This window comes from Mytilus californianus, unplaced genomic scaffold, assembly GCF_021869535.1.
Source record: "Mytilus californianus isolate M0D057914Y unplaced genomic scaffold, xbMytCali1.0.p SCAF_10, whole genome shotgun sequence".
Lineage (NCBI taxonomy): Eukaryota > Metazoa > Mollusca > Bivalvia > Mytilida > Mytilidae > Mytilus > Mytilus californianus.
In genome coordinates, this window is record NW_026262582.1 from 75,238,320 (window position 1) to 75,310,408 (window position 72,089).

The 72,089-nt window shown below is 33.7% G+C and overlaps 1 protein-coding gene across 1 annotated transcript; it reads left to right on the forward strand.

Annotated features, from left to right (window-relative positions):
- The first annotated feature begins 3,123 nt into the window (after positions 1–3,123).
- On the forward strand, positions 3,124–33,275 carry LOC127719173 (chitin synthase chs-2-like). Its single transcript, XM_052225196.1, has 16 exons — positions 3,124–3,171; positions 6,952–7,256; positions 9,109–9,179; positions 11,207–11,588; positions 13,209–13,311; positions 14,046–14,227; positions 19,430–19,509; positions 19,882–19,990; positions 20,454–20,607; positions 22,015–22,228; positions 22,605–22,805; positions 23,930–24,327; positions 24,895–25,059; positions 26,229–26,488; positions 27,446–27,657; positions 29,285–33,275. The coding sequence occupies exons 1-16, from the start codon at positions 3,124–3,126 to the stop codon at positions 30,610–30,612; spliced, it is 4,212 nt and encodes a 1,403-aa protein (XP_052081156.1). The 3' UTR covers positions 30,613–33,275.
- The last annotated feature ends 38,814 nt before the right edge of the window (positions 33,276–72,089 follow it).

Sequence of the window (72,089 nt, forward strand, 5' to 3'; positions counted from 1 at the left end):
ATTAAATTTTCAAAATATTTGCAGTTAGGGAGTTTTTTCCAGTCGGTTGTATATTTAAGTTTATATCTTTAGCGAGCAGTGTTAAGCTGAGTATAAGTTTGCTACATATATTATTCACAGTGTCAGAACAGTCGCGATATTTAAGTTTGTATTTTTTATATTGAAGACATTTATGAACTTTTCACACATATCATCGTAGTTACGTATTTCATATCGTAAAATTGAGAATGGAAACATATATTCATAATAGTCACAAACTCCTGGCACGTTTTTTTTTTGTTTTTTTTGTTTTTTTTTAGTTTCTGATTTGATATCTTGATCCGTCAAGGACTTGATACACGTTAATTAACACATATTTGATTTTGTATTTTGATAACTCGCACATCCTGATTAGTTGTATGCAAAATTTAGGAAATAATCAGAGGGGTTATGTATTATTAGTTACATAGTGTGCTAGTGACCTAATACGGTATATATGGGGTCAGTAAATTCCATATGGGGTGAGAGCGAAGCTCGAATCCCCATATGGAATTTACTGACCCCATATATACCGTATTACGTCACTAGCACACTATGTAACGAATTTATCCTACCGACTATCTTAACGTGTGAAATTTAGACTAGTGACCTATCAAAATGAGCAAGTCTTCAATACCGTTAGCATTAAAAAACTACTTCCATTGATCCTACAAACAGATGCCAACAATAACAACTTGCTAGGTTTAAATGTGTTTTATGAATTTATTTCAGTCTTCATCATCAATTTCTTCGTCTGTTGAAACCTTTAAGTTTTTTCTCAGTAACGTTTTGTTTTTATAAAGGGGCGTAACACCACTACTAACCGTGTATGAAATAAGCCCAGCCTCCCTTCTAACCTAATATGGAATATACACGGTCTCCACGCGGACGCTTTTAACCAATCACATTCCTAGAAATGTGTAGGAGGTAAGATAATTTAAGTTGTCATTCTTCTTGAATAGTTGTATTGCATAACATTAGAAAAAGTCAGAGGGGTTATGTATTTTAAGTTGTCATTCTTCTTGAACAGTTGTATTGCATAACATAGGAAAAAGTCAGAGGGGCTATGTATTTTGAGTAGTTACATCTTCTGATTAGTTATATTACATAATATAGGAAAAAGTCAGAGGGGTTATGTATTTTGTGTAGTAACTTCTCCTGATTAGGTATATTGCAGAACATAGGAAAAAGTCAGAGGGGTTATGTATTTTGTGTAGTAACTTCTCCTGATTAGGTATATTGCAGAACATAGGAAAAAGTCATAGGGGTTATGTATTTTGTGAAGTAACGTCTCCTGATTAGGTATATTGCAGAACATAGGAAAAAGTCAGAGGAGTTATGTATTTTGTGTAGTAACTTCTCCCGATTAGGTATATTGCAGAACATAGGAAAAAGTCATAGGGGCTATGTATTTTGTGAAGTAACTTCTCTTGATTAGGTATATTGCAGAACATAGGAAAAAGTCATAGGGGCTATATATTTTGTGTAGTAACTTCTCCTGATTAGGTACATTGCAGAACATAGGAAAAAGTCATAGGGGCTATATATTTTGAGTAGTAACTTCTTCTGATTACGTGTATTGCATAATATAAAAAAGTCAGACGATTTACAAATCATTCAGGAAGAGATGAAAACAGTGAAAAATTAACACGGTGTCAACTGCTGCGTGATATTTATGGTCATAAACATAGTCAGCTAAAAGCACAATCGGGAAGTGCCTGTGTGGTTATCTTTGTTGCTGGGTTTCTGATTCATTTACCACACTCCTTCAAATGAAATGAATGACACAAAGTTAAAACATTTTATAATACTTATATACCTTTAAAAGTTAAGTACACCAAAGTTGTTCTGTCTAGGTGTACACTGTTTAAGACAAGGGCCACTTGAATTGTTGAGCCTACTTGAAAGTCATAAAATTCTTTTTCATAATTCCACATACAATAATCGTGATTATCACTTATTAAACAGACTTTGTAGAAATAAAATTATGAAATAGCAATATACCATGAAGTTGAGAGATAAGATGTTGTTTTCTTTTTAATACACAGATATTCTCGTTTATCTACATGTTTCATTTTACATGTATTGCTTATTTCATTTTATGGCCAAATCACCCTACTAGATTGCTCTCTTATCGTTTTTCGTTTGTTCGCTCAAATTCAAGTTTTATTAACATATAGATAACCGCTCATATTATTTGTTACAAGTTTTATCTTGTCTCTTTTTTTTATAATGCGTTTAAACAAAAGTTACAAAAATCTTCAATTCTCAAACTACAAAAAAGATGTGTTTAAAACCGAATGCCAAAATAAATTACACTACGTTTAAAGATACCAATGAATGTTGTTTTCCTGCAAATTTCGGAACTCGACTTAGCAGTAATTCAATATACAATGTACTTTTATTCTTAATCAGATAGTACACATTTAATAGTATTCTAACCATGATGTACATCTGGGCTGATATGCATAACAATAAGTAAAGATTTGTTTCGAACAGAAGGATTTTTTTCTACATGTCCTACTATAAATTAGTACTACGATTGGATATCGTAACTTACGCAGTTTTATACATATCGGTCCTGTCTTATATTTATTGATATTTTTCGTCATTGTTCACAACTAGATCTTGCATTTGCTCAAAAGTAGTGCTAAACGAAAAATTGGACTAAAGAGCAGCCATTTTTGTACATGTGGCTCTTTCTCATTCAGAATCAGAAAAAAAATAAAGATATTTATTGGCCGAAAACAAATATTAATGTTTCGTATCTAATTTCTGTATTTTTCAATATTTCTGTAAACCTCAAGTTATTTCTAACTATTGCGTATGAAGCAATATAAAAGGCGGGGGAGTTCGAACAGACTCCATTTTAACGTCAACAAAGTAATATTCCAAAATTCTTTTACAACATGACGACATAAATTTGAATTTATTAATATTTACTTATATTTGAGTGCCCTTACCTTTCAATATAGCATAAACTATAGGTACTTTTATTAAGTAAATATCCATAATATAAATCATGGTCATAAAAATGACACCGTGGGTTGAGGTTTGCATTAACAGGTCGCGGAGGTTATAGGTAAGTCTACCCCTGGCGAGAAAATGTCAAGGAAATCGGAATATAAACTCAAAAAGCGAAAAGGAACAAAGGTAAGCAAATCTGTTGTTTAAACTTAAAACAACCTCTTATTAAAAAAAGTAAGAACTGTGTTTTTTTTTTGTATTCGAAACATTGTGGGCCACTCATATCGGCCGAAAACGTTTATGATCATGTGCAAACTTCTTTTATAACATTAAATTTTATGCTATCTACGTTTGAATTAATTTGATGTATTTGTGTTTTGTGGCTACTATTCCTTTGACGTTTAAACAATATATATCAGGGTTCTCACTAAGGATGTTTGAAGGCGAGTCCAGGGACTCGTGTTTTTTTGCCATGGCGAGTCCAACAGTGAGAAGATACAATTTAATTGGTTTAAAATTTATTATTCCAGTCTTTATGACAAAAAAGAGCAAGCAAATGCTGTCAAATTTAGATTATTTTTCAAATTTTGTTAAAAAATGATGATTTAAGTGTTCAATTGATACAACAATTTACAATTTTGATGCATCTTAAATTTGGACTCACCAGTTTTGAAAATGATGAGTCCTGACAGATTTTCATGAGTCCAGGACTCATGGACTCGCCTTAGTGAGAACCCTCAGGCTGTATCTATTATCTTAGTGTTGATATTATTTTTTTTTCGGTTTCGTGCACTGTATAAAGTAATAAAATTTGTATATTATCTTTTTAAAATTATCATACGATATATCATCATGTTCATCTCAAAATTTCGGAAATTATATGATATACTTAAAATCAAATTGGTATCGATTCTAAAATGATATACAAAAAAGAATAAATTCGTTCTCGAAACACCAATTAGTACACTCGAAATGATGTATGGTTTCCTTTAAATACATTTTTATAGATCGAAATACATTTGTTTTCCTGTGACACTTTTAGACTCGAAAACGACGAACTGTTTATTCGTTCTCTCGTAATCATTTCTTTTTTCTAGATGTTATTTTATTCTAAAGAAAAATTCGTTTTATCGGGTTATTTATTCCGATCAATAAAATAAGATTTGATGCCTAAAAATATATTCTGTACACAAAACATTTATTCCGAGGGAACGAATTATATTTCATGAAAAACAAACCATAATTAAGAGGAATGAAATAATTTTCCCTTTCGCGCTGTGTGGGTTGGTTGATATTTACTTCCTAAAATAAAATGAAGGACAATTGTCTTTGAACTTGAATCATGAGGATTTAATTTCTGATGGGGTATCAATTGTTATGTGAATATTAACAAATACAATGTAAAATAACATATATGCACAAACTTCGTATATATTCAGGTCCGGAGCTGGCATGTCAGTAACTGCTATAGTAGTCCTCTGTTAATTCATATTGATCATTGTCATGTTGCTTAGTTTTTTTATGCTACATATTCCAACATCGGACTCGGACTTCTTTTAAGCTGAATTTTACTGTACGTGTTGCTGTGTGCTTGTTTACTCCACGTTGGCTAGAGATATACGGGGAGGTTTGAAATCTCACAAAACATGTTTAACCCTGCCGCATTTTGCGACTGTCCCAAGTCAAGAAACACTGTCCTTTGAAAATTTTGTGTGTTTTTTTAAATTTTGGTTCGGGGTAAGAAGGAGCAAAACAATATTGAAAATAAAAAAAAAGTTGAAATGAAAGAGGACACTGACAAATAACTTCTAGACTTTTTTGTCACTATCAAAAGTCCCCTTACCCACTTTTCAGTCTATTCCTACGCCACTGTGTCCTTATCTAAGTATAAGTGCATTTACCCTTTTTTACCGATACTTTTTCAAACTCGGCTTAAGACGGGACGTTCTTAGTGTGCGCCCTTACGGAAGATTATAGTTTTTAGCGCAAAAATAAATACTTTTCAAAATTGTATATTGATATTTTTAAGGTGGTGCTCCTCATTACTAAAATCCTAGATTCACGCCTGTTAAATGGTACTTTAAACAATTTCCTCTGTGAAGATTTATAAGGGAGATACCATATGATTTTTATGGGGGGGGGGGGGGGGACGGGGCTAGGATGAAATTTGAAAAAAAGGCAGGACAGGAGTTTGAGTAAAAAAAAAGGCAGGATGAGCAACTTTGCAAAAAAAAAAAGGCAGGATGACAATTTATGTAAAAAAAAGTCAGGATAAACTAATAAAAAAAAGGCAGGACTAAATAGAGTGAAAAATAAAAAGGCAGGACAGAGATTACATACATACTACTTTCATCCTAGCCCCCCCATAAAAATCAAATGGTAGCTCCCTAAGTGAATAAATAGAAAAGACATGATAATTCTATACTTACAGATTATCGATATTCAATCCCATATGAATACTGAATATTTGCGACCATAAAACGATTGTCCTTTAGAGATGAACAATTGTCCCTTCATCAATTAAATTGAAGTTCAAATTGCGCAATCGAATCTATATATGTATACAACAATGTAGGTATACGCGTTTCTTTAATATATTATTGTTCTTATTATTTCTTTTTTGGTGTCCACTGTTGTCTTCGCCATTAATTCAAATTAATTAAGTAATGATGATTATTCTCCAAAAAAAAAATGTCGTCTTTGTACGCAACCACTACAGGGAAATTCCCAAAAGTTATGTCAAGAAGAAGAAAAATTGAAAAATAATTTGTTGTGCAGTTGTCAATTTTTTTGGGATCAAATTTTGAATTTTATTATTATCATGGAATATTAAATGCATTTTGTTAAAACTGGACCATTTTCTTGATTAAACAAGCTGCACGTGAGTTGGAAGATACCATTAGAAGTGTATGTAGATTCGTAGGTACACGAAAACCTATCGCTTTTCTTTTTTTTTTTTTTTTTTTGGGGGGGGGGGGGGCTTCTAAGCAATTCAAATATGTACAAATATCACCATATTTCCGAAGGAGAAAATATTTAAATCTTCGGTGATCTTCTTTGAAATGTTAGCAATTTGTCTAGACTTGTGCACGTGATGATATCGTTATTTTTACACCTTATCGCCATTTATTCATTTATTCCAATCCGGAAAAGGGGAAGAAAGAAGGAAGAAAGGAGGGAGGGAAAAAAGGAAAGGAAAGGAAAAAGTTGTACTGAGCATAAAAATTTTCAAAGAGTTATGTTTAAACTATTGTTAACACTTCAAACAGAGCATTTTTTTTTAATTTATTAATTTGTGTTTAAATATTGGTTCATAAACTATAAACAGGAAGTTGTCCAAGTCCCCCCCCCCCCCCCCCCCCCCCCCCCCCCCCCTCCCGGATTGGACTAAATAGTGATGAGGTTTATTGTACTAACAAGTTGATTTGACATAACTTTGTAGTTTTCTAAGAAAAAAAATTACATTAACCAGTTTGGAACATTCCAATAGCTAAACAATTCAGTGTTGGATTTAATAGGCTATGTTATAAAATAAAGCAAAATGTATCATTGCTTTCAACTTCTTTTGTTCTTTTCGAACGTAAAAGACGGAGGAATGAGGGATTTTGCTAGCATAATTGAAAATCTTTTCTACAGCCTCATGTAACTTTCAGTTTTCAATCATTTTAAGAGTTACGTTTAGGACAGTTGTTGAAGATGTAAACCAAATATGAATCAGACTGTAATGTATGTAAGTAAATCATGACAAAACAGATAAAACAAGACTGGATCTTAATATAAGTTTGTCAATGGAATAATTGACAATATCAGCTAGTTTTTCTTTGTAACATATATATGTATCTTAGAAATTTCTTTACTGAAGAAGGGTTATTGCTCAATTCTGGTGGTGTAATGTTGTACTTTCAAAACACAGATATAAAGTGTAACCTTATACATTTGGTAATTAAATGATCTTTTGCATTGCAGAAAGAGAGAAGTGTCAATTTCTTTTCGGATATAACCTTACCTAAAAATGAGGACGAAATAGATATAATAAGCATGGAAGCTTCTCCAGGAAGGACGAAAGTCGACCAATTTGGTTACGACAACGAGGCTTTCGAACCACCGTACGATGTCCCGGATGATGATTTTGGGTCTTTCCGAAAGGACAGTAGTGACACAGAATCTGAACATGACGATCCTGTCATCAAATCTTCAGAGGAAGGAAAGAATACTACGAAGCCAATGAATGGAAATGCTGTTCATGAAAATGATCCATATGAGCAGAAGACGTAAGTTAAAAATGAATAAAGGAAAATGTATAAAAAATGTCCCGCTCAAAGAGAAAGTAACCGAACTATGAAATTGCGACAACTTTATATTTTCACATGTATCTCGCTCGCGTGAAATTCATCTCAAACGAGCATATATTGAAAAACACATGAGCTTTACAAAGCAAAAGTGAATATTTTGATGATTTTAATTACATTTGAAAATTTAGATGTTATTTGAATATCTTTTGTTTTTGAAAATTCACATGAGTTTCACGTTAAAAAATTCATGTGATTTTCACGTGAAGTTCAAGTAAATTCACATGAAATTCACGTGAGTGAAATTTTTCCTATGTAAGAGAAGGAAACGGATAACTGGGGAGGGGGTCATGAATGACAATAAATCTCATGAACGAGCAGGCAATACACCTTACCTCAAAGGAACAAATCGGCCATTGCTGATCTTCACTTTTACTGCATGTCTAACAAATCTGCTATTAATTGAAGAACTTTTCATGTATTTAATACCAGTATGTTAAGGATAAAAAAGTTGTTACATTTCAAGTTACAATGTAATTTTGTATTTGCTTGCCACCTGCCCTTTTTGTTCCTTTTCTTTTAATAGTATAAGCTTAAATCAAGCCGTAAGCCAGTTTGTTCGTTTGAGTTCCTCACATGTTTGTATCCACGGACATATTTCAGCTTACTGTACGTCATGGGTTTTTACGGTATGGCTCTAAAGCCTTGAAAAACGAACGTGGGCACGAGATCTGTAGGCCTGATTTAATTAGATTGAAAGTAAGCAGTAATTGTATACACAGGGATCTTTATGGTATAAGAATAAGGAGATGTGGTATGATTATCAAAGAATATAAACATATATTATAGGTCCTCCTGGAGGTTATTAATGATCAGGATTGACTGTCAATCAATTTTCACACATATTTTCAAATATTTTCTTGAATTTATTTACATGCAGTTATGCCATTTTAAGGATGTTCGCTTCTCTTGTTTTTGAAATTTTGCCAGATATTCGGAATCCTCCCGGTTTTGCTGTGCCATTAAAAAAAATTGCCAGCTAACACCTACTTTTCTTTTCAAAATATCACAATTACATATAGGTAAAAAAAAAAGCCATATTTGAAAATCTTATAAAATCCTTGTTATTTTTTCATAGTTTTTTAAAAAAAGGAACCAATGTTAATTGTATGAAAAATCTAGAGAGAATCATTTCCCGTCAAATTTTCAATGGCTTATATCTCAAAAACAAGCACACAGACCCTTTATTTTCTTCTGCTTTTTTAGTTCCATTATTTGTTTACTATCAATTTATAATAGTCATTTAAAAAGCTTGTTATTTTGTAACAGAGTAGCTATACTTTCTTTTGTTTCCTATTCTGACATCGGACTCGGACTTCTCTTAAACTGAGTTTTACTGTGCGTACTGTTGTACGTTTGTTTTTCTACATTGGCTAGATGTATAGGGGAGGGTTGAGATCTCACAAAACATGTTTAACCCCGCCGCATTTTTGCGCCTGTCCCAAGTCAGGAGCGTCTAGCCTTTGTTAGTCTTGTATCATTTTTAATTTTAGTTTCTTGTGTATAATTTGGAGTTTAGTATGACGTCCATTATCACTGAACTAGTATACATATTTGTTTAGGGGCCAGCTGAAGGACGCCTCCGGGTGCGGGAGTTTCTCGCTGCATTGAAGACCCATTGGTGGCCTTCGGCTGTTGTCTGCTCTATGGTCGGGTTGTTGTCTCTTTGACACACTCCCCATTTCCATTCTCAATTTTATAGCTTGTTAAATATTATAAAAGCACAAATGTATATACTTAACATGCTAATCATAAATCTTATATCACTTTTCAGAGAAAAAGTAGAACGTTGGGACGTTTTTCGTGTTACATCAGAAGACAATGTTTCGTCATCAGACTTAACTTGTTGGAACCTCGTTTTCAAAATAGCGCGAGTGATAATGATATCACTGTTTGGACTAATAGTGCTTACGACTGCTGTTGTGTCAAAAATTACACTAACTTATATGATATCAAACATAAATGTTCCCATGGCAACCAGTAATGGAACAAATTTAAGAACATTTTTCTTAGAATTGGACTATCCAGCTAAAACAACGGAAGTCACGTGGATATGGGCGTTGCTAATTGCCATGGTAGCGCCATATTTCTTCTCACTTTTCTCATGCTTACGAAAGCTTTGTTTCAAAAGAACGAGTCCATTGAGAGTGGTTCCTTTGATAATTGTAAGTATTTAGGATCATTTTACCGAATTTAGTCATTTCATCAACTTAAACAACAATCTGATCAAAGAATAGATCCTATGTCCACGCTTCGTTTACTAGCCTTGAACACTCTACACGTATGTTTGACGTTTATCCAAAAAAATCGTATCGATATCAGTTTTCTTAGTCGCGATGATGCACACACATACACACCTTTAGAAATTTGGAGAAATGAATGTCATTGGTTGCCATTATAATCATCAGAGCAAAAAGTATAACGAAACATTGTCAGATCAATGTGAGCGAAGCGTAGACGCAGGTTCTGTATTTTAATTTGATTGCTTCAAACACAAATAATTGTCTACGGTCGAAGATTGGAGCTAGAGAAACCATCGCCAAAATATAGAATGCACTGTTTTACATGCGTGTCCTTAGGCTAAAAGGACTTAAGATCAAATGAACAATAATAAAAATAACATACCATGATAATCATATTAAAAACAAACCGCTTTAAGAAACCATGGAAAGTTGCTTATCTGCAAAGATTAACACAGTTAGATTGTTTTGCTTGGTAATTCGTTTTAATGGTGAAATTATCGAAAACATGTAACGTCTATATAAACACACATATAGTGTTCGTGTTGGAGGATCAGTTCTAAACCCTTTTCAGGGTTGTCAGAAAAATCTGCCATAGAACAGTTGTACATTGTGCTATAACAGTTCTACCCTGTCTAAATAAATCAATAGATTACAAATTGTGTATAAATAAATTAATGAATATAAGGATTCTATAGGCATCAAGAAAACTGTTCTAGAAAATGGCACAGTTCTTCTGGCAGATTTTAAGATCGAGGGGTTAGAACTGATTCCAACTAAACACACGTAAAAACTGATAACCTTGAATAGGATGATTCAGGTGGTACAACTAATTAACGCAAAAAGCAAAAGGGAGTGAGAACATACCAAATGGTGTAATCAAAACTTATCAATAGAAGGGTTGACACCACCTTTGGAAAACAAACGAAGTCATATTTAAGAAAACTAAAGGTTGAGCAATATGACGCCCTCACTCACACCATCACAATTTTTCACACGTTTTGATTAGAAATTTGTTTTTAGTAATTAGATCATTTATATTTCAGTCACTATGCGTTGAGACGTTACACTCAGCTGGGTTGTTCTTGCTAGTTTTCATTGTTTTACCGAACTTTGACCCCTTGACAGGGATTCTGATTGCTCTAAACGTTGCAACAATACCAGGTATTCTAAAAATATGTTTCCCACAAAGAACTATAAGAGACGATATAGTTCCGAATTCTAGCTTAACCACAGTACGTATAATTAACGCAGTGAGTGTATTGTGTCATTTGGGTGGTTTAGGATTGACAGCCTATTACATTTACCGTGTTGACCAATCAAACGAAACCTTGCTTGTTGTAACAATATTGTCCGCTATCTTTACGTCAATCTACTGGTGGGAAAATTTTATTCCGAAAGGCGAGAGCGAATCGAGGGGAATGAGACAATTGAAAAGGCAATTCTGCAGAGGAAAAACCAAAGTTTTATGTATTTCGATATGCTGGAAAATGGTTTTAACACTTTGCGTTATGCCTGTTGTTTTAGTCAGCCCGAGTTGTGGGGAAAATTGCACTGATTTTATATTTATCAGAACTGCTAGCAAACAAGGACCGGAAATACATAACGATATATTGAATACCGAACTCACAGACTTCCGTAATTTTTGTAAAAACTTCAACTGGGTGCCATTTCTAATTGCAATAGTTCACGTCGTTATGAATGGATTATGTTATAAATTTTCAAAAGCCGCATGCAAGATTATTGGTCAAAGATTAGCATTTGGACTACCTCTTGTTTTAACGCCACCAATAGCTTTGTCTTTTGTTCTTGGATTGCAATCAACGGCTACGATGTCGGTTTATGGTTGCGAACTGAAATTTCCGACGTGGGAAGGTGACGTCACTATTATTCAGGACCATATCGATGACTACTGGTTTGTTCTGGTTGGTGGGATCCTAAGTTACCTGTCCCTACTACTGGTTACAAGTCACGTGTGGACACCTCGAAAGGAAAGACTGCAACCCACTGATAAGTAAGTTAAATAAAAGATTTGGTATAGAAATAAAAATTCTCGAAGATATCAGGCTTAAAACTTGGCACGCCAGGTGCGCGTTTTGTCTACATCAGCCTCATCAGTTGCGCTGGAAACAAAACAGTTGGAAGTCAAAATCAAATACTAATTTGACGAGCATTAAAACCAAAAATTCCAAAAAGTTATGCCAAATAACATGAATAAGACAAACTAATATTATAGATTATGGCATTCTGAGTTATATATATGGAATTGTATTTAATTCATCTTTCTATAACTATACAGAGGTGTAAATTGCAAATTTTGATTTTGTTTAAATTGTTTTATCTCGCTTGTTTTTTGTGGGGTTTCTGTGTTATTAAAATAATAAGAGAAAAGAAAACACACGCTTTTTGGAGTACTTTAGAAATAAAGAGAGTAACAATTTATGGTTACCTAAATCAAAAAACTAAGAATTTAGCAACAAGAACCCACGGTAGGGAGGAACATCGGGTGCTCCGGGTCTGCATTAAACAGCTCCTTATATTTATTGACTAAGAAAAGAACGATAATTCATCATTTGTAGGTGGAAATTGTTTTCCAGCACAATCGTTTTTCTTATTCCATATAAAAACATTTGTATTCTGAATAACATAAACGAACCTGATTTTGTAATCAATGTTGTTTTTATTTATTTTAATTTGACCGCCGTCACATACAAACTGTTATTTACACTTACCCTTTGGTACCAATTGTTTTTGCAAGACATTTTGAAATCAAACAGTTTTACTGTGCGTATTGCTGCGTGTTTGTTTTTTTCTACATTGGCTAGAGGTATAGGAGGGTTGAGATCTCACTAATCATGTTTAACCCCGCCGCATTTTTGCGCCTGATCCAAGTCCGGAGCCTCTGGCCTTTGTTAGTCTTGTATGATTTTTGATTTTAGTTCATTTATATGTTTTGGAGTTTAGTATGACGTCCATTTTTACTGAGCTAGCACACATTTTTGTTTAGGGGCCAGCTGAAGCCCCCCTTCGGATGCGGGATTTTCTCGCTGTGTTGAAGACCCATTGTTGGCCTTCGTCTGTTTTCTGCTCTTTGGTCGGGTTGTTGTCTCTTTGACACATTCCCCATTTTATTGAAAAAAAACTATGCCGCCCACAAAAGATGAATAGTCGGCGCCTAGGACAAAATGTGTTAAGCTTAACCACGGAAACCTCACTGGTAAAAAAACCCACTTTGGTCATAAAATATTAATGAGGTTAAAGATGAAAATTTTGAATTTAATTAATCTTTATGAAAACAGCTTGAAAAAGACATAAATAATATTCATCCAGGATTTATGGAATCAAGATTTTTTATAGCTGTAAATTGCAATTACTTATATCATGTTTTAATATTATGCACCTTACTGTTCCGTTCATTAGAAAGTCTTTTGCACTGAGGAGAGTGAACACCACACCTGCATAATCATTACTAGTTGGGTTTTTGTTTTTGCAATTTTTACTGTTGGTATATGATGTTTAATATTTTATAATATTTACATTGTGTATATTGTTGTATTGTTTGCCTTCAACCCCTCGGTGTATAAATATGCATTACTTAATAAATATAAAGCAAAATCATTGAATTCCCCTCTAGGTTGTTCGTCAAACCATTGTATTGTGGAATGCTGTTAGACCAATCTCTCCTTCTAAACAGGAGAAGAGTCGATGACGAATTTCTGTCTGCATCAGAATTCAAGGTACGTTTTAAATACATATTTTTTTTGTATCATTAGATTTGCAACCATTGATTTATTTTACGTACACGTATGGTATTATAAACATATATGATTGGATACGCAACGTATAAAAATACAACTGCAATTTCTTTTTTTTTTTTACTTATGGGAACTAGTTTGATTGAACAAAGTTAGTAGCGTCATTTAAACAATGGCTAACGTTTTCGTGATTGCAAAATCAATAAGTTTAATAGGGAGACAATTTGGACGCGGTAAAAATCTCCTGGAGTACAGGCACTTGTCTCTATGAGATAAGTCGGAAGATGAATAATGAATGGATGGATTTGTGTTAAACACCAGTGGCAAGTATTACATGCATATCAGGAGAACGATGTTGAAAAGATATAGTAACGAGCCCTGATTGGGCGCGATGAACCGGATTTTAACAAACAATTCACGAGGTCAAAGTCCGGAGGGAGACATGCCAAGTCTTTAATTTGCTTCGGTCGGAGATTGAATCAATGACCTAAAGCATTACAGTCTTAGCTCGGTACTAGTGTTTTCAAAGTGAAAATGACGAGTTAAAATAAACCTCGCCAAGCCTCAAATTTGTATGACGGAATGAATTTCAGTGTCAATTTATCAGTGCGTCTTGAAGTTAAGTACCCCTTAGTAAATAAATTATAAATACATGAATACAAATAATGTTATTTATTTCACTTATATCGTCAAAAGCTTTTTTTTTATTTTGACAGTATACAAAAACAAAAGACGAAGACACCATTCCAATACCTGATCTTCCGGAAGACGGCATCTTTAATCCTACAGAAGACTGGTCAGTGTTGAGGAAGGATGATACTCCCATGCTGTATATGTGTGCCACCATGTGGCATGAAACTGAAAATGAAATGACACAGATAATGAAATCACTCTTCAGGTTTGTATTGACATAGATAATGAAATCACTCTTCAGGTTTGTATTGGCATAGATAATGAAATCACTCTTCAGGTTTGTAATGACATAGATAATGAAATCACTCTTCAGGTTTGTAATGACATAGATAATTCTTCAGGTTTGTAATGACATAGATAATGAAATCACTCCTCAGGTTTGTAATGACATAGATAATACTTCAGGTTTGTAATGACAGTTTGATAGTAATCGTAGCTTTAGTTTTGGTTACATTAAAGGGAAGTTTCCCGTTCTTCATACCTTGCAGAACCTTCCTATTGTGTGAATTGGTGATTTGGTCTCTTTTTGAATATGAATATTGCCCAATTGACGATTAGCAGGTAACAATCAATAAATCAATCAATGTGATGGAACAGTAGTCAAAACTATATGACCATGTATTTAAAGCTTATTTTGAATTGTGAATATAGATAGACTATTGTTTTTCATACGTGTGTAGACAGATTAATTGATGATACAGACTAAGTCGCCAAATCATACTAGCACCAGAAGTCATGTATAGAGGTCGCAACAAGTTCAGCAATAATTAGAGTTGTCTATTTCATAATGGCTCACGATAAATCACTTTCAATCCGCTAGTCATTTTAATTAACACCCGGAGTATTTTCAGTGTAACGTGAGAGATTTACAATCGTATTGTGCGAACGTGTTTTGTTTTAATATGACACCATAGTTCAATATAAAAAGGTGTAGTCTACATTTGTTTGTCCTTTGTATCAGATTAAAAAAATGCACTAAGTGATATTCTAAAACAAGGAAGTCGTTATTATTCGTTTACAGCTTCAAGTATTCAAATATGGAGGCAACGCTTTCCGACACTTTTTTTTACAAGCATTCATACATTTTGTATGCGCTTCTCAAAGGAGAAAACAGAGTTAATCTAGTAAAGCCATGAATTTCAGACCTTCATACATGATATATTCATTAGTGACAAAAAGCAAAAATTTAAAGAATGAACAAATAATAAACAAACAAATAAGTAGTAAAACGAAAAGAATAAAATATAAAGGTGAAACAGACAAACATCAGTGCAGTCATTAACATGCACACGATAAGATTATATTTAACCATACAACGTCAAGGCGTAGTAGATAACTTATGTTATCATACTTCATGTCAAAATGCCAGATTTTGATTGGTTGATAGAAGGGAGACAATTTACTCTATCCCATGGCACACACTCTATTACCTATTCACATAGACGCTTGATCAAGTGTGCGCTTTACTAAATACGGATGATTGTTATGTACAAGACGTCACAGTTTATATCTTTGAATTTGATATTAAATAGACAGTAATAACAGAACATTCAGTATAATAAATTAAATAACACATATCTTGGCTTTGCCTCAGTTGACAATGTTTTCTCGGGGTAACAATCTGCTCTATCATCCTCTCAGCTATGTGTTATTTATATATTTTACAGTAAAATAGACAAGATTTTGTATAGCTGTATATTGCAAAAGGATATTTTGTATAGTGTAATTTTTTATCTTAATTAATTGATTTCGTTAACTTAAACTGACGTGTTACGACAACTCCTTTACTTCATGATTGGTAAGTATTCCAAACAAAATGTTGGTTGTTTTTTTTAACTTCTAGATGTGTTTATTTCTACTTCAATATGGTTTGTTCTAGCAAAGAATGAAGATACTTTTACTGTTGTGTCCCATAAATGATTTGTTCTAAACATAAAAGTGACGTAATTCTCAGTCATTGACAGCACCAGGAAGTTTCTATACTTTATTCAAGTATGCTATACCGGTGTCACAATATTGTTGTACTAATATTATTGCAAGTCATGGAACTGACAAAAAAGTTGGATTGTTTTTAATATTTTAAACAATAAAAAAATCAATATATCTTTTAAATTATGTTCAAATGAAGTAAATATAACAAGTGATAATTTCTATTGACTACCAATGTCTTCCTACATGTATTTGGCACATGAACAGCTAGTTTTAAAACTAAGTGTCGATTAAAAGCATAATTTTGTAACAGAGTAGCCTCAGATGAACCGCTTTATAAAAAAAAATACATCGCGTTTGAAATACCACGAAAGTTAACAGAATAGAGAATAATGGGCAGAAAAAGAATGAATAGAGAAAACAGGATGAAAAATAGAGAATAGAGAACGGGGTGCGAAATTATTAAGAATAGAGAATAATGGACAAAGAAATAAATAATACGGAAAATGAGGATCCCACTCCCTAGATAATGAAACTTCAGTGCTATCTTTAAGCGCTTGATAAATATATGCTTGTCACTACCATAAACATGGAGTTGAAATTTTTAGCATTAATGAGGGACAAAAATCATCAACGAGGAAAGCATTTTGCATCATTTTCATATATACATGTATTAGATACCAAACTTAAAGGATATCGATCTGAGTTGTTAATATTTATCTTTAAAGAACACTTCTGAAATTCACGTGCTGACTTTTATTTATTAGGCCCTTTTGAGGTGCACGGGGGAAAATTCTACACCAGGTTATGAATTGTAACCATGAGCACCTGCATCCATCTCGACCATTCCTGGCTTTCAAATTGCCCATTTCTTGCATAACGTTTTGAGAATATTTTGATTTTTCTTACAAAAAACATAAAAATAAGAGAGACAATATCACGACCGAAAGGAAAATCAAATAATCACGGAAGTTGTTCGTTCATCGTGAAATGGCAATTTTATTTCGCGTTCTTCCGTGCAGATACACCCCCCTTTACGCTCCTCTTATTAGAATTACGTAATACGCATACAGTTATGTAATGTGCATACGCATAGTATTTATTAATTTATTGCTCATAAATTTCACTGAAACATTACTACTTTATCCATATATACTTCGAGGTCATACTTAAGTCATCTTTGTATATTTAACTCTCATGACTATTCAAGTACTTTTCAAGTCTGTTACATACAAAGTATTGATCCAACCGAGGGTGTAAAACATCGAACATGCACATATTTAGAGTCATCGAAATCCAGCAAAGAAGTGTACTCAAAACAGTGCTTTAGGGGACTGTCTTTAACTATGAATGAGATGTGATCTTTTTCTCTGTGTTAATGGCCACATTTATATTCAGAGGCGATGAACAGCAGTAAGAAGAGCAGTGCCATTACTTTGGGATTGTCAAATCGGTGCAGTTATGTTTCGTCAAATCGGTATAGTGGTGTTTCGTCAAATCGGTACAGTGTTGTTTCGTCAAATCGATGCAATGGTGTTTCGTTATTAACACAGTGAAACACCACTTTCAGTCTTTCCAAAGTCAAAAATTAAAAACTATTTTATGTTGAAGGTAACTGATATAGTCTACAAATACAAGCTTCTGTTCAATTAAAATGTTTGGATAATAAAACAACGAGAATAATAATAATGATAAAAATAATTTTAATGGAAATAATGAAACCTTATCAATTTAATATTCCAACTTGATTACTAACATAAAGCTTAAGGTGGAACCAAACACCTTGACTAAAATTAATTTGGCTCGTTTAATTTTCATAAAATTATATCAAAATATTTACTTTGACCCTTTGACAAAAATATAAAAATTTCAAAAAACTTGAACCACACACTTTATCGGAAAATTTCATTGGATAAATAGCAGTTTGACAAATACTAATTTTGATCATTGAGAAGCTTAATATTTCCTTTACAATAGAACGTGATTAAAACGTTCAGCTGGTTTTTACAGAGTTATCTCCCTGTAATGTCATGTACACCTTAAATCAGATAATATTTATTCCATATGTATACTCTGGATAGATACTATAGCAGGTCAAATTAACTCAAGGACAAATCCTAATCATGGTCGCAATCTCATGGATAAGAACGGCCTAACTATTCATGGTCTCAATCTTATGGAAAATCTAATCATGGGCGCAATATTATGGATAAGAAAAAAAAATAACAAAAATACCGAACTAAAAGGGAAATTCAAAACGGAAAGTCCTGTATAAAATGGCAAAATGAAAAGCTAAAACACATCTAACGGATGGAAAACAACTGTCATATTCCTGACTTGGTACAGGCATTCCTTATGTAGAAAAATGGTGGACTTAACCTTGTTTTATAGCTAGCTAAACCTCTCACTTGTATGGCAGTCGCATTGAATTCATTTTTGAACAGTTTGCCTATCTTCGTCTCAACCTTAGCGTTAGATGCAATGTACCTAAGTTTCTATCTAATATTGAACTATTTATCCTTCGGGAACAATGGTCTTGAAATCCACCTGCATTAGTTTTCATTTTGTCTTGCTTTTTAATTAAGAATGTCCCCCACTATCATGTTTCTCCAGATTATCTGTACAACAGGATGTATAGTATGGTATTCATTTCGTTTTATCACGACAGTTCGTTCAATTTTTTTGTGTTACGTAATATTTTGAACAAGGAAGAAACATTTCTCATGATTAAATATTAAAAGGCATACAATTATGTAATTCATGTTAGCTTTCAAATCATTACTCATTTTTTCTATCATAAATTTTATTATAGCAAGCTAGCGTAAATATTAGTTTATACCTCTAATGTTATTTTGTGACATCGGAGTTCATAAAACTTTCAATACGTTATGTTTTATTTATTTTACAAACATTTAAATGGAAAACAAATATTGATTCAAAAGAGGGTGACTGTAAAACTTATACTACACCAATACACAGATGGCGCGCTATCAACATATACCTAAAAAATCCGCTCGAACCGGATCAATGAATTGTCCTGAACTTGCTGTGAGGGTGTGTCGAGCTTTTATATGAAAGTGATCAATGTTGAAGGTCTCAATATGCGAAAGCACAGTTACTATAGTGAAATACTGCATTTTTGATATGAGTCATGATTATGCATGTTATAATGACCGTGCAGGGGTGTAGGAGCCGGGGACAAAGAGAGCAATTGCCATTACCATTTTTTCCATATTTCATTGAAAATAAAAAACTTGAAAAAGGATGCTGACTAACTTCTGAACTATTAGACTATAGATGTTTTGTTTTAGTTGTCACTTTCAGAAGTTTTATCTCCCCCTCTTTTCCGACATTTAGGTCTACTCTACTCTTACGCCACTTCCGTTAAAATGAACAGAAAGAAGTTTTATATAGTTGTTCATTAAAAACATTATGAACATTCGATAGTATTATGTAAATTATTGTTTTTTTTTTTTAGAATGGATGAAGATCAATGTGCACGTCGCCATCTTCAATTGTTTCTTGGTATTAAAGACCCGGATTACTATGAATTTGAAGGTACATTTTTTTCTTGTTTATACAGTGCAGTGTTGTCGAATGTGTAGCGCGTAATGCTCGTCTATCGATTGGTTTCAGACAGACCAAATGACGTAGATGTCAGCAACCATATGTCGTCGTGTTACCTTCAACAATGAGCAAAACTAATAAAAGACCCAGGGGTAACAAAATGTAAAACAATTCAAATGTCAAAACCAATGGCCGGATATAAATACTTATTTAAAACAACAAACGGTTGCAAAGGACAACCACTGAATTACAGTCTCCGGATTTAGAACGAGCACAAACAGATTGTCAAGTCCATGTTAAATCAAGAAAAAAATATATCTGTAAAATATCTCTTATCATTCATATTATTTCCTAATTTTCCAGCACACATATTTTTTGATGACGCGTTTGACTACCATAGCTTAGAAGAATATGAATACAGAGCCAATGATTATGTCAAAATGATGTTTGCTTGTATAGACCTGGCAGCAAGGTAAGATACACTGAATTTAAATACACCGTTGAAAATTACATGTAGTAATCAGATAAAAGACCAGCGTGTGACGAAGATATAAAATGCATGTTGTTCAACGAGTCAACTCACTGTCTTCTGTCTGTGAATGATTTGAAGACATACTTCACCTTGAATTGATATGTCTAAGCAAAACATGATTATTGTTAAACATTTTCCAATCAATATGGACAGTACATTCTGCCCATTCTAAACTTTGGAACGAGTTTCAAAATAAAACAATGCTGTTCCTTAGACATATCTATGATGTACTTTTAATTGATAAATCCAGGATACCACATTTATAACTTGATCGTCACAATTCTATTCATCCTTTTACCTCTCACGTCTAATGAAAGGAGTGCCATACTATGAATAACTTTAAGTTAAAACCAGTACAATAGGTTAATGAGTTTATCATATTTATATCCGTTTTTCCATTTAGTGCTGTTCATAGTGTGATGATGAAAATTCCACCTCCGACTAAAGTTCCCACACCATATGGTGGACGACTTATTTGGCGCATGCCTGGAGGAAACAAAATCATTGCTCATTTGAAGGATAAGGCTAAAATTAGGCACAGGAAGAGATGGAGTCAGGTATATAGAAATTCTAATTCATCATCGTGAAAAAGAAAAAAAACATAAAGTCCGTACCTGCAATTAAAATAAAAACCAAAAGGAAATGAATAGCATCTGTAGTAATTATTATGTTCTTCGTCACAAAGTAACATTGAAGCCTTTGACACGGAGAAAAAGCTAAAAAAATTACCACAATGGGTAACACGACGGGTGTCACATGTGGAGCAGGAACTGCTTACCCTTCCAGAGCATATAAGTTCAACCCCGGTTTCTTGTGGGGTTTGTGTTGCTCAGCTTTATAAGTTTGTATGTGGAGTTTGTGTTGCTCAGCTTTAGTTTGTATGTGGGGTTTGTGTTGCTCAGCTTTAGTTTGTATGTGGGGTTTGTGTTGCTCGGCTTTAGCTTGTATGTGGGGTTTGTGTTGCTCGGCTTTAGTTTGTATGTGGGGTTTGTGTTGCTCGGCTTTAGTTTGTATGTGGGGTTTGTGTTGCTCAGCTTTAGTTTGTATGTGGGGTTTGTGTTGCTCGGCTTTAGCTTGTATGTGGGGTTTGTGTTGCTCGGCTTTAGTTTGTATGTGGGGTTTGTGTTGCTCAGCTTTAGTTTGTATGTGGGGTTTGTGTTGCTCAGCTTTAGTTTGTATGTGGGGTTTGTGTTGCTCAGCTTTAGTTTGTATGTATTGTTTTGTAGATTTCGTCCGTTTTTTTTTTGCAGTTTTTTGTTTTTTGCCGTGGAATTGTCAGTTTTCTTTTCGGCTTATTATTAAATGTCCCGTTGATATCTCCAGCTCGTTTTTTAGATAGATCACCATGGACATTTAAAAAAAACAAATCTAGATAACCAGATGATCTTGAAATTTTGCCAGAAAATTGTAAGATTTATCAATTTGCTGCTAACCCATCTGTATGTTCTCTAAAGCAAAATGCCCTTGACTATTAGTGTTCCACACTTTATTTTCGTCATGCTTGAAGATTTATAATATTTGTTATATAGTGTGACCATGACAAATTATTATAGATCAAGGTCGGTTTTTTTCCCCGTTCAGATGATTTTCTGTCGATCAATCTATTAATCTTGTTGATACAACTCCTGTGGTGAAACTTTATTCACAAGAAAATGTTTTCCTATATTTTAGTGTAAACAGATTTAGTGTTCAATATTTGCACAAGGAGATATTTGGACTTTGAATATAGAAAATATAACAAATTACCGATTAACTTTTTGTTTCAGTACAATGATTTTTTAACCGACAGGGGACTATGTATTGCCATGCAATACTCTCAGAATGCTTGTTTCACTTTGTTTAATCCCACTTTTTGAATAAGTTTCAAAAAGTACAACCATGCGCGATAAGGCTAATACGCAATTTGAGTAATGTAATTCAATGGTATATTTAAACGCAGTGTAAAACCAATTTTATATTGACAGGTTATGTACATGTACTATTTCCTTGGACACAAACTAATGAATCTGAAAGACAAGACAAGGAAACAAAAGGAGAAAATAGCACAGAACACATTTCTCTTGGCCTTAGACGGGGATGTAGATTTCCAGCCATCAGCTGTTCAGCTTCTGGTGGACAGAATGAAGAAAAACCCAAATGTTGGTGCCGCTTGTGGTCGTATACATCCTATCGGTTCAGGTAAATTGGTCGTATACATCCTATCGGTTCAGGTAAATTGGTCGTATACATCCTATCGGTTCAGGTAAATTTTAAACATGTAAAATGAACGAGGTATCTATAAATATGAATCGTGCTTCAAAGAATTGAGATGTTTAAACTTTGATATAAAAGAGGGTCTGGATGGTTAAAACATGAAGTCAAGAGATTGAAGTCAAATTTATATCCAGATCAAATCAAATACTAATAACATCATCGTTGATGTCAAAATACTTCTGATTTCTATGTCTTAAAGGAACACAAAAAAAAAACAGGAGCAGATTATTTGGGGCATACCACAAACCGGAAGTAGAAGAAAATGTAGGACGCATGAAAATTAAATCATTTGTCTTTTTAGGACCTATGGTTTGGTACCAGAAGTTTGAATATGCTATCAGTCATTGGTTACAGAAAGCTGCAGAAAATGTCATGGGGTGTGTTTTATGCAGTCCCGGATGCTTCAGCTTATTTAGAGGCTATGCATTAATGGACGATAACGTGATGAAACGATACACAACGCCACCTACCGAAGCTAGTCACTACGTACAGTATGACCAAGGTTTGATTCTTGAAATTAAAAATGTACAAGTTTAACCTTTCTAAAAGGCATGGAGTACGTGCTTCGCAGTGTCATAAATTACGTCAAGTTGAAGCAATCGTTTTGATGGGGTCTTGAATACCCATACTGTAGTTTTAGTCCTTATCTTCTGTATTTAATATCTTCTTCTGTACGGGACATGCTCCCCATTCTAGTCAAATATACGACCTGTAGTTGTTTACTTCTATGCCATTATGTCTCTGGTGGAGAGTTTTCTTGTTGACATTCATATTACTATATCTTCTTATTTTTTTACAATAGAACCTTAGCCGCATCATAATGCAACCAACTATAAATTTGTTAGGAAATAATTTAAAGATGGTGTTAATATCGAACGAAACTGATACCTTCGCAATGTGATACAAAGAATAAATAAAATAGAAACAAATCTGAGAATCGTGTAACAACAGATTAAATGTTAATCAAACTTCATTCGCACCGTGAAATAATTTCAAGATGGTGTGAATATCGAATGAAACTAATACCTTTGCACTGAATTTTCTATTTCTATTTTATTTTTCTTAATCTGCTACCCTTCCGGAGCATGTAAGATCACATCCCGGTTTGTGGTGGAGTTCGTGTTGCTCAGTTTTTTAGTTTTCTATGTTGTGTTTTGTCTTTTCGTCGGTTTCCTTTTTTTTTTGCCATGTGGCATTGTTTCCGACTTGTGAGTTTGAATGTACCTTTGGTATCTTTTGCGTCTTTTTAGCACGCGTTACACTTAAAGGATTTGAGAACGCTTGCGTAACCAAGTTTTGAAAGATAAATATAATATCCTGCGTGGCTTATTTGTAAAACCATATTCTTATAAATAACGGTCTGGATAGGTGTCTCTTATTTCTTTACTCTTCATTTTGTTTCCTCTATTCTTTACTTGTTTTGCCAATTATTCTCTATTTTTTTTATAATTCAGCAACCCGTAATTCTCTAATCTCAATTCTTTTTGCTTATTCTTTATTCTTTAATTTTTTGCCTTTCACTCTGCACTTTTAAATTATATATATATAGATATAAGGAGCTCATTCGTCTCTATTCTGTATAACTCATCCAGGCCCTCCTTTACGTTATTTGTTTACATATTTTAGGTGAGGATCGTTGGCTCTGTACCCTTTTGCTACAACAAGGATACAAAGTAGAGTATGTTGCTGCGTCAGATGCCTTGACCTATGCCCCGGAAGGATTTAATGAATTTTATAATCAGCGTCGACGATGGTCCCCTTCAACAATGGCAAACATTATGGACCTTTTAATGGATTGGAAAAATGTCACGGCCAAAAACGAGGACATTTCAAAACTGTACATCGCCTACCAAATGTTTATGATGGTATCCTCAATATTGACCCCTGGAACGATATTGCTGATGATTCTTGGATCGTTGTATACAGCTTTCCCAGCGATTGAACCATGGACAGCGTTTGTTGTCAATCTTATTCCAGTGGTCATAATGGTGGTTCTTTGTTTTGTTGCTAAAACGGACGTTCAGGTATTATTTTATTTAGATGAATTTCGCTATTATGTTCAGATCAATTTTGGTCATATAAATGTAATTCTTCAACTGTTTCGGTTCTTGTACATCCTTGGCTTTCAAATATTCGGCTTTGAACGTTGTTGATAAAGATAGATCCAGAAAAGCGCTTTGGACGCATAAAATTTGACAAAAATGTTGTTTTTCATGTTTGTATGATGTAAGGCTGTGTTATCTGTTACGTTATAGAAGAGTTCCGATAAGTGGCCGCTGAGGGAGCTACCATTTGATTTTTATGGGGGGGGGGGGGGGGGGGGCTAGGATGAAATTTAAAAAAAATTGGCAGGACAGGAGTTTTGAGTAAAAAAAAGGCAGGATGAGCAACTTTGCCAAAAAAATAAGGCGGGATGACAATTTGTGTAAAAAAAGTCAGGATAAAGTAATGAAAAAAAAAGGCAGGACCGAAAAGAGTAAAAAATAAAAAGGCAGGACAGATATCACAACTAAAAAAATGCAGGACAAAATTTTTCATCCTATTTTGTCCACCATTAACTCGTTGGTTTAATTACTTATAATATTTTTCAGTTGAGTTATGCGGCCATTTTGTCCACCTTGTACTCGTTGTTGATGATGATAGTTATAGTTGGATTGTTGAAGGAGGCAGTCGGGGCCGCATTTTGTTCTGTGACAACGTTCTTCCTAGTTTTTGTAGCTGGTGTATTTGTTCTCTCAGCAATGCTTCACCCACAGGTAAACATATAAGTAAAACTTTCAAATGAGGGTCTGGATTGGGGGTCTTTCATTTTTGTAATCTTTCAATTTTTATTTTTTTTGGGGGGGGGGGGGATTTGTCTGTTTCTTTGAAAATAACGTTTATTCTGTAAAATTTCCATGGAAATCTTTTAACTATTAGATTTACTAGTATTTGCTTTTCATGATTGCTCAATTTTCTCTATTCATTGATTTTTTTGGAAATTATTCTCTATTTTGTAAACCCCATCTAGACCCTCTTAAGTACTAGTTATGAACCTGGACCATTGAGGAAACAAGTTAGGGTATGAATCAAAGAAAAAGATAATTGAATTATGGGCCACGAAATTAAAGAATAAAGATGATGGATGGCTTTAAAACGTCCAGAGCCAAATTGAATAAATATGAGAGCATGTTTATGTGATAGGAATATGAACCCTCCTTTGTACAAGACCAACACGCTGAGCCATATTTTTAGCGTGCTAGTTCATACCGTAACAGTCTGTAGGAAGACATGGCATCCTACCTAGACAAATCAATCTGACTCAGAGCCAGGTTTGCAATAATAAGAATACAAATCAGTTTTTGTATGAATCCACCAAGTATACCAGACTCATATTCAAATACGCCTGACTACTTAAGAATCATTGGCGCTCGAATAATACAATTGGAAGAGTATTGAAAATTAAAATATCTATTTTTTTATGTTTTATTGTGATGATATCAAAATTAATAATGATAAGTTATTGGAGCATATTGATCACATCTTCGTAAGAATGCTGTTACATCTACAATGTAATATGAAAATAAGAAGATGTGGTATGATTGTCAATGAGTCAAGTTTCCACCAAAAACACAATCAATTTTAGGTCACCGTATGACCTCTACAAAGTGTAAAACACATATTACATACGAAGTTATAAAAGACCCTCACATGGCAAAATGTAAAACAATTCAAACCAGAAAACTAACCAGCCAGGTTTATGTAAGAAACACTAAACCAAAAACAAATATGACATACAGCAACAAACGACAACGTCTGAATTACAGGCTCTTGACTTTGGGCAGGTATATATAGAATATGACGTCATTAAACATGTTGGCGGGCTCCCAACCCTCCCCTAATCTGGGCACATTTATGAACATAATTATGGGTGTTTTTTGTTTAGGAATTTTGGTGCATTATCCATGGCTTACTGTATTTTCTTGCAATCCCATCCATGTCTATGCTGTTGATGATTTACTCTCTCGGCAATCTGCACGTGGTATCCTGGGGAACACGTGAGACAAAGGCACCAACTCCACAACAAGGAGCGCAGCAAGAAAAACCTCAGCAGAATGCAGTACAGAACTGGTTGGAAAAAATTGGATTATCGGACAACAGTCAGGCGTCATCCGAATATCAGTTTTCGTTCGGAAATTTGTTTAGGTTAGTCTTGCTCTATCTCATCCGAAAACTATGATACACCTGATGTCAAAGTTCAATTTTTTTGTCAGAATACTATTAAGTTATTAAAAAAATTGTGCATACATTGTAAAATTAAAATATATTTTGTTTAGCGTTTTGTACTCAGTATATATAATATATATACAAGGTAGGTATAATCTAGATCTTTTCTAACAGTATACAGTCAATATGACACCTGGACATTACAAGTGATGTCGATTAATCCTTTCTCCCATTACTGATTAATATTAATATATTTACAGTTTATATAACTAAGGATTTTTTTTAATCATCAATATATAAACACGAAGTCACACGTCAATATGATAATCTTTTTTCGCACATTCTAATTTCTGTAAATATATTCTTTCTTCTTATACCAGAAACTTGATACCATTGATTAGTTATGATTTCAGTAGGGTCAATACAGTCAGAATTTGTTTAATTTACATTTGCGACATGTGGATCATGATCTGTTTACCCGTCCGGAGCACCTGACTTCACCCTCGCTTTTTTCGCTTGCTCAGATTTTTTTATATACATGTCGTGTTTTGTAGGCATATGTTTGTCTTTTTAACGTTTTTTAAAGTTTGTGTCATGGAATTGTCGGTTTTTCTTCGAATGATGATTTCTGATTTTCCCTTTTGTATCCTCTGTCTCTTGTTTTCCCATTTGCTTCTTTTTAACACGATAACCTTATAAAAAATAAGGTGATATAATATGATTGCCAATGATACAACTACCCACCAGAGTTTAAATGTCGTTGAAGTAAGCAATTATAGGTCACCGTACGGCCTTCAACAGTGAGCAAAACCCATACCGTCTAGTCAGCTATGAAAGTCCACTTAATATATTTACATATTTAAGATCACAAAAGTGATACTTGATAACTAAAATATTACTTCTACCCTCTGTAAGCATTACCTTTTCATCTTTAAGGTGTATGTGTTGTCCACGGTCTGATGTTCAGAATGAGGATGCTAGGTTGCGAGCTATATTGGAGCGACTGGAAGACATGGATAACAAAATGACGGAAGTGACGTCATTTTCACAACGTGGTAGCATTTCCGGGTCATCAAAACCGGACAAGAAGGACGAAGAAATGACACCATTTTCAAAACAGGATGTCCTAATGGACGGTGGCGAAAGAAGTAAGCTAACAGCAAATTAAAAAAAGGCGTGCTGCTTAGAATAGAATAATAAATTTAATAACATTTTCGAGAAAAGAAAAAAAACAATAATATTTCCTCCTATCCCATGCAAGTGAACACTAATTTTTACCATATTTAAAGTATACGCTCCAACTTCCTCCACCAATCAAAACTGGCCGCCAAGAAGTAGCGATTGGTGCTAAAAGTGGCGTTAAACACCAAAAATTACTTAAAGGCCAACAATAGCAATTTATATCACATAATAATAAGGTAACATTTAACGTGTTTTTGTTTAAATGGTGTTGTTTAATTACTGACTTATTGATAATTATCACTAAATCTCTTTTATAAATGTTTCAAAATCCAGATACATGTATATCATAAGAAAACAAGAACGTTGAGGAAGGAGAATAATATGATTGTCATTGGACAACAAGACGAGATGACAAACGAAATTCAGCCGAAAATAACACAAAAACTAAGACTGAATAGCATTAACCCATTGAACCAAAGTGTTCCGGAAAGGTAGGGTGTACTGGTACAACTCTGATGTTAGAAATGATCACCGACAAAGTCTTCGCCACATGGATTTAAGCATAAACAACGGGAAAGTATTATGTCCTCCTTGAGGGTAGGAATATCCTGATCCACTTTTGACAACCGTTGTGCTACTCATGACTAGGAAAATGTCTTCACTCCGCAAGGATATTAGCATGCGGAAAACAGAGGATGCTCTCATGTGCTTCATAAGGGTATGAAGTTCCGGCTCCACTATTGACACCCATGGTGTTGCTCATGACTAGCAAACATTCTTCACCCCGCATGGATATTAGCATGCAATAAATCGAGGTAGATCTACTGTGTGCCATAAGAGTAGACAGTTTATGTTCCACTTTTGACAACCGTCATGTAACTCATGGCTAGGAAATGTCTGGTGATAAGTCAGTAATATAAAAAAAAGAGTAAATGTGTTGCTATTTTGTGAAGGAGAATGATTGCAACTTGAAACTTCAAGTTATTTTACTTGCAGAATTAAACGCCCCCATCGTATTTGCCGGTAATGTTTATATGGCCTGACGAATCATTAATATATTAAAAAGAAATATTAATATTATCAGTCAGCAACCTACAATCGAACGATAAACACTAGAAAAGTTATAACTGACAAAGCTCAATTGTCGTTCTTATTACAAAAAAGTTCATTGTGACCATTCCCTGGTAGATCACTACCTGACGTCTCCCTTTTAAATACACTGCGTTTTAAAATACCATTAATAGTTTACTATCGTATTGAAGCTCACATATTGTATTCAGAGTCCTCGTCTTCAAGGTGAATATCATGCCTTTAAATTTGATTTTATTATGTATGTTGGTGAGTTTCAGATCCAGTTTCGTTTTGGATGACTTAGTTTTAACAAAACAAACGGGGATCCTTGATTTATTCCAAAGATTGGGTATTCATGGTTACCCACCAAAATTAGTTTCTTCTTTCGTAAAGTTACATAGATATATTACAGCAAACCCACGATATAAGGATAAAGACAGATGAAAAGAGACGAAACCATGGTGTCACTACAAAATTAGTTTCTTTTATCATAAAAAACATAAATATATTTATATTTTACAGTAAATCCAATTTACAAGGAAGAAAAACAGAAGAAAAGAGACGAACTAACAGATCCTTATTGGGTTCACGATGGCCAGTTACGCAAAGGAGCGATTGAGGTTCTGGATAAAGGGGAGGTTGACTTTTGGCAAAAATTCATCAAGAGATACCTGTTTCCAATTGAAAGTAACAAGGAACACGAGAAGAAAGTAGCTAATGATCTGATTGAGCTCCGAAACAAAGTTTGCTTAGCTTTTCTTCTTATCAACGCACTATTTGTTACAATCGTATACACGCTTACGGAAGTGAACAAATCGGACGGTTCTCTGTCAATTCCGCTTCCATGTCATAGTGGCAATGATAAGTCTGATGCAAATACAGGAAATACAGGTCAAGGGAAGATTGAACCTATATCCTTCGCTTTCACAGGTGTATTTGGGCTCATGCTGTTCATACAATTCATTTGCATGTTATTTCATCGCTATTCCACTCTTTTACACATCATTGCTAGTGCAGAGGTCAAACTTAAAAAGCATATAAGAAAAGCTATTGGAAATAACCAAGAACAAGATGTACAAAATATCGGTATAGAAGATGGATTAGATCTCGTTCGTCAAATGCAATCTTCAAATGAACCGGATAGTGATACTGTTTCTCTTGATTCGTTCGATCATCTCGGGGACGACACGACACGTGATGATGATGACGAGTTACCAGGAGAACCGAAAGGGAAAGATTTATGGAACAAACTTCAGAAGAGGAGAAAACAAATGGCTGCAAACACATTAAGTAAAAATTTCATTAAAAATTTCACAAAGTTACAACTCGTTGTGGAGTCGGATGAGACAGCAAGTATCTCGCCGGTATCTGGGGATAACTTCGGGTTTACTGAAGATCGTATCGGAAATGTCCAGAAACAGTTTGGAAAGAGACGATTTTCGAGAAAATCTTTACATACTATCGTAAATATAGTCCAGAACGACTCCATTAAGGACGAAATAAAAAAACGAGCAGACCAACTAACCAAGATTGATGATTTAAGGAAGGAGAGACTGCGGGCAATTCTAAGGAAGGCAGTTCTGAAGGCTAATTCTGAAAACAAAACAAGGTCTACTTTAGGGAGTGTTGTACAAGCGAATCTAGTCCAGCGAAACATATCCAGAATCGATAAAGAAATGGATGAACAAATTCATAATATGGACCCTCCTCCGATAGCATCTATCAGTGAGGAAGACGTTGAACCACGTGACAATGCTAGCAACACATCTTGGCCAAGCGAAAGTAAATATGCTTTAAAGAGCACAAAGGACGACACCAAGGATCTTAATAACTCAGATTTATTGTTTTGACATTTTTGCACTTATGGAATCCGTACCCTAATGATATCGATCATCATGAGTCATCCGCAAAAGTTCGTTTATTACAAATACGTCTTCGATAACCTTCGGATTTCATCGGGTTTCATCGCAAACGCTATATAATTAAATATTTAGGTAGATTGTTTAATCATAACTTTAAACTTTAAATTTGTAAATTTATCATTCAACATGATTGTAAAATGAAATATTTCTAAACAAATATGTATTGTACATGTTTCGGTTTGTGCATGAATAACATATTCAGACACATGATGCAAGTTTGCGATTATACCTTTTAATCAATTTTCTAAAAACACCGTTCCCCTTAAAACGTTACATATAGCACATTGTAATTGTAATTGTTTGTCTATTGATTTTATTTCTTTAAATATGTTCTATTACACAAAGGAAGCACTAAGATTGGAAAGTGAAACATTTTACAGCGAAATCTGTCTAAATTCATTTCGGGTCAATTTATAGCTTGCTATGCGGTATGGGTTTTGCTCATTGTTGAAGGCTGTACGGTGACTTATAGTTACTTACTTCTTCGTTATTTGGTTTCTAGTGAAGAGTTGTCTTATTGGTGATAATACCCTTCTTCTTACGGATATGGTGAAGAGTTGTCTTACTGGTGATAATACCCTTCTTCTTACGGATATGATGAAGAGTTGTCTTACTGGTGATAATACCCTTCTTCTTACGTATATGGTGAAGAGTTGACTTATTGGTGATAATACCCTTCTTCTTACGGATATGGTGAAGAGTTGTCTTACTGGTGATAATACCCTTCTTCTTACGGATATGATGAAGAGTTGTCTTACTGGTGATAATACCCTTCTTCTTACGGATATGGTGAAGAGTTGACTTATTGGTGATAATACCCTTCTTCTTACGGATATGGTGAATTACGGAAATGGTGAAGAGTTGTCTTACTGGTGATAATACCCTTCTTCTTACGGATATGGTGAAGAGTTGTCTTACTGGTGATAATACCCTTCTTCTTACGGATATGGTGAAGAGTTGTCTTATTGGTGATAATACCCTTCTTCTTACGGATATGGTGAAGAGTTGTCTTATTGGTGATAATACCCTATTTCTTACGGATAGATTCTATGTTCACAATTTCCTAAACACAGGGCGAAAATTTTAACCAATGAGCAACTAAAAGTAATGAGAAGAAGAATGCAGACAACAAAAAAAGATAAAAAACAAAAAGAACAATTAGGCAAACAAAAACAGAAAACAGAACAATTCTGTAACACACAAATAACTAAAGATTAAGCATTAGGACCCAATCATATACCCGTTTAAAACCGAGTTCTTCCGAAAAACCAGCAGTTCCTGCTCTAATACTAACACCAACAGTGTTACCCGTTTTAAATTCGATGATGAGTTATTTCCCTTGATGAGGCGTGATGAAACAACGGATTTGTCGTTTTTAAAATGTAACTTCCCTAACTATAAGCTACCACCAAAGTCATACATGTAAAAAGAATTGGTACAAGTAAGTCTGTTAACCTTAAACTGCACCCAATGTGAAAATTTGAAATTTAAACAATGTTTGGTAAGTTTCATATTTTGATACAAATGTTTGATTTATGAGGGTCCCGATGGGTTTTTAGAGAATACAGAATAATTTGCGAAAAATAGAGAATGAAAGCATGAACAGGTTAGAATAGAGAAACATAGACAAATAGAAAACAATAATGAGTGGAGATTATAGGAATAAAAATGATAGAGCAAAATTATAAAACATTGAAAACCCCCGCATTCGGACCCCTCATTAATACAGGTTATAACGTGCTTTGGATTAGACAGGTCTTCGCTGTAACAGTACATGTATGTCAGAAGTAAAAGTTAAAGGACTGGTAAAACTGTCATATAAGAATTAACAAAAATTAATAATTAGTAAAGTGATAATGTGCCGTCACGTGGTTGTTTATTATTTATGTTTCATTCAGTTGTATTTGTATTAATTTTAAAAAAATGTGTTTGCTAATAAAAACATAATATATTCTTTCATACAATATGTTGTCATGCTTTTTGTCTGTTTAATATAGTACTACTAAGGGGTGTTTAACGACCTTGGCTACCCATTATGGTCTCGCACGGTCGAAAAATGATATAAGATGTATTTGAAAAGTCTCATTTTTGGCTCCTTGAATTCTAAATTAAAAAATATCATAAATCTATCAAACCATCATTCATATGTGTACAACGTATTTAAAAGGGAGGTGAAATTTACGAAAGGAACATTCAAAGTCATTAGTAGAAAAAGATTAAACTGTAAGATACCGCTCCACATGTAGAACCCGTCATGCCCAGCTGGTCTGCGCGAACGTACGACAGATTCGTAAAAACTTAACGCGCCGTGTCAAGTATAGTATTCCCTTTTATTCGAAATTTGTTAACATATTCGCTTTAGGCTCTTCAGAATTACTACAGTCAACAAAGTTTTTGAAAATCATTACAAAATGTCTAGCTTGTCCATCCGTATATTTGATGTTCATAGATGCTTTTTTTTTACATAAATAAATATTCTTATGACCCTGGCTCTGTAAAAAAAAACAACAACAAAAAAACAACAACTAAACACAATCAAGAAGCTTTAACAAAATATTCAGGCTACAAACAATATTGAATTTTGTACCTTGTAGAATAATAGAAATATATATTTGTACTTGCTATACGTAGCAGTGGAAAGTGCAATTGAAATTGCTTTTATCTTTGCTTCTTACGCCTTTACAAATTAATATAATCCGCGGTGCTACATTTGTAGGAACCATCTTGTGGTACACTTGTAGGACTAGTCTTGTGCTACATTTGTAGGAACAGTCTTGTGCTACATTTGTAGGAACAGTCTTGTGGTACATATGTAGGAACAGTCTTGTGGTACATTTGTAGGAACAGTATTGTGTTACATTTGTAGGAACAGTCTTGTGCTACATTTGTAGGACCAGTCTTGTGCTACATTTAATGGACCAGTCTTGTGGTACATTTGTAGGAATAGTCTTGTGTTACATTTGTAGGACCTGTCTTGTGCTACATTTGTAGAAACAGTCTTGTGCTACATTTGTAGGACCAGTCTTGTGCTACATTTGTAGGCACAGTCTTGTGCTACATTTGTAGGAACAGTCTTGTGCTACATTTGTAAGACCAGATTTGTGCTACATTTGTAGGAACAGTCTGGTGCTACATTTGTAGGAACAGTTTTGTGCTACATTTGTAGGAACAGTCTTGTGCTACATTTGTAGGAACAGTCTTGAAATTGAACTGAGGTCCGTGATATGAATATGTACTAGACCGACACTCTTCGATTTAGTACGTGCTAGTACAGGACATGTAACAATAACAATACTGTGTGGTATGGGTCTTGCTCATTGTCGAAGGTGACGGTGACCTATTATAGTTGAATATCTATGTCATTTGGTCTCTGGTTGAGAGTTGTTTCTTTGGTAGTTATACCACATCTTCTTATTTTTTATATCCCGGAAACATTAATATTCTGATTCTTTTCTCTGACTCCTAAACTGCTAAATGCCACGTGCTTAGCGATAAAGAAGAAAATACCGATTCTTAAGTCTTCTGGTTTGACCTGGTCATGAAACGTATCCACCTTCCACATTCGAGATATGATGAATTTTCACTTTCTTCGTCTCACCAAAAATTAAAAAAAATCATTTGAATATCTATATAAAGGTTTTTTGATCAAATCGAAAAGTTTTCCGCGTAATATATCTATACTACAAAAGAAAGAGACCGATTTCATTGAGCCGCAACTCCTCTGAAACCATACAAAGTCGGAAATATTTGTGATATGACGTATAAATGTAGTGTTTTGTACTTCCTAAATTTGGCTTTGAAACAATCTTTTTTCCACAGAAAACGCCAATTTTTGAGAAAATATCCGAATTCTGAGACCGTTTTCGATCAGTGTCTTATACGCTTTCGCGCATGCTCAGTCAACGAACTGCCCGACAGCTCGGTCCACGGCCAACTCGCACCACTCAAAACACTCTCACTAATTATTACAACTTGCATCACTTTATCAAACTCGCATCACTCAAAAAAAAAGAAATATTACAAACTCGAAGAAATGTGTTTAATCCTTAGATTGTTTTCTTCTTCTCTTAGTCAGTTCCTCCTTTCTCGGAGCACCCGTGTCACACAGAGACAGAACTCGCACCACTCGAAAAAAAATACTACTAATTCGCACCACTGAAGAAATGTTTTAAATCATCAGAAAGTTCTAGATTGACTTCTTCTTCTCTGAGTTATTTCCTCCGTTCTTGGAGCACCCGTATCACACAGAAACAGAACTTGACTCTCACCTTTCGAAAGAAAAAAAAAGAAATATTACAAACTAGCACCATTGAAAAATGTTTTTTAATTATCAGTGTTCTAGGTTGTCTTCTTCTTCTCTGAGTTATTTACTTCGTTCTAGGAGCACCTTTGTAACACCGAGACGGAAGCTACTAATTGGACATTCAAACTCCTATGGAAGAAGAACTGACAAACTAATAAAAACTATCAACATAATGCATCAGTGCATAAAACAGTTTGAGAAACACGAACCCAAGCTGTGTATCACTATAAACATTTCAAGTATGCTTCAAGCCGTGCTCGCGCGGGTTTTTTCTAGTATGACTATAAAAATAAGGAGATGTGGTATGATTGCCAATGAGACAACTATTCACCAAAGTTAAATGAAGTGTATGTAAGAAATAATAGGCAACCATATGGCCTTCAAATATTGTCTTAATAGTTTAACATGATAATTTGTCTTACTGTTTATTTGGAGAGAATCACTGACTATGGGCAGGACAACTGTCAATCAGTGTCAATAAAGAACGGAGTCGAACACACCTCGCCATTAGTTAACTGTCGATCCTTGTCAATAAAGATTGGAGTCGAACACATCTCGCCATGGGCAGTGTTCGAACTCACAAACGCAGAGTGAACTGTCGAGTGAACACTGTAGATGAACTAATAATCTACATAACTGCTTACTTCCACTTCATTTGAACTTAGGTGGACAGTTGTTTCATTTGCCATCATCCCACATCTCATTATTCTAATATTAGGATCATTCGACCACCGTGGACCCCATGAACATTGGCTAGACAAGAACTGTTAAAAGATGTCTTTTTTGTGAGTACTTTGCTGAAAGATATCAAATAGCAGTTTTGCATTTCACAAAGACATAACAAGAAACAATCAAACGATAAAAAAATGCAGACAGATTTATGACAATAAGGCATGGACTATTTGACTTTCTGTGTGTGTGTGTGTGTGGGGGGGGGGGAGTTTTATATCAAGCCAGATTTGTTTTATCATGCAAACCGAGCAAGAATATTTTTTTTCAGTCAATCCAAAGCAAGATTATTTAAAAAAAAAATACATCATACATGTCATACTTGCTGTTGATGAAGCTAGAATAGGCCAGATTGTTTTTTTGTGTCAAAAAAGAGGTCAGATTTTTTTTTTTCAAACAAACCCAGCACCCCCTTCCCCCAAAGTCTAATGGTCCATGCCTAAACGAAAACAAATATGAAATACAGCAACCAATTTCATTCTTTTTTTTATAGTTTAGGTGAATGCTTGTAGATCAGACACAATATTGCATAAATCTCAAACGGTGAAGCTTTATCAATCTAGTTACTAAAGAAAGAATGGTGGGGTTTATGCCTAAATATGACATCTTAATCATAAACTATGATATTCATATTTCACTTCTTGTGCACCAAACACAAGAACACTGACAATTAACGTCTAAAAGATGTTTTTATTTATAAATTTATCATTTGGTATAATCGAGGGAAGGTACAATTTCCTGAGCCACAAAGCAAATACCCCTACGGAACATAATATATATGTTTGAATAAACCGAATAGGAACAGTTAATATAAACATTCAATTCCATCTCATTATTTATAAACTATCAAGTGGTTAAACACACAAATGGCCAAGCGTCTCTATGCATGATGGATCAAAAGGATATTATATATATATACCATACGTTTTACAAATACCTCGCCAGAGAAGGTAATACTAACAGACATATCCTTAAGGGGATATCCAACATTTTTACTAAAATAGAATTTGCTCTTTTAATTTTCATTAAATTTTTACAATTTTTTTCATTTTCACTTGTTTTGTTTCGAGAGCAACATTGACGAGTTTTATTACAAAATTATTAGCTTTATGTATTTATCTTATACAGACCTTCTAAAATTCAAACTGACCACACGCACGATACACGCACGCACGATACACGCACGGTGAATGCACGATACACGCACGGTGAATGCACGATACACGATACACGCACGATGAGCGATGAGCGTTACACGGAGGATTAACGAAAAATGAATGATGAATGATGAACGCACGATACACGCACGATGCACGATGAATGATGAACACACGATACACGCACGATACACGCACGGTGAATGATTCATTGACGAATGAACGATAAGCGCTTAATACACGGTTCTCAAAGCCATTTTATTTGGAATTGCATTTAAGATTGATGTATGATAATGAAAATCTATAAGGGTATACAAATTTTAGATATCTCGCTTTCTGTGTTGATTGGTCGACAGTTTTACTAAACACTCCATGTATTAAATAAATTAATTGTAGTATAGTATTTCCAATATCAATGAGTGTTATCAAATTATAAAACTCATCGATTTTATAATTCTACTTAATATAAATAATTTATAAATTGCTACGTTTTAAAGAGTGGCGATTCCAGCCATTTTTAAAAAGAGGGTTCTCAACCCAGAATAAAAGGGGTGGTTTTAACCATATGTCCCCATTCAAATGCATTGACCCCCGCCCCCCTTCTTTTTATATGCCTAAATTTGTAACCTTAACTAATTAATTATCATATGTTTACGTTCCGAAATTTAGGAAATATTTGTATGTTTCAGAATCGTATGAGTTAATTTAGAGCAAAATATATAATTTGTCAGAAAAATCTGATTCATAAAATTAATTAGAAATAGCTAAGAAAATGAAATTTACCAAATAATGAGAAAATTTAAACATTTGTTATACCAAAAACTTCATAATATACTTCTGAAACGACTTTTTGTCCTGAATATGCATGAAAGTTTTGCCACTGGACGTTTAAACAACCACTGAATAATCATTCAATCAAATTTTGCTCTCAGTAAAAATGAATTAAACAATATAAGCCACAATTGTATCCATCACTTGGTGTCTGTTGTTTGTTTGTACAGTAAACATACTGAATCTTTTTATATTCCTTATACAATTTCAAGTATGTAATAAAATTCATACATATTTTCAAACATCCTGGCACTTCAAATTTCTAGGAGGTGAGATTCTCGGGGTTTTACCTGAAACTCTTTGGGAAATGCAATTTTTAATTCCAATTCCAATTCCAAACTGTAAAAGATATCCCAAGGTTTTTTAAAATGCATTTCTAATTTGATAAGGAGATTTGAAGAAAAAAACGATCTCAATGGTAGTTGAAATTATTCAGTGCAATCATTTTGTGTCCGTCGTTGTCTTTCATACATATCAATTGGTGTATCCACTGTTTGCTGTTCGTTATCTGTTGTTTATGGCAGTCAGGCCTCGCGATCGGTCTCCAAATTTAAGCCCCCACTTAGGTAAATTAATGATCATTTATAGGGGGGGGGGGGGGGGGGGGGGGGCTTTTTTCTCGGGACAAACATTATTTTCCTTCCTTAAAAACAACTTAACAATTTTCTATATTTTTCATTTAATCATAAACCGATGAATATTAAATGATTTTTAAAAAATTAAAAAAATATTTTTATTCTAATATATCTAAATGTCTGGGTTATTTTCTTATCCAAATAATTATTTTTCATTTTTTTAAAGGAAAAAGTGTTATCAGTTATGGCCCCCTCATTTTAGACATGACATTTTGCTTGATACTGTATGAAGATTATTCGTTGCAACTTTTATGAAGAAATTACCTACTTTTTTTTAACTAGATGAATATACAACAAAAATACCGTTTTTTCTTCTTGTATCAATTTCTTTTCACAAAAATTAAATATTAACAAAGAATTGTTACACAAATGTAGAGCCCAATTTTATAACGAAGATATTCCCAATCTCTTTACCGAAATCCGCATATCTTTATCTTTTGAAACAAAAAAGTTAAAGATGTCTGTTCAAAGGACAAAAATGTCCAAGAAACCGAAATGTTATAAGTAAAATTTTTTAATGTCGAATAATTCAAACCCATTTGTCTTTTAAATTTAGCACAAGAAGATATAATTTTTATTACATATACAAATTGATTTTGTAAAAATTAGCTTGTATATATGTGAACTTTTGTAAAAAAAATCACTGTGGTTCTAAAACTGTATCACATGCCCATAATTGTCCTAAAGCTAAACGTCATCGTCAGATTATGAGGGTCTGAATAGGGATTCATTATTTCTGTATTCTATCATTTTAGGCAATTTTTTCTAATCGTTATACCTTTTGTCGATCATTTTTTATTCCATATATTCTAGTACCTCATCATTTCATTTCTATAAATTTGTCTGATTATTTTTTGTATTCTTTATTTTTTGGTCAATAATTTTCTATTCTATAAACCCCCATCCACACCCTCATGTATAATGGAAGACGATAAACATTTTAGTATACATACCACCCGTTGTCACTTTCACCTGACATACAAACCACAAATTGTTATTTTTACCTGGACACGGGACTTATATAATTACGTAATAATAACGGATATAGTAAATTCAGTAGAATATAACCTGTATCAACGCACTGGCTTGTTAAATGAATATTGCTCTGGCAACTGTTTATCATATTTTTAGTTATTTTAAAATTGAGAATGGAAATGATGAATATGTCAAAGAGACAACAACCCGAAAAGAGCAGATGACAGCCGAAGGCCACCATATTTGATAAGGTTTTAGTTTCTAATGAGACAGTAACCATCGTATTTTCAGAAAATCTCTAAACGGATAATAAGAGTTTAGCGACCTTGACTGGCTATACAGCCCAAGCACGGTCGGTCTCTAAAAGTTGCCGAATTTAAGAGCCTATATCAAGAGATAGGCTTTACCTAGCTTTAGGTGTTTAAAAAATATCCATTTAAGAACCAAATGTGGCTTCTTTATATTTATACCAAAATTGAGTTCAAGGCAGTATTTTGTCGAAGAGAACAATTACACAAAGTGCAACATGCGAGAAGAGGTTTCATTTCCCTTATTTATTTTTTATTGAAGTGAGTAATCTTTTGAGATTACTTCACGGAAATATATTTTAAATGAAAAGGTACAACTGGATGCATCCCTAAAAAACAAATTTAAATATATATATATTACCTGAAGATCTGTAAAAGCAGTGAAAGCGCTAGTAAAAGTGATGAATTGAAACCGTTATTATCTTTTATTATTTTTCTTATATGTTACCAGCATACGAATTCTACTTAACTTTTACTTTAAAGTAAGTTACCTGACATCTAGAATAAGAGGTTTAAGCATACCCCGCGCTGGTCAACTTTCTGAGTTGTGGGTAAAATTCAATATACATGTAGGACTGTGAAACGGGAAATATACGAAAGATTTGTTTTTACGTACGATGAAGTGTCATTCCCTCAATACATACGGGTCCACCATGAAACTATTCTTATGATTATATAACGGTAAATGATGATCTCATTAGAGGAACAAATTAAGTAAAGATACATGTTGAAGCAAGAATAATTTCCACATGCAAAACATCAAATAGGACGATCTCTAAATTAGTACGCGGCAACTTTAACTATTACATTCATAGACAATAACACTAGTAAATGCTTTATATACTGACATTGAAACAAAAATACTGCTCATAATAATTGCACATCTGTAGACTTTAATCTAGGTATCCCGCGTTATATAAACCATCGCAAACCATCGAACAGCTCATCGCACTTCGGCGCAGACCAGCGCACTTCACGCGTGGCCATCAAACTTTATGATCTCCATTGCACCTCCGAGTCATACACACATATATATTCCGATTTTCTAATAATGGTTTTTATTATTTTAATTCCCGTAGGTATTGCCCAAAGAAATAGGGTTTATTTAAGGGTTTACACATCTTCATAGCTAAAATATTTTAATACTTATATCACGAACAGATATCTATGACAAACATTTCTTAAATTGTCAGTATATAAATTTAGATTTTTTTTTTAGAAACGTAGGTTTCAGCTACAGCAGACTAATTTGGCTTTTGATGGATTGAAGGCTTATGTAAAAATAAGAAAATGTGGTATAATTGCTAGTGAGTCAACTATTCAAGAAAGTTCAAATCAAGAGGAATGCTAGCAGTTATATCTATACGACCTTCAATAATGAAAAAATACGGGAACTGTAAAGTCGGTTATTAAAGGCCCCGCCCCGACATGAAAAAAATATGAAACAATTCAATTGAGCAAACTAACGGCCTTCTTTATTTCAAAGCTACATGTATCTTGCCACAAAAAAAAAGCCCAAATACATGTATATAACAGAATTGATGTTACGAAAACCACTGAACTACGTGCTTTTGACTTTGGACAAACACATAAATACACAGAATGTTGTGAATGTGTATAGGCCCTTTATTGGTCATATAGCTCTACACTCCTATCTATTTTATACATTCTTTGGCTTTAAAATATTTAGCATTAGGCGTTCCTAGTGAAAGTAAATCCAGAAAAGCGTTATAGATGCATGACATTTATAAAGTGTTGTTTTGTGAGCGGATCAAAACGTAGGGATCGATGTTAATGCCTGTTTTATATGTGCAATAATATCGGCCTTCTAACTTTAGTGAAACTCTGCAGTTGTTCAGTGACGGATCCAGGGGGAGGGTTCAGGGGGTTGGAACCCCCCTTTTTTTGGACGATCAATGCATTTGAATGGGGACATATAGTTGGAACCCCCCCCCCCCCCCCCTTTTTGCCCTGGGTTGGAACTCCCCTTTTTAAAATGGCTGGATCCGCCCCTGTTGTTTCATGTATTTGATATGCAAATTATCACAAAACTAAAAGGATAACATGGATGTATTAATAGTTGATCGTTTAACGTCCAGTGGCATATATTATAGATTCATTATTAGGGGGAGTACAATAATTATGATATAATGATGAACATTGGCAATCATACCACAACTTTCTTTTTTATAAGAACGTACATGTGTAGATTTTCGTCCTTTACTGTAAACGACAGTGTCCCTGGGAGTCAAAGCCGAAATCAAACTTGTGCAAATTTCTGAAACATACATTTCATTATTTAACCCAATGTAAAGCAAAACAAATGATACCGTTTTGAGCTATAAAACCAAGGCAACCCTTTATACTAGTCAAAAGTTGCTGGATCGTGATAGATGCATACGAAACTTCAATTAATTGTTTGTATTTTTCAATCTTTTATATCCGATAAAGATGAACACAAAATCTATCTGATAAAAACTACCGATTTTTCTATAAGATAAAATTTATCCTTATTGGAGTCAAATTTGTCATATGGATTCATAAAGGACAAAAAATGTCCTCAGTAACGGAACAAAAAATACCCCCATGGTAAAATAATCCGTCATTCTTTAATACAAAGTACTATTGTGAATTATATTTTCGGATATTAATCTTTTAGACATGATACATTAAAAACGGTGTCCTTGATATGCAACCATGAACACAATGAAAAGTGAATCTGTGAAAGTGTTCCATGTTTATTCCATTTAAATAAAGACTTGTTATAATAATACAATTTATACTGCACTCGTTCTATTTGAGCAGTCAAAATGCGTTGACCGTATATTTCTATGTCATATACAGTCACTGACCTGATATCACTTTTCCTCATCAATATTTAAATAGAAATTGCCGAAATTATAATTAATTATTCATACGACCTATTCAATCTGTTCTTGTTTCCAATGTATACAACGAGTCAAACTTATTTCTTTTGCAATTTTTAGAAAAAAAAACATTTCACTTGTTAATATTTTTGGTTTGCAAACTATAAATCATTATGTTTCATGCTTATTGTTGATATTTTAGTTCATTCTCAAACAAATTCGTTCACCATCGATTGCGGGTTTCAACAGGTAATGTACATGTCATTGTGTTGTATATTTCTCCGCCTGCATGATATGAGGCCTTTTTATAAAAAGGGGAAGTTTCCCAATATTTAAATCAAATAATAACATTAACACATTAAACAACAATTGAAAATGCTTTTTTTTAGATTGCAGTATAAAGACAATAATAGTGCATTGACTTGACATATCAACGATATAAGGATTCGGCCCGAAACGGGGAAAAGCTCGGCAGAGCCTCGCATTTCCCCGTTTCTAAGCCTCATCCTTATATCGTTGATATGGCAAGTCAATGCACTATTATTGTCTATATATTTAACTATTTTATCAAAAAATTTGAATAAAAAAGAATATCTTAAACTCGTAAACACAATTTCAAGTTTAAAAAGTTCCTCAATTTAAAATCCCTCTTAAGGAATACGGGATATATTTGAGTGATCTTATACTTGTTTAATTAAAAAAATGCCTTCAAATACATATGTTTATTTGTATTCAATTTTCCACAAAACATATTTAGTTTATTTTAAATGAATATAAAGAACAGAGAATAAAAACACTGTTGAAGAGAAAATACATATTCGTGTTAAATTCGCCTCAGTTTAATTTGTTAATTCAAGTTTGACATCTAAAATCTTAATCCGCAATCCACATTTACCCGACAATCTTGTATATTGTATTTTCTCAATGGAATAACCTTACCTGCACGTGACCATCAGAAACGAAGACAAAAATTATATTTGTAATGGTATTTATCAAAACTTAAATGTTTAAATATTTAGTAGATTATATGAATTTGCCAAATAAGCGAAGAATTATAATCTTGCATTGTTCAACATTGGAAAAATGACTCAAGTTGAACATTAATCATGTTAATACTGATTCAATATTTTATTAGTCTCACCACATACAAACATGAAATGAGAATCACAGAAATAAACATAAAACATTAAAACATTTGCATTGTATGTACCAATCTTAAAAAGAATAATGAGAGACTTTTAAGACACAATATATTTACTCATTTACATTTAAAATTTACAGTGTCCACCTGTACTATATGAAAATAAAACATTTTTTCTTTGAGAACTAGGAAATAAAATGCCGTTTCTTTTCAATGAAATATTGTTGATGTTTTTGGCAACTATAGCAGCAACATTGCCGTTATTAAATAAAAATATAAATGTTTCGCTATCTGATAATTAAAGGTTAAAATGTTCATTAAAATGTTTAGCTTAATGTATCATAATTTGTCTTAAATCTACATATAATGGGCATTTTAAAATGACATGAAGTTCATCTTCAATAGTAGAGCTACAACACATGTCATCTCGTGGACTTCTTTTCTTTCATACTTTCCAGTTTCTATTTTTAGTGGAGCTACCCCACATCTAAATTTTGCAAAAGCACTGTTGTTTTTAATTGGCGGAATATTTTTTAACAAATAACAGTTGGCCAACAGTATATTTTTAAGCCCATTTCGCTCAGTTGAATAGAAATTCCAATTTTAACTGTTCTGTCGTAGAAATGTCATCATGTTATTGTTTGTACGTAGAACATGTATCATTATATTAAAATGTGTCAGTCCCAGCCAAGATTCACTGAATAACCACGAAATGTTTACAGATGATCAATAAATTTTACACAAAAATTCATGAATCTGTATGAACGTTATGTACGATGAAGTTAATAAAGTGTTCACAAGAAAGTAAGTATGAATGTAAATTTTATTTATAGTCGGAACATATATATATACACTTTAACCGTGAGATAAAATATAAGCTTTGATGAGCTCTATAACCGACTATCATATAAAAACCGCAATGAATGAACGTTACCAGATTAGAGATGAACGTTTGACAAATGCACATTATCTGATGTACACAGTTATACACGATTGACGAACGCACGATACACGGTTAAGAATGAATGATTAATGAACGCACGATACACGCACGATACACGCACCATACACGATTAAGAATACACGATGCACGCACGTTACACGGAAAATACACGGAACGATGAATGATGAGCGCACGATTGGTACACGCACGATACACGCACGATACACGCACGCAACACGCACGATACACGATGAACGCACGGAATAATGGTCAGTTTGAATTTTAGAAGGTCTGTAGCTGTATTTACTGGTAGGATTTATGGCGCCATAAACATCTTAACATACCTACAAATGATTTTCTCATTTGCGCTGAAGACCAATTAGTGGCCTTGGGCTGTTTTCTGTTCGTTGGTCGGGTTGTTGTCTTTTTGACACATTTCTCATTACCATTCTCAATTTTATCTATTTGTATAAATTGAGAAACTACCCCTATACATTGGGGCAAAAAACAGCGGGGTATTCGTGTTTTCGTTACAAACTATACAATATATACAATGAACTTAAAAAATCACATCATTATAAAATTAAAGTGTCAATATAATAGTAAAAGTTTTTCTTTTAAAATCTAACCTATGACATTAAACATTTCTAAAAATGAATAAAAGAAACCGTAAAAGTACTGTACAGTACGATATCTTGAATATTATTAAAAGATCACTCATATATTTAAACTTTTTCCTAAAATACACATTCACATAAATTTGACACACTTTCAAACTAACATACATCAGTATATAAAATGTGCGAATCCTGAAATACTATTTTTACTGTATCCGTTATGAATTTCCAACGTAGAATGATAAATGAACAGACGACAAATTCATGCTTTTTGAAAAAAGAAATAATATATAATGTGTACTGTTATTATAAATTAATGATGTAGGTAAGAGATGCGGACGGGTTTTCATCGCGCCTACAGCCATCCAGGTGTAAAATTGATACACAAATAGATAAATATTAAGAATAGTTCACGAACAGAGCGTGCAAGAGATTTAAAAGCAGCAGTAAAGTTTCATTTGCAGAAAAATGTTCCTTTTAACATAATTATTAATGTTGATAACTAAAAACAGGTTTGGTCATTCAGCTTGTTGATATTGAATTAAATTCCACTATGCTGTTTTCGTTATGCGATTCATGTTTACTGTCGAATAATGATACTAGATTTTCATTTTCACTGTAGGGGCAATTCGTTTCTATTGTATATGCGATGCATTTTCACAGAAGGAAATTAATTAATTTTCATCATATTAAGTCTTAATTCAGCCGACACTTTAACAAAATTTATGAAGTCAGAAGGATTGATTATAAATGCATACTTTGTGAGTGAAAGTCTGAGGTAATTATCAAAAATGCCGTAAAAATAGCAATTATTGCTAATATAGTCAATTCTATTTTCTATACTATTAAATGAGAAGACCTCATGTTGTGTGTCGCTTCTCTTCCTTCCACAACAAATTAATCATCAAGCCTTTGTATCCTATAGGTACCATGCATAGTCGCATTTGTCATCTTCCTAGTCTGGGACCCACTTTTTTCAAAATCCTGGATCTGCATGTTGCATGAGCAAATACAGATGCAGTAAATGACACTTATACCTTAGAAACAAATATGTGATGTCGTAACATTTATGACAATCATAAGCCCATCATAAGTCATGTCACGAGGTGTCTTAGTTAGATGGGCTGATTCAGACCAGTTGAAACTAAAATTGGAGGTCAAGACTAGTCGAGACAAGTCGAGACTGGTCAAGACTGAGTCGAGACTGGTCGAGACAGGTCAAGACTGGTCGAGACAGGTCGAGCCTTGGTCGAGACAGGTAGAGCCTTGGTCGAGACAGGTTGAGCCTTGGTCGAGACCGTTTCAGACTATTTAAGTAAAGTCGAGACCAAAGTCGAGTACAGTTACGTACTGTCGAGACAAGTCGAGTAAAATCTGTGCTCGACTTTATTGGTCGAGCACAAAAACTGGTCTTTTCAGACTCTGAGCAGTTTGTAGTGTAACTTACGACTATGGCATGTCTTTAAACCATCGTAGGACATGTCTTAGTCAGAAGATACTTTCGAAAATCAGGCCCGAGGTCTTGCCTTTCTATTTCCTCCTTGATTCTCATATGAATAATTGTAAATCCATGATACCCTACGTGAACAGATCTACAACATTTTAAAAGTTGGTGATATGTAAATGTGACCAGCAGTCACCTACCATTTTGCCTGATATGATTGTTAACGGTATTCTAAATATTTCCAATAAACAGTAATTTTCAACGTAATACAAAGAGGATAATCAAAAGATAAAAACGGAATACTAGTATTATTCTGTTACGCCTTTCCTCTATTTATATAGTTCGTTTGATTATATTCTTAATCTGTTTATGTGTTCCAGTTTAGGAGGATTATTCATCTTTAACCTTATAAGAGCTTGTAAGAACTTTAAACATCGTATCATCGTTACCTTTCCCTTTCTAACACGTATCTCAAACTGAATATTGCAAGGTCATTCCAGAACTGGAGAAGTAAAAACGTCATCTAGGACACAATTCGTGGCTAAGGGGACGACCATTTGATATTCTGGGGGGGGGGGGCAGGAGGATTTGTTTTGGATCGGTTATTTATTTTTGTAAACTAGGAGGACAGATTGTCTACTTTCTGCACTATTGAAGCAAGATTTTTCATTTTCATTAAAGCAAGGGACTGATTATTTATTTTCACAACTATATTCATGATATTTATAATATTTGAAATACAATTTTTAAATTATTTGTTTATTATAAATAATTCATGTATAGTCAAGTCATTTTGTACCATTTAATCAGAATTAATTATTATCCTCTGCAGAAACGAATCTTCTATATCCCCCAATGCATTTACATGTATTGCATACATACACAGTATCAAAGTTTGGTTGTAACCAAGGCTCTTTTTAAAGTATTGGCAAACATGTTTCGCCGAGCGGAGCGAGGCAAAATTTTTTTTAAGGGTTTTTGAACCGCTGAAGGCCCAAGAAGCTATAGAACTAATGATGCAAAATCATGCCTTCTGGGTGTTCCCCAGACCCTTTCTTAAACTGAAAATGCAAGTTCTGTTTTAATAATTTTATGACAATATTTTGGTCTCAAAGCAAAATCACGTTATAGATTCAGTGTAAGACTTAAGTTTCTAGGAACAACATCAAAAGACAAATATGCATGATAAAGCAAAAATGTAATTCACATAGTTAAGTTTGTGGCTGCTGTGTTTTTTTAAACTCATGATCAAGTTAATGATAAAATTACTAAATTACAAAATGAATGCAACACTAACAGAATACAGAAGGGCAATCAATGAACAAAAGACAAATAAATAAGAAACATTGATCCCGAAAAATCAGGGGCTACGTCTGAGGGAGAACAGAACTTGCTTCTTGCAAGGCACTCACAGTAAACACAATTTGATATGGAGACAAGCGTTTGGTTTTGAAATTTCCTACATGAGGCATTTGTCTCAAAGTAGTTACGACCCTGATTTAATAAAAGTGAGGTAAGTGTTCCTGAGACAATTAACCTCAAGTTAAATGAAACCAATTTTCTGACATTTCAAGTATATTTAAATAATATTTATACTTTTATTATTAAAAGATATGGGAAGTGTTTCCCGATTTTTTTTTTGGAAAAAAGATGAATTTATGAAGAATCTGGTGCCATCTCATACTTTTACGGAAGCCGATAAGGGCCATTCAAAAAAAAAAAATTTATGTCGTAATAACGACATCACTATGTCGTAATTTCGACATAACATGTCGTTATTAAGCGATGTCGTAATTTCGACATAACATGTCGTTATAACGACATCGCTATGTCGTAATTTCGACATAACATGTCGTTATAACGACATCGCTATGTCGTAATTTCGACATAACAAGTCGTAATTACGACATAGCTATGTCGTAATAACGACATCGCTATATATATAAAAGAATATGTATTATGATTGCCAAGAGACTAAATGACACAGAAATTAACAACTATAGGTCATCATAATGCCCTCAATAATGAGAAAAGCCCCCGCATAGTCAGCTATAAAAGAGGGACGAAAGATACCAGAGGGAGAGTCCCCGAAATGACAGCTGTTTAACAATTTAATTCAAACGAGTGAAAATAACGGTTTTAATAATGTACAAATAAAGACCGAAACACGAATATGTAACACAGCAACAAATGACAACCACTAAATTACAGACTCCTGACCGCTATGTGATAATAACGACAACCTTATAGTTTAACTTTTCACTTTTTGATGCGATAGGCATTTCAAAATGGTTGTCAGTAAAGGCAAAGTTTGTAGCGGAAACAAATTTATCTTTTCTTTTTTTTTTTAGAATAATGAACACTATATGCAATCAAGCTTAATTAAAGTTATTTACTTGCACCTCAGACTTGCACATACTAGAACTTTATTTATAATCAAGTCAAATGAGACTCAGTTGAATAGGGGAGCAATTCAAGCTCCTTGGAGCCTCTTATTATGTTTGGCATGTACAGATTTGTGTAAACTACAAAGTCCTGCATTTCCATTGCAGGTTCTGAATAAGATGAATTTTAAGCTTTTCCCAATAAAGACTATGTTAAACTTTGGACTCATAGTGCTCAGACCCACGGATCTCTGTACCTTCATTTGTACACACTTGAATCTTAATGTACAGTAACTCCTGAGGCTTGATGCAAATTATTACTGCATTGCTATTGTTGGTTCTTAATGAGATTCTTCAAGCGTCCTCCCCATTGAAGCCCTATTAAAACTTTGTACCCCAAGTTCTTTTAACCACTTTTCCCCAGGGCAACCTTTCCTACAAACATAAGGGGAGGGTTAGGATCCCGCTAACATGTTTAACCCCGCCACATTCTTTATGTATGTGTCTGTCCCAAGTCTTTAATTTACATATTTGTTTTTCGTTTATTTTTGTACATAAAATAGACCGCTAGTTTTTCTCGTTTGAATTGTATTACATTTGTCATTTCGGGGCCTTTTATAGCTGAATATGCGGTATGGGCTGTGATCATTGTTGAAGGCCGTACGGTGACTTTAATTGTAAATTTCTGTGTCATTTGGTTTCTTGTTGAGAGTTGCGTTTTTGAACAAACCAGCGTATCCCAAGGCCTTGATAACCTCTGTAGGCCCCAAATAAGACGAAAAAAACATCAAAATTGGAGAGAAAACTGCAAAAATGGTTTCTAACCTCAGGGATATTAACCCTTGGCTATCATAGATTTAATGCAATCAGTATGCATCAGCATCAGCATTTGCATATCATTTGCATATTTTTACAAATACACGAAATTTAGACAATTTCTGATAACAATTCAGCATGCCAAGGGTTAATATCCATGAGGTTAGAAACCATTTATTTTCAGTTTTCTCTCCAATTTTGATGTTTTTTCGTCTTATTTGGGGCCTACAGAGGTTATCAAGGCTTTGGGATACGCTGGTTTGTTCAAAAACGCAACTCTCCACAAGAAACAAAATGACACAGAAATTAACAATTATAGGTAACCGTACGGCCTTCAACAATGATCACAGCCCATACCGCATAGTCAGCTATAAAAGGCCCCGAAATGACAAATGTAATACAATTCAAACGAGAAAAACTAGCGGCCTATTTTATGTACAAAAATAAACGAAAAACAAATATGTAAATTAAAGACTTGGGACAGACACATACATTAAGTATGTGGCGGGGTTAAACATGTTAGCGGGATCCCAACCCTCCCTCTAAGTTTGTAGGAATAGTTGTCCTGGGGAACAGTGGTTAAAAGAACTTGGGGTACAAAGTTTTAATAGGGCTTCAATGGGGAGGACGCTTGAAGAATCTCATTAAGAACCAACAATAGCAATGCAGTTATAATTTGCATCAAGCCTCAGTAGTACATTAAGATTCAAGTGTGTACAAAATGAAGGTACAGAGATCCGTGGGTCTGAGCACTATGAGTCCAAAGTTTAACATAGTCTTTATTGGGAAAAGCTTAAAATTCATCTTATTCAGAACCTGCAATGCCAAACATAATTAGAGGCTCCAGGGAGCTTGAATTGCTCCCCTATTCAACTGGGTCTCATTTGACTTGATTATAAATAAAGTTCTAGTATGTGCAAGTCTGAGGTGCTAGTGAATAACTTTAATTAAGCTTGATTGCATAAAGTGTTCAATATTCTCAAAAAAAAATGAATTTGTTTACGATACAAACTTTGCCTTTACTGGCGACCATTTTGAAATTCCAAACGCTTCAAAAAGTGAAAAGTTAAACTATAAGGTTGTCGTTATTATCACATAGCGGTCAGGAGTCTGTAATTTAGTGGTTGTCATTTGTTGCTGTGTTACATATTCGTGTTTCGGTCTTTATTTGTACATTACTAAAACCGTTATTTTCACTCGTTTGAATTAAATTGTTAAACAGCTGTCATTTCGGGGACTCTCCCTCTGGTATCTTTCGTCCCTCTTTTATAGCTGACTATGCGGGGGCTTTTCTCATTATTGAGGGCATTATGATGACCTATAGTTGTTAATTTCTGTGTCATTCAGTCTCTTGGCAATCATAATACATAATTCTTTTATATATATAGCGATGTCGTTATTACGACATAGCTATGTCGTAATCACGACATAGTGTTGTCGTAATTACGACTTGTTATGTCGAAATTACGACATAGCGATGTCGTTATAACGACATGTTATGTCGAAATTACGACATAGCGATGTCGTAATAACGACATGTTATGTCGAAATTACTACATAGCGATGTCGTAATAACGACATGTTATGTCGAAATTACGACATAGTGATGTCGTTATTACGACATGTTATGTCGTAATTACGACATAAAATTTTTTTTTTGAATGGCCCTTATCGGCTTCCGTATACTTTCGATTAGACCTGCTGAGTTATTTATTTTCAATACATTGCAAGTCAGGTAATTTATTTTCAAATTACCACAGAACAAACCATTTATTTTTGTGATTATCAAGGCTGAGTTATTTATTTTCAAAATCCTCCTGCCCCCCCCCCCCCCCCCCCCCCCCCCCCCCCCCCCCCAGAATATCAAATGGTCGTCCCCTAACCACAGAGTGAGTTACATTTATAACTTCGTATTTGATGCCTTCAAATCGTTCTTCACATAAGTGAACTCTTAATCCGTGATATACTGGAAACTTCACCTTTAATAACTGCAGCTTTATTTCGCGTTCTATGGACTTTGCTATTGTCTACACTTGACATTCATACATTATAACATTAATTGAACACATTATAAAATTGTATTTTATTTTGTATTTTTAGCTTTTTACCATTTGTTAGATTGGTTTGGGAATAAATTGTCAGCACCTGATATTCTTATTGCTTGAGCCCAATCGTGGTTATACTTAGTGGTCAGGCCATTACAGTAAAAAGTCTACAACTTGCCTGTTGTGTCTCACGGATAAAGCCACTCCACGTCAGTTCTACAGCTACAACCTGCCTGTTGAGACCTGCAAGAACACGTCTTCCCTTGGCGTACAGTAAATTGACAACAACTTGTCTACACATATCCTGACCAGGAAATACAACGGAGCATCGTTCGTAGCTGTTACCTTGACACTACGCAACACAGCTTGTGTTTTGGCAGCAAACCAACAACGTTGAGCTATCATGGATCCCAGTCACGCGGAACAGCATGACGAGGTTCAGCCCCCGGAGGGAGATGTTTCAGAAGAACTTATAGAAAAACCGTCTAATACCACACATTTAGATGAAAATCCCGAGACTAGGCGAGTACGTGATCTCACAGAAAAAGGACACGAAGCATTCGTAGAGAAACGTGACAAGTTCTGTCAGGAGCTAGAGACCCTTTGGTCAGGTTTAGAATTCCAGTTATTGGAAATGACCATTCCTCCAAACGAGCTCCAACAACTGCTGACAGCAGAGGACAAAATCGTATAAGCCTGTACTCATTATCGCAAGCGCATAGATGAGTACCTGAAACAGAGCAGGAAGTGACAGGCCCTCTAAGGAAAAAACAAACATCTGTAAAGCTAAGTCATGAAGCACCTGAGTTCGTACCATCCGTGGCATTGAACTTGCCGTCACAGACACCTGATGTCTTACCTTCACATGGTAAGTCAGCAGAAGTTAATGTATTCCCAGATCTGGGAACAGTAATTAGCATAGGAAAACAGGACGTTTCAGCAAAGATCCCTGTCTCACAACAAAAACAAGGCGCTATAGAAGAGATCCCTGTCTCACACAAAAAACAAGGCGTTATAGAAGAGACCCCTTCTGCACACCTGCAACAAATCAATCCTACGTTAGAGATAACCAGATTTCTCATACGCAAGGACCTGCTGTTCTCCCGGCTAACAAGCTTTAACGACCAGGCAGAATCCTTTCATACATGGAAAGCCAGTTTCAAAAACGTCATAGATGAATTACAAGTTTCAGACTCGGAACAGATAGACCTACTTATTAAATGGCTTGGACCAGAGTCTGCCAAACATGCCATGAGTATAAGGGCATCAAATGCCAACAACCCAACAAGGGGCCTACACAGACTATGGGAGAGACTGGACGACCGATATGGTGCTCCAATAATGTTGGAGGCGTCTCTCATCAACAAACTTGCCAACTTTCCAACACTGACAAATAAAGACAACTCACTCCTGTACGGTTTGTCAGATATTATCTTAGAAATAGAGTATCACAAAGAAAATCCCAAGCTGGGACGTTTGCTAGCTTATTTCGACTCTTCGTCAGGGATAAATCCTATTGTGGAAAAACTGCCATACGGACTCCAAGAAAAGTGGATAACAAGGGCTTCGAGATACAAGTCTCGACACGAAGTTGCCTTTCCGCCTTTCACAGAATTCTCTGCCTTCATCAGGGAAATAAGTAAAATTAAGAACGATCCTGGTTTCATCTTTGGGTCAAAAGTCACACCAAATACAAAAGGCGCTACGCCAAGGTTCACACCTCAGACGTACTCTAAAGTCAACGTCCATAAGATGGCTGTTGAACAGCAACCTGAAGACAGCTCTCAACATCAATATCTGTGTATCCTACACAAGACAAAGCATACTTTGAACGAATGCCGAGCGTTCCGAGCCAAATCGATCGAGGAACGCAAGGAACTGTTTAGACAGAACAATATGTGCTTCAAGTGCTGTGAGTCAACCACACACAGAAGTCGGGACTGCAACGCCAGTATCAGTTGTAATGAGTGTGGAAGTAAACGACATACCACTGCACTTCACATCACTAGACCACAGCAACCTGCAAGTTCTCAGTCTAGCTCGCCCAGACAAGCCTACGGCGGGGAGCCAACAGAATCGGCTGAAATCAAATTAACCTCTGTGAGTTCAACCTGCACAGAGATCCACAAAGATCCTAAAAATGAGAAATCATGTGCCAAGATATTACCTGTGGATGTGTACCACAAAGACAGGACTGAAAAATTATCCGGATGTACGCCATCATTGACGACCAAAGCAACCAGTCTCTTGCCTCGCCTGAATTCTTCAATCTGTTCAACGTTCTGGAAAAACCTGAAAACTACTCTCTTATAACATGCTCCGGCAGAGTAGTTACTTCCGGGAAGAGAGGAAAAAAATTCGTCTTAAAATCTGTACATGGTGACGTACAATTTGAGCTGCCTACATTAATTGAATGTAATAATATTCCCAATAATCGAGACGAAATTCCTACTCCTGAAGTCGCAATGTATCATCCTCATCTAAAAGACCTCATAGGAAGCATTCCAAAGATAGAGGAACGTTGCCAAATTCTACTCTTAATTGGAAGAGACCTTATAGAGGCACATCACGTCCTTGAACAACGCCTAGGACCATCCAGAACTCCATTTTTCCCAAAAATTGAAACTTGGTTGGGTCATAATTGGAAATACATACATTGACAAACAAACTGTTTCGCTTGAAGTCAACACAAAGATAACTAACGTTTCAATCACGAAACCAGAACAACTTCTCAACGCCTCAAGACCGGTAATATCCGTCAAGGACGAAAATCCAATCGCTGGTGAAGAAAACTACCAAAACTTAAATTCAGATGTGAAGGTTGCAAAAATGCACTCCATACAATTCCTTGGGTGAACTGGATCTAGTGCCAAATCTGGTAAACTCAAGAATTTCTCTAAAGGGACAGCTCTCGTGTCACTGAAAGCAGAATCTGTGACTTCTATAGAAAATTCTACGGATACAGAAAATTTCATTCCGAAATCAACAAGACCTGAAGTTCATGGAGAGGCAATCAGTCGCATTCACAAATCTAGTCCGAAAGAAGGACCGATTGCCAATTTCAATCTGTCTGTGAACAATCAACATCTACTCCGAGTAGGAAGCAATATCGCCAAGTCTAACTTGGGATATTAGTGAAAAGGAACCAGTGGTCTTATCTGGACACCATCACAAAGCAACACCCTTTGTGGGACATTACTACGACAAAATCAAACATCGAGGACGCCACTTTACAGATAGAACGACTAGATCCGCAGGATGGAACATTAGGACGAAAAGCTTAATTTCGTCTGAGACTCACAAAGATGTGACATTTCGCCAAATCGGACGAGGACCAAGTACCAACTCCCGTCATACTTACGGGAGAATACTGCCGTCTTACAACGTTGGAGAAAACAGTTCCTATTATCGAAACAGCAGTAATAGAACATTCTACAGAACACAACAATCTCATCCGAGACATCCTTCTTCTAAAGGACACGAAACTGTGCCAAACCCAGTTTCCCGTGGAATAAATTTATTCAGGAAACTTTATAGTGAAAAGTCATAAGTTGAGACCTGATATTTCTCACACGACCAATAGTGGACATTTCACCTGTACATATTCAATTTATGTTGGGATTTATTTATTTATCTTATGTTCATATGCGATTAAGTTATGAAATAGTGATATCAGATAGACATCAGACGGGGAGTATTCTGTTACGCCTTTCCTCAATTTATATAGTTCGATGGTTTTTTCTTAATCTGTTTATGTGTTCCAGTTTAGGAGGATTATTCATCTTTAACCTTATAAGAGCTTGTAAGAACTTTAAACATCGTATCATCGTTACCTTTCCCTTTCTTACACGTATCTCGAACTGAATATTGCAAGGTCATTCCAGAACTGGAGAAGTAAAAACGTCATCTAGGACACAGTTCGTGGATAACCACAGAGTGAGTTACATTTATAACTTCGTATTTGATGCCTTCAAATCGTTCTTCACATAATTGAACTCTTTATCCGTGATATACTGGAAACTTCACCTTTAATAACTGAAGCTTTATTTCGCGTTCTATGGACTTTGCTATTGTCTACACTTGACATTCATACATTATAACATTAATTGAACACATTGTAAAATTGTATTTTATTTTGTATTTTCAGCTTTTTACCATTTGTTAGATTGGTTTGGGAATAAATTGTCAGCACCTGATATTCTTATTGCTTGAGCCCAATCGTGGTTATACTTAGTGGTCAGGCCATTACAAGTATCTGAAACCTTAAGTTAAAATTAAAGGACACAAAATGCATATTATAGAGACTGACAGAATTTATGATGTTTAGCAACAACTGAGTCACGTTGCATGTAATAACATCGTCCATTTTAATCTGAATTAATCTTGTAAATCACAGGCTATTCTATTTAATTTGATAATCAAGAAAGATTGCACTTCAATGGCAAATAAATGCTCAATAACAATGTTTCCCTTTAGGTATTTAGTTCTACCTTTTTGGTTGGGACTACATTAACTTGCGTATACAATATTCGTAGTGCCACGGTTTTGACGTTGGGTGACTGGCAGTAACCCTTCACATAAGCTTTTATCCTCGTGCACAAGCGTTCCGTTTAGGACTGTTTTAAAATTACACATAATTTTCATAAGTACTTGGAGACAGGACAATTATTTTCGCGTTTTTCTGTATACTATGATCATACATATACTATTACTAAAGTGTATTTGCTATTTACTATCCACGGTGGTCACTGATATAAATATAAAGAGATTCTCTATATAACATATTAGTGACCGCCGTGGATAGTAAACCTTGATTTGATAGTAAATAACAAATACACTTTATTTATATTATATGTATGTTCATAGTATACAGAAAAACGCTAAAATAATTGAAATTAACAGAAAACAAAAAATAACGGACTTTGGAAAAAAGGGGGATGGCTAAAAAAAAATGTTTTGTCCCGAAGTACAGTACAACCTGTGACTTCCTCTTAGTTATGTCCACCCTTTTGTATGGTCACCATTGAATGGTGGCCATTTATTGGGGTATTCAATCTTGAGATGTTGGCCATTTATTGGGGTAATAAAACATAGGTTGATGTTTTATCTAATTATGTTACCTGTTGAAATCAATCAAGGTTGAAGTTTTCAGCTTGTATGTTTCATTAAAATTTACCTGTACAGGTAACTCAGGTTTTTCTCAAATTGACATTTCACCTTTTCTTGAAAATGTAGAATAGAATGTTGTTTATTCATATCATTTAGTGATTTTTCTGTCTTTAAATTTACATTTTTTCTAATGTTTTTATTTTTTTATGTTATTTTTTATTTTTTAGTTGTTGTTTTTTTTTGCTTCTTATTCTTTTAATTTTTTCTTGGAAAGAATCTTGAGTAGAAATGAAAAAAATTCAAAGAAAAGTTATTGACTAGCATTTGAAAACAAAATAGAGAATCCTTTAAATAATTAATTTTTCAGTAAAAAAAAGTTATTGTACATGATGTACATGGTATTCAATTGTTCGTTTGCATTATTAAATGAATTATTATCAATTATAACTTTTAATCATGCAAATGATATGTTTAAAGGAACCAAGAAGCAAGTTATTTAACAAGCCTGTTTCTTAACAAATTAAAATTATCAATATCATGAATATCAACCCTTTTACAATATTTTTTTTTTAACAAAGTTGTACAACCTATTATATCATGATTATTATTCAGGAAAACTACAAATATCATTATATGGTACAGGAATAAACTATTTTTGTTTATTTTTTAAATTTTTCAAATCTCAAAACTGGAGTTGTGCATGAAGAATCACTAAGAAACTTAAATTTTCCAAATGGCTACTTAGTTATCATCAAATTTTGATAAATTCTTATCATAATGCTAATCATAATGACAAATGTTCTTATCTCTGAATAAAGTAAATCTTATGAAAAGAAATTATTTAAAGACAAAATTGTCTTTCTTTTTGAAACAATTGTAAACTTATCAAATATGTTATCTTCAGTTTGACTAATTTTGTCAGTTAACAGGCAAAATTTGTCTCCAGAAAAAAAAGTACACTTCTATATAGATTGTGACATTTTTATGGTCTATTATTTAAATCACTTTTTGTTCTGTGTATTATATTGTCGAAACTGCAGGACTGGCATATGCATGATACATATTGTTGGTATACATTTGCAAAGAATATTTTACTCAACTCAGGCCTTTTAGATAAAGTTAATAATTGAGGGGACTTGAACGAATTAGATTCTTTAAAGCCCTTCATTATAAAGAATTTTTAAGAAAAAAAAATAAGAATATTTTTGAAAATAAAATAAAAACTTATGATGAAAACAGTAAACTCAAATGCTTCACTAAGTAAAGAATTAGTGGTCATAATTTAGAAATAGAAAATGGTGGATGAAAATTCCTATAAAGGATAGAATTGTTTGTAAAATTAACATAACAACTAAGAGATAATCTATTTGAAAATTGTTTACCTTCTCATAATAATGTCTCTGACCAGTTTATGAATAAAATCTTGAATCTTATGAATAAAATCTTAACCAAGAACTAAAAGTAAAAGAAATGCTAAACCTCTATTACATATGGAACATGTTTAAAATATTGGCTCCTTTATAAAAAAATGTCATTAGAACTAAGGGCTGAAACCTAATATTTTTTGTCCATGTGGTTTGATTTCTTATTATTATAATGTTTGTTTTGGTTTTTTTTTTGTCAGAAACTTTATAATATTTATGTTTATATGATGCTAAAAACATCAAATTTTCTGTAATGAATATTTTGGATATACAATGTACATGTATTTATTCAATGGAGAAATAATGAATTGCCTAAATTTTATTTAGAATAAGTCCTAAAGATAATCTTAAACATTTGTTAAACAATATTAAATGCAGTAAGTATAAACAATTTTGATTTTAGAAAATTAATTTGAGAAACACCATTTCAATGGAAAAAGGCGGGCGTTGTGAAAGTTTGCATTATATTAGAAGATGATATTCATTTATTATTCACTTGCCAAAAACACATATAAAAAATAACTTAAATTGATAGAATTATTTAAAAGGTATAACATCAAAACAAATAGTCATGGGAAAATTTTTACAATAAAAAAAGTTAGGAAGCTATATGTTCAACTAGTTTTATTATTTCATTTTATTTTAGAATTTTCTTGTCATACATGTAATCACAGTTATTAAATTTGTCAAACTTTATATATATATTTTACCTGAGACACTTTACCTGTAAGTTATATAATTTTACCACTTCAATGCAGTCATGATTTCCCTTTATCCTTGACCAGTTTTTGATTAATACCTTGTGTATTAATTAAGCAACAGGAGGTATAATGATGGACATTTAGGGCCATCATGGTGACCATATTTTTTATGGCCACCATTAATAAGATAATGTCACAGGTAGTACTGTACCTATGGCTTTTGATACCTTTCCTGAAATTCTCCAGTCATAAAATCTTTAACAAAAATTCACCCCACAACAGTTTACATACTTTCAAACACGCTCTAAATGACCGCGATTTCGCGGGTGTGTTCTAGTCTCTAATAATTTGTCCAGATCTATATGTACAATGTAGGACAACAGTTATCCTTTCCTATGACACGCCATCATTAAATACATATATCTTGTACAGTTGAGCCAATCCACGTCACCGAAAAAGCAAAGTTTTCGGTCTCGCTCTAAAATTGATTAATTTTCATCATTTAAAGTCTTAATTCAGCCGACTCTCTAACAAAATTTATGAAGTCAGAAGGATTGATTATATATGCATACTTTGTGAGTGAAAGTCTGGGGTAATTATCAAAAAATGCCGTAAAAGTAGCATTTATTGTTGATATAGTCAATTCTATTTTCTCCAATAATTTGTCCAGATCTATATGTAGGACAAAATTTATCCTTTCCTATGACACGCCATCATTGAATACATATATCTTAAGACAGTTGAGCCAATCCACGTCACCGAAAAAGCGAAGTTTTCGGTCTCGGTCTAAATCTGCATCACATACTAATAAAACGTCATTAGAGCTATTTTCCTAATGCTTGTACATTGTAGTTTAAGGTCAAGTTACAGTAAATGAACGCCATCTAGCGGATTCCGCGAAATGTTGCGACGTTTTGTACGAGTAACGTCCCATTGACCAGATTTAGCAATGTTGCAACCGGCGACTTTCTGACGAGACAACGTTAAATTTGATGGAAAGTATGTTACTTCTAGGAGAATGAAATTGTTTGCTAAAATTGAAGATGAAGAAATGCTACGGAATTTTGAAAATTAATATGAATATAGTCAAGAAGACTATCTTCAAAATGAAAATAGGGAACTTGACTTGCGTCAGGGAGGTAGGGTGGTAACGTTTGAGCTTGGATATCTCGCCGACCAGTTAAAACAGTGTAAAAACTGTAGCTCACCACTATTTCTACATAATTGTGATGAGGAAAAACAGTGTGATCTCGGAAGTATTCTATTAGTCTAGTCTGTCTACAGATTCAATCTAAACAAATTGCAACAGAAAAGATTTTTTGAATATCATATGAGATTATTATAGCACATTAACATTAAAAAAGTCTAACAAAATCGTACGGTCGGAAATCGGTGAAAATTGAAAATAAAAATAACGGTGATGTGCCTACCGATTCATGTCAGAAATGGTCCGCCATATCGACAAGGGGAGAAGACTCTTACATATGTCAATTTATAGAAACCTACTGAGTAGATGATATCACTGAAAGAATCGCTAACATAAATTTATGTTATTATACAAATATGCTGGTAAGTGTTTTTTTAACATACCCTAATGTTTTACGTGTATTTATATATTCGGAAATGCGTCTAGAAATGAATTAGACGTACAAAAGTTCTTGACGCAGGTCAAACGACAAAGATCGCTATATTTTTGTTTATTTCAAAGAAAATAAATACAATCAACTACCTTTACATAAAATCAACTAAATTTAAACGAAAAAAGTCCAAAATATAGCAATAAAAATAATTTAAAGTAACATAGTAAGACTCGTCCCTAACGAAAACAAAAAAGTATGGGACGCCAAATTAACAAAAATGGATAGTCATAATTACAATTTCGTCGATTTTGCACTTATTACTATAGCAAAAGCCTTTATTCTTAACTAATATTGCATTGTCTTCATATAACTAATTGTAAATAATTATTTTCTTCCTTTTTTAATGAATTATTGCCGAAAATAAACTATTTTGTAACTTTATTTCAGCTATCACTTGAAGTGACCTATGTTCGATTCAGCGTCATTATTTTATTGGAGCTAACCACAGTCACTGTGCTAATTGTTTAGCGCAAGGATCATTTCTATATCAGGTACTATATTATATTATTCTGAATTTCTTATTTCCATGAAAATAATTTATCACAATGGAGTCAAAAATATTTGATTGCGTATCTTGCTCTATCAATAAGTCAATTCAAAATGAATGGTTAACAAAACAAATGTACGAAATATGCTACAGTAAAACACAATCGAAAGTTTTCAAGATGGGAAAACATCGAACATAGTATACTTTTAAATGCTTTATGATAAATATTGTGCTTAGTTCAAGCTGCTCGTTTCTGTGTGTACTTTGTATATTTTGTCTTGTTTGTTTTTATGTCCTTTTTCGTTTTCTCGGACGCGATTTAAGCCCATTGATTCAACTTCTCTTGTCATCCTTTTTGACACTTCGGTATTCTCGCTTTTCAAATAATTTATTATCTTCAGTAGGGTTAGAATTCCTAAGAAATTGAGAAATGGACAAATGAATTACAGTGTATAGACACACTAAAAAAGAAACATCACACGAACAAGAAAACATTATTATTTAGAGTCAACGTTGTTAATTCTTCTTGTTCCGAATAATATTATAATGTGTATTGATATGTTATATGACATATAATGATTAAAGTATGCATCAACAAATAATTTGTGTTCTTACTCTTTTCAGCTACAACTATACCATGGAGAAATGCATTGTGTGCCTAAAAGATGACCACCCAACAACGCTGATCAAATTGCGACAAAAAGGTTGTCTTGGAATCATCAGAGCTAGCCAGGAAAGAGGAGACTGTTTGTCCGCATTAGAGGGTAATTTTGTCCATCAACTCTGCAGGAAAACATATACCAATCCAAATGATATAAAGAAATACAAAAAAGAAAAACTTGTTCTACGAGAAACAAATACAAACACTCCAAAATTACGATCAAAGTCCCATTTTGATTTTAAACATCATTGTTTATTCTGTGGAAATGAAGCAACAGACTCCAAGAAAAAAGACAAAAATGTATTTCCAGTTCGTACTGATGATTTTGAGAGTAGCATACAAGATGCTTGTGATCTTCGAAATGATGATTGGGCAGCCGAGGTTCGCGGAAGACTTGAGAGCGTGAGCGACCTCCATGCAGCGGATGCTGTTTATCACCAGGCATGTAGTGTACACTTCCGCACGTGCAAAAATATTCCTATATTTCGTTCTCCCATATCACCGGACGCAAAGCCTGAAAACAAAAGAGGAAGGCCAGCTTTGCAAGAAGACGGCTTCTACAAAATAGTCGACTTCCTTAAACATCATGACGACGAACAGATTTCGATATCAGATCTTGTTGAAAAAATGGACGAGATGTGTGATGGGAATGCTTATAGCCAGATATATTTGAAGAAAAGATTGAAGCAACATTTTGGAGACGAAATCATTATTACCGATATACCAGGTAAAAAAAGTGTTGTAACTCTACGAGAAACCGTGAGTTGTATTCTTCAGGACTATTACCAGAGGCCAAGTAATCTAAATCCAGATGACGAAAAGAGAGCTTTGATCAAAGCAGCTGCCAAACTGATAAAAAGCGACATCCGATCTGTAGATACCACAAAGTCTATTTATCCAACTCCAGCCAACATTGCATCAGTTGATACAAATTTATCATACTTACCCGAAAGCCTGCTGTTATTCCTTTCTACTATATTTTCTGAGAAGGACCCATTAGTGAAAATAGCTTCCATAGGACAAGCAGTAATGCAAGCTTCACGACCTCGAGCACTTATTACACCGCTTCAACTCGGAATAGGAGTACAAGTGCATCACAACTTCGCTTCACGATTTCTTGTGTCCGCATTGAACAGCTTAGGATTTTGTTCGTCATACTATGAAGTCCAGAAGTTTGAATCAAGTGCTGCAGCTGTACAAGGAGTTGACCTTCCAGGCGATGTAAGCAACAGCTTTGTACAATTTGTAGCAGATAACGTTGACCACAACACAAGAACGATAGACGGCCTCAACACTTTTCATGTGCTGAGATTAATCAAGCTATGCAGGATTTGTCCGGGGTAGGATACTTTTCTAGTGAACAACACAAAGACGAAACACATGCAAGACAAAAAAAGGACACTAACGACATTCAAACTCTTCTCACGTTCTTGAAAAGTCGGAATCCATTCATTGATTTAGAGGTAGACCGTTCACTACGAAACATTGAGACAGGAGTAGTAGCTGATAAAACCGTGAATGTAGATGATGCCAAAAAGGTTGGGACTTCCATTCTACAAGAACTAGTAGGAAAGAATATAGCTGATCACACGTTTAGGAGAAAGAAACAAGCCATTACGCTTGGAAACAAAGTTCAGGCAAAACTTGACGGCGAACCTATCAGAATAGATTCACAGCTCCTTTTTCAGAGATGCACCACTGCTGCGCAAGGTATTTTCGAAGATATTTCAGAGATATTTCAATTTGAATTATGCGGAGTTCCTTCATCAATATTTGAAACCACGGGACTTCCAAGAGAACCCCAAAAATCAACCCTTGCCGAATATATGTGGAATTTGATTGAACTTAAACCAAAAGCACCAACAGAAACCCACTTTGTACTTGATGGTGGTTCTCTTATACACCGTTTACCATGGACAAAAGGAGCTACAGTTGACACCATATGTATGACTTACGTCAATTATGTTAGCAATCACTATAAAGATGCAACTGTTGTGTTTGACGGATATCCATCAGTTCCAACTACAAAAGATGTAACTCATTTCAGACGTACTAAAGGAATCATATCTCCAAAAGTCAATTTTAACAATGCCACACCAATTAAAACAAAAAAAGATGAATTTCTTTCAAATTCAGAAAATAAACAGCACTTTATCAATACCCTTGGAGAAAAACTTAAGGACGGACATGTTCAAGTTCTCCATGCAGAAGACGATGCCGATCTAAAGATTGTGCTTACAGCAACAGAAAAGTCGGCACAACATACAACTACCGTCATAGGAGAAGACACTGACCTACTCATACTGCTCTGTTATCATTTAAAAGATACTATAAACAAGATTTACTTCAAATCAGAAGCCAAGCAAAACACTCACAAAATAAAGATTTGGGACATAACAGAGACAAGGAGAAAAATTGGACCACTTGTTTGCAATATTTTGCCATTCATTCACGCCTTTAGCGGATGCGACACAACATCTCGAATTTTTGGTCAAGGCAAGGGCACGGTTTTCAAGAAAATTAGTACTAACATTAAATTACAAGATCATGCAGCTGTCTTTTGCCAGGAGTCTAATGTCGAGAGCCTTCATAATGCAGGAGAACAAATCTTTGTTGCATTATATGGAGGGTTACAAGATGTTGAAACATTAGAAATGCTGCGCTACAGAATATTAGCCTCCAAAGTTTGCGTTGGAAATATATATGTACAAGTGCACACCCTCCCACCAACATCTGACGCTGCTAAGCTACATTGCATGAGAGTTTATCATCAAACTCAAGTTTGGATTGGGAAAGGTGATAAATTAGATCCAAAGGACTGGGGTTGGCATGTTGAGGACAATAAATTGCTTCCAATTAGAACAATACTACCACCGGCTCCCGAAATATTAATTTCTTTTCAGGGGAGACCGTTGAACAGAGCACATGTGTATTGATCAGAGAAACACGATAACTATTGTTTTTATTTTGTACAGGTCATTGATGTCGGATCACGCATACATATTACGTACACATGTTTACGGGAGCACAGATTTGTATTTTAATGCATGTTTAGAAATTTGATTGTAGGATTTCAGTAATATTTACGAACTTAAAGGAGCGATTTCTACGACATTGATTTTAATTTCGCAATCAAGCGGACCGCACGTGTCTCATCGATTAATTTCAGAAAATACATGAATTGGAGCAGATTTTTGCAGGGATGGATTTCTATTTCAGAAAGAAATTTGTACATAAGAAGGATTGGCATTTTACAGTATAATGTACGCTCTAAAAGCTATTTCTTTTCATAAAATCGGGATAACTTAAAAAAAAATCAGTTGAAAAAAAAGGGGGGGGAGTGTAGTGGTAGACTGTGGTTGATAATTGAGATAAGAAACATTTACAACATGATAGCTGCAAAGTTTGAAGTTTTGATAAGTAATTTGTTGATTCGACCATAACAGGGACATTGACCCTGCAATAAAGTGACGCGTACCATTTCGACAAAAATTTTCTAGTAAACACATGTCGCGACAAACTTTTTGGTTAAATTGTTTTGTCGATATCTATAACTCTTTCTAGGAAGAAGCGATATGAACTTAATGTAAAAAATCACAACTTGACCTTGACCTTTGACCTTGACCTAGTTTTCTATTCTTTAGGACCAAGGACCTCAAATCAACAGACTCTAGGTCTCTATCACTTATGGTTTAGCAGTTACAAATGCATATCACTTATTTCAAATGCATTAGGGGAAATAACTCTCATATGGAGTGTTAGTATGGCTTCGGTCAAAATTGAACAAATCATGCGAAGGATATAACGAGCAATTTTATAAAATAAATTTGTCTCTTTCTTAAACGGTTACGGAGGAGATGCAGTCACAAGGAAAACAGTGTTCGGGGAGATAACTCCTACAAAGAAAAGTATTCGGTTACGCAGGGTGAATTTCTAAGGCGCATAAACTGTTCGATATCATATACCAAACATCTAAGCGACATCTTGCGAAACAAAATTTATACGCAAGAAATAAAAGTGGCGGAAGAAGAAAAAAAAAAAAAATAATAATCAGAACAAAAACAATAGGTCTTTCCACAGAAAAGTGGAAAGACCTAATAAAATAATAAGTTAATGTACAAGTGTAGTGGTTAAAGACATGAACCATGTACAGAATAAAGCAATCATGCAATATTAGAAGAATTTTACAATAAAATCATTTATTGAGGATTAAACAGAATAAGCGTTATATTCAAAATTAAAGAAATTTGCCATTAAAATTAATTAAAGAATACAGAAGTTAAGGAGACACACTTCATATAGACCCTTAAGTTAATCGTTGTATTATCTCGGTGTTGTTGGTAATAAACAAAAAAATCACTAGTCAAATTATGCAGAGGGTGTTGTATTTGATGCACTATATTCTTATCTTCCCGTTCCTAATGTATCTTCCATTTTTATTGAAGTTCACATTGATCAAAGCCTTAGTTTAGTATAGTTTCATGTTAATACTATACCCCCACTATTTTGTTGCATTTTGTGTATCGTGTACTGATTCTATATATACTTCGAGCATATACGTGCTCACTTTTGGAGTAATCTTTAACGTTTTTATTTATACAATAAATTTTATACAGAACGAAAAGAAATTATCAAAGATGTCAGTTTGTATGCGTGTTTTACTTGTTAACTTGCAGATGTATTAATAACCACATGACACTCTTTCAATAATTTGTAGAAAATTCATTGGTGATAATATTTGTCGATTATATATGCGATGTAAAATTCTATTAAACAATTGTATAATCTTTGTAAAACAGACGACTGTACAGACATAATACAAATTGCAGCAGCATATGAGCAGAACGCTTTCTGTCGTTATATAGTACCAAAAGAAGCTATCAAATGTTAAGCTTGTAAAGTTACCGGTTTTTTCAAAAAGTGGCCAAATCTTATATCGGAACGGAAAAATAATGCAAACAGATGACCTGCAAGATAGTCTAAGAGATTTCATCAATTGGTTACCTGACACAATGCAAAGCTTTTTATTCGAGAGTTTTAGTTTATTCCATGGAGAATAATTCTTTCTTTGATAGTTTTGAACAAAAATGTAAGGGTTCTGTTGACTCGCTATCTTTGCTGAAAACTGTGCTACCAGAGAGGAAACAAACGGGTAAAGGTTATAACCAGGAGAGCCTAGTATTTGACATTCTTGGTGTCAAATACGACGCACATAATGCCGTTGGAGATGTTCAAGCATTACAACAACTAGTAGAACATGTGTCGCTTCCCACTGAGAAAGTGGCACAGGCACCACACTCATTCTCAGTGGAATATGTTTCCCAGTCTTACGAACGTGAGGGGTCTGATGGTGTTGCCAATCTCCTATCGGAACTTCTTTTTTTTGAAAAAGCCAGAGTCACAAAAGATAAAATAATTATATTACATCTTTTTTTTTTTGAGTCAAGACATTGGGATGATTTCTATTTTTATGTTATTACTATTTTTGCGTTCATGTACTTACAAAGTATTTTCGTCTGAATTAGTAATTGTTTTAAACATGTTTATTGATAATGAACATATCACATTTTTTACAACTGTAACAGTTATAATTTAATTTGAAATACGTGTCCATAAAAGAGGGTCTGACTGGGGTTTACGGAATACAGAATAAAAGGCAAAAACTGCAGAATAACAGGCAAAAAAAAAAAAGAATAGAGAATGATGAGGTGCTTAAATATAAAGAATAAAGAATACAATACTGGTAGTACAAAATAAAAAAAATAATAAATGAAGGACCCTCTATCCAGACCCTTATGATAAAAAGAACCTATCAATACAAAACACATAATCATCATGCGTAATCAACACCAAGAACTTTGAAAATTCATACCATGATAACTTGACGTTATGTAATAAAAATGAAGACGTCACGATTTTTGATGTTTTTTTTCAAAATGTTGAGGTTGCGTCGTTTCTAGAGGGAAAACGAAGTCGGTGACCATATATTTTTTTCACATCATCTTATTTGTAAGACATAGAGGAAGAAATCATCATTTTAAAAAAAAATTCTATGGAGTGAATCTCGTGATTTATACAGGAAACCGAAAAGAGTAGAAGAAAAATAAGGATTTTCCCTATATATTCAATGTAATTTAGTACCCTCTCGGACCATTTTAAAAATGGCTTTTTCTCGAAAACGAAGTCGGTGACATATACTTTTTTTTTAATTTTCTGATGTATATTTTCAATATCTAATTGAATTCTAAATTTTAAAAAAATCTATGGACTGGTCATTTACTGATCCTTGACCTTAAAGGTGTGGTTGCTTGCTTGATTTGTTTGTACAAATGTTTTCTTAAGCATTGTAATTAAGATTGAGCAATTATTTATGCAAACAAAGCAAGCAAGCCAGCCAAACCTTTAAACTACAAGCATTAGGAAAATAGCTCTCATGGATGCATCTTGGATAACAAAGAGCATTCACAAAACAATCTTCATTTCACGATTGAGTGAGTGGTAACGTTTTCATCTCGCACAAACAATTGCCTTACATTTTACTGGATGACTGGATAATTGATATTTCACATGCCATTGTGTATACAGTACTTGCAACCTTAGGCGTTACTGTTTTAGCGATCAATCAGTGGTCATCGATCAGTCACCGATCAGTCAAGTTCGCGTCAAACTCACGTCACCAATCCGTCAGACTTATAGTAAAAGTATTTGACTGATCGGACGGATCGGACGGATAGGACCGATCGACCTTTCTGACGGATTGAACTCTACTACGTCACATGATAAACTAATACAAATTACGAAATCTAAGTTTCGTTTCATTTAATTAAAATGGCGACATGGAAAATACGAAACATTCAAGTACAAATGATCAACATCTTTTTTTATTAATTATTTAGCACAGTTTTAAGAATTTAATAAGAAAAGAAATATGCATATAAAACTAAATTTAAATATTACTATTAAAGAATGGCCATTTTCGTTTTAATTTAGGTAATATTTTTTCAAACCCGGACATTTCTAAAACGGTGTTTATCGCGATTTTCAGTGATTTTATTATTTTCCGAAAACGCTCTTGAAAATAAAATGAAATGATCATTTACTGCAAATTTCGATGTATTATTTTTAAATATTTTTAAGTATTTTATCCTTATAATCTTAAAATTCTTTAAACAAACTTATCCCGAGGCCATTAAAATAACAAATCACAAATAGGAAATAAAAATGCTGCAAATTCTCTTAAAAATAAAAAAAATATTGGTAATTTTAAACAACGAGAACAACATTATAGTATATTTTTTCTGATAGTCTTTAAAATTAATAAAAAAATAATCAATCCTAAGCTATAAAAAGTACAAAAATCCAATGATGGTCAATTATTTCCATTCAAATAAAGGAATTATTGCATTCTATTTCAACAAAAACAAAAGTTTCTGCATATTTATCCTTCTTTATTCACATTTTATTAAAAATTACTTATCTAAAGGCATTTATAATGACTGATAGGAATTGCATTGCACTATTTCTGATATAAAAGAAGAAATATTTGTATTTTTATGCAATGCGAATATTGAATTTAGTATCTGATCTCTTAAATTCAACATATTTTATGAAATGCAACCAATTCTGATGTACAAAAAGTACTGAAATCAAATGGTGATTCATTATTTCTATCAAAATGAAGATATTATTGCATTCATTTTCAACTCCAACAAAAGTTTAAGCCTTATTCTACTTACAATATTAAAATTCTTATAAAAAAAATAATCTTGAAGCCTTTGAAATAACTGGTTACAAATAACATTGCATTATTTTTTAACAAAACAAGAGAAATTGGTAATTTTAAATAATGCGAACAACATTTATAATGACTGAAAGCAATTGACGTTGCATTATTTCTGATATAAAAAAAGAAGTATTTGTATTTTTAAGCAATGCGAACATTACATTTAGAATCTGTTCCCTTAAATTCAACATATTTTATGAAATACAACAAATCCTGAACCATAAAAAGTACAAAAAGCCATTAGCGTTCAATAATTTCCATTAAAAAAGAGAAATTATTGAATTCTTATTTAAAAAAACAAAAGTTTATGTATATTTATCCTTAAATTATTCATATCTTATATAAAAGTACTTATTTGAATGCATTACTTATGACTGATTGCAATTGAAGTTGAATTATTTCTGATATTAAAGAAGAAATATTTGCATTTTTAAGCAATCCGAACACAAATTTAGTATCTTTTCCTTGAAATTCAGCATATTTTATGAAGAAAACCAATCCTGATGTACAAAAAGAACCAAAATCAAATGACGGTTCATAATTTCTATCAAAATAAAGAAATTATTGCATTCTTATCTAACAAAAACAAAAGTTTATGGATATTTATCCTTCAATGATTCACATTTTATACAAAAATACTTATTTAAAGGCATTTATAATGACTGATTGCAATTGAAGTTGCATTATTTCTGATATAAAAGAAGAAATATTTGCATATTTAAGCAATGTGAACAAAAATTTAGTATCTTTTCCCTGAAATTCAGCATATTTTATGAAAAACAACCAATCCTGATGTACAAAATGTACCAAAATCAAATGACGGTTCATAATTTCTATTTATATAAAGAAGTTATTGCATTCGTATTCAAAACAAAACAAAAGTTTAAGTATTATTCACCTTACATTATCAAAATTCGTACAAAAAAAATCTTATTGGAGGACCTTGAAATAACAAGTTACAAAAAACATTGCATTATTTTTTATCAAAAGAAGAAAAATTGGTAATTTTAATCAATGCGAACAACATTTTAGTATATTTTCTCAGATATTATTTTGATTTTCTACAAAACAACCAATCCTAAACCATAAAAAGTACAAAAAGCCATAGGCAGTCAATAATTCAAAATGAAATAGAGGAATTTTGAATATTTATCAAACAAAAACAAAAGTTTATGTATATTTATCAGTAAATTATTTATATCTTATACAAGAGTACTTATCTGGATGCATTAATTATGACTGATTGCAATTGACGTTGAATTATTTCTGATACAAAAGAAGACATATTTACATTTTCAAGCAACATGAACAAAAATTTAGTATCTTTTCCCTGAAATTCAGCATATTTTATAAAAAAAAAACAATCCTGATGTACAAAAATAACCAAAATCAAATGACGGTTCATAATTTCTATCAAAATAAAGAAATTATTGCATTCTTATCTAACAAAAACTAAAGTTTATGCATATTTATCCTTCAATGATTCACATTTTTTTTTATACAAAATTACTTATATAAAGGCATTTATAATGACTTATTGCAATTGAAGTTGCATTATTTCTGATATAAAAGAAGAAATATTTGCATATTTATAAACAATGCGAACAAAAATTTAGTATCTTTTCGCTGATATTCAGCATATTTTATGAAAAACAACCAATCCTGATGTACAATATGTACCAAAATCAAATGACGGTTCATAATTTCTATCAATATAAAGAAATTATTGCATTCGTATTCAACACAAAACAAAAGTTTAAGTATTATTCTCCTTACATTATCAAAATTCGTACAAAAAAAATCATATTGGAGGACTTTGAAATTACATGTTACAAATAACATTGCATTATTTTTTATCAAAAGAAGAAAAACTGGTAATTTTAATCAATGAGAACATCATTTTAGTATATTTTCTCAGATATTATTTTGATTTTATAAAAAACAACCAATCCTGAACCATAAAAAGTACAAAAAGCCATAGGCGTTCAATAATTTCCATTAAAAAAAAAAAATTATTGAATTCTTATTTAAAAAAACAAAAGTTTATGTATATTTATCCTTAAATTATTCATATCTTATATAGAAGTACTTATTTGAATGCATTACTTATGACTGATTGCAATTGATGTTGAATTATTTCTGATATTAAAGAAGAAATATCTGCATTTTTAAGCAATGCGAACACATATTTAGTATCTTTTCCTTGAAATTCAGCATATTTTATGAAAATAAACCAATCCTGATGTACAAAAAGAACCAAAATCAAATGACGGTTCATAATTTCTATCAAAATAAAGAAATTATTGCATTCTTATCTAACAAAAACAAAAGTTTGTGGATATTTATCCTTCAATGATTCACATTTTATACAAAATTACTTATTTAAATGCATTTATAATGACTGA

Excerpts from the sequence above, each read along its gene's own strand:
- LOC127719173 (XM_052225196.1), top strand. The coding sequence starts at position 3,124 with ATGTCAAGGAAATCGGAATATAAACTCAAAAAGCGAAAAGGAACAAAG. Across the intron at positions 13,312-14,045 it reads TGTCTGCATCAGAATTCAAG|TATACAAAAACAAAAGACGA; the intron begins GTACGTTTTAAA and ends TTATTTTGACAG. Across the intron at positions 19,510-19,881 it reads GGATTACTATGAATTTGAAG|CACACATATTTTTTGATGAC; the intron begins GTACATTTTTTT and ends CTAATTTTCCAG.